Below are 72089 nucleotides of genomic sequence, written 5' to 3'. Positions count from 1 at the left end.
AAGTTTATCATTTTAAATGGCTAATTGATCATTAGAAAATAATTTTGCAATTATGTTAGCACAGCAGAAAACTGTAGTCCTGATTAAAGAAGCAATATAACTGGCCATCTTTAGACTAGTTGAGTATCTGGAGCATCAGCATTTGTGGGTTCGATTACAGGCTCAAAATGGCCAGTAACAAAGTACTTTCTTCTGAAACTCGTAGACTATTCTTGTTCTGAGAAATGAAGGATATTCCATGCGAGAAATTGCCAAGAAACTGAAGATCTCGTACAACGCTGTGTAGTACTCCCTTCACAGAACAGTGTAAACTGTCTCTAACCAGAATATAAAGAGGAGTGGGAGGCCCCGGTGCACAACTGAGCAAGAGGACAAGTACACTAGTTTGAAAAACAGACACCTCACAAGTCCTCAACTGACAGCTTCATTAAAAAGTACCCACAAAACACCAGTCTCAATGTCAACAGTAAAGAGACGACTCTGGGATGCTGGTCTTCTAGGCAGAGTTGCAAAGAAAAAGCCATATCTCAAATATCTCAAATCTCAAATCCGGCCAATAAAATAAAATATTAAGATGGGCAAAAGAACACAGACACTGACCAGAGGAAGATTGGAAAATAGTATTATGGACAGACGAAGTTTGAGGTGTTCGGATCACAAAGAAGAACATTTGTGAGACGCAGAAAAAATGAAAAGATGCTGGAGGAGTGCTTGACGCCATTTGTCAAGCACGGTGGAGGCAATGTGATGGTCTGGGGATGCTTTGATGGTGGTAAAGTGGGAGATTTGTTCAGGGTAAAAGGGATCTTGAAAAAGGAAGGTTATCAGTGGCCAGCACAGTCACTGGATCTCAACCCTATTGAGCTGTTGTGGAGCAGCTTAACGTATGGTACGTAAGAAGTGCCCCTCAAACCAATCCAACTTGTGGGAGGTGCTTCAGGAAGCATGGGGTGAATCTCTTCAGATTACCTCAACAAATTGACAACTAGAATGCCAAAGGTCTGTAAGGATGTAATTGCTGAAAATTGAGGATTCTTTGACGAAAGCAAAGTTTGAAGGACACAATTATTATTTTAATTAAAAATCATTATTTATAACCTTGTCAATATCTTGACTATATTTCCTATTCATTTGCAACTCATTTCATGCATGTTTTAATGGAAAACAAGGACATTTCTAAGTGACCCCAAACTTTTGAATGGTAGTGTACATTTAGGATTTGTGAACAGCCATCCACAACAACCACAATCTGTAAGGTGCAAATAGCTAAATGAGAGAGCAGCAGTGTCATTCATATCAATGCGCTATGTAGATATCAATAATAAGGGATATCCGTATCGCCGTAAACTACACAACTGCTGTCATCCTTACCTCCAAGCGTTTATTCAAATGGGATAATCTTTGGATGCCAACAGCAATCACACCATTGGAAGACATAGCTTGGACTGTAGCCTACAAAAGCCTATTCCTGCTCTTTACAGTATACTACAGTCATGCACGCTAAAACACTACAGTGAATACTATAGTATACTACAGTCATGTCTGCTAAAACAGTAAACAATATATATATATAATACTACATTATTTAGATCATAGTAAACTATAGTATATTTTAATGGGGGTAGTCAATTACTATCTGCTGCTTGTCTTTACACAAAAGTGTCCAAAAGTGGCAGGAATTCTCTCTTTCAATACGTTTTGATGGTGTGTTGCCTTCCATTAGCGTTGTAGCAATGCCAACGCTAACTTGTTATGTTCAATATTGGTGTAAAAAACACAGTAGTCCAATTGATGATTTAACCATTTGAAGTCTAATGTTTCAAAGAAAACCTGCAAGTCCGGTGGTAGTGACCCTAATTTACAGATTACAGAGAGGAATTTTTAACAAAACAGTTGTTAACCCTTGATGAAACATCTTAATCAGACTAACTGGACAATGAGTCTCAGGGAGAGACGAGAGAAACAGAGTAGTTCGTCCCAAATTGCACTCTATTCCCTGGCCCTGGTGAAAAGTAGTACACTATCTAGGGAATAGGATTCTGTTTAGGTCATAGTCAGAAGAAGAAGCGTGCTACATGTGCCGCCTAATCTGGCCCAGACAAAGTAATTTCACTAATTACCAAAAGGGCACTAAGCAAACACAAGGAAATAAGAACGAATTGGCTGTCTCCCGCAGATTACCCCGCGAGGGGTCCTGTCTAATTTGGAGGAGACTAAGGTATTGTCGCTGGCCCGGGCTAACACGTACAGGGCAGAGCGACCCCAATAAACACACACACACGCAACCCTGCCTTCCAACCCACAATCCCCAACCAGCTTGGCGGCAGATGGTGGAGTGTGCGCAGCGTGTAACCCCCCCCCCCTTCTCTTTTGTGCTCCTCACAGTGCTCAGGGGTCCTCCAACAACAGCCAACACCCCCTTCCCTACCCTGCCTCTATCTCTGTAGCCATTGTTGCGTGGGCTACTAAAAAGGGGTGCAGTCAGGTGTCCTAATGCGCCTGTCAAGGGGGGAATCGAGGAAGCCGTTTATGCGTTCCGGGCGGTGGTGTTGTGTTATGTCCACTAGCGGCCCCCTGTTCTGTTCTTCAACCTCTCTGTCCCTGTTTCACTTTAAAGCGATAGTTCACTGAATTTACAAAATGACTTATTTGTTTCCTCTCCCTGAAAGCAGTCTATATACAGACATGGACACAACGCAATCACCTAGAGTTTGTTTACCTAGAGACAGTCACCAACTGCTAACTTTAGCATTTTGTAACCAAAAACGATTGGAAGTCAATGTTCCTGATATTGGCATGTTTTACATTTCATGTCGAGGGTCATCCCAAAATCTCCAAAAGGGATTGTGTAGCTGGCACTTTTCAGTTGCTCTGTGGTGCGACAGAAGTAGTTGTTGGGTTTGGGGCTGGAAAGACCTATTTACCTGATGTGTGTCCCAAAATATTTTGCCAGTTTACCTGAAAATCCCCAACATAGCCAAAGCAATGATATACAGCTTGCTTTCCTAAAAGCTGCAAATCAAATGTTGGTGATTGTCCAAGAAAAACACTAGGCTATACCAACTGAGCACAAAAACACACAAAAATGCCAATCCAAAATATAAGACTACGGTTACCTTTCAAATGATATCGAGAGCAGTGACCATCATCTTATAGGATGTATGAGACGGACAAATGCAGTCATGTACCACCATGTCACATCTACAATATAGACTATGGACCTTTAAAAGGGGAACCATTATCATTGTGCTCTCACACTATTACTTTTCCTTCATCAAAATGGCATTAATGTTTGCAGTAACTCTAAATATTGTTAGTATCATGTCCTGAAATGACAACATTTCATCTGTACATCAGAGGCACTATTTCCAGACTCCTCCATACATCAAAATACAACTCAGAGAAAACATGGTGACCAAAATAAAATGGCGGAATGCAGCATTTGTTTTGCACTGTCACGACTGTTATGTAACAGCCAGGGGACTTGGAGGTCCCTGCGGTGATTTCCATATGACCCAGGGTGGGGTCCCTGGGGATCCCCGGCACACGTGCCCTCTCAGTGGACGACCCTTGGGTCCTGGGGGCAGGGCCAAGAGCGCTGGGGGTCACCGGACAACTGGGACCCTCAGCTGGGGGAGAGGGAGTTAGGATAGGATGAAGGGGTCAGTTCTCAAAGTGGATTACATTTACATCCTATTACCATGCAAGGGGACTGGTTATTTAATGCTATTGCCAGATTCGCCCGACCACACAGTGTTGTGGTCAGTGATGTAGTGGTAAAAACAATTGGTTGTGCAAAATCAAAAAGGTGCATAAACAGAGTTTATATGCGTTTACCCTCCACTACACCACTGATGATGGTGCCAGATTTGACAACACATTTGATAAATCTGCCCACTGGGCACATCAGGTCATTTCAACGTGGATAATTGTGTAATATTTGGTTGAGAAGTTGATCAATGATATTACAACCTATATTCACCCACTCAAAAAGATAATTGCATTTCCAATGTGTTATCATAATGCTTTCAACCATCTAAAAGCATCACCAAATTCCAAAAACTATTTCTGATTTTTGGTTTAGTTGTCACCCAAATGTCCGTCACTGCACTTCCAACCATTTAAAAGCACAGTGAAGTTAAAACGTGAATACAATGTCAGATATTTTAATTATTTATACAACAGATTACTGTGTTATCATTGTGCTTCATCTAATAGTAGAACCAACCCACTGGGCACAGACGTCAGTTCAACGTCTAGCTTTCATTAACATTTGGTTGAGTTTTCAACTAACGTGAATTCAACATGAAATCAACAACAACAACAAAAATCACCCTGTTACTGAATTTAGGTTCAAAGTTGGTTTAAAAAAATACAAAATCCCCTTACGTTGATTCAGCGTCATATCCACATTTGAAGGATATCTTTATTTTGCTTGGATAAGTTCTGTGCCACTGACTCAGTCTGACTTTAATTCCAGTTTGTTTACAAATTTATAATTCACGTTAAAGAAAGTTAAAGAATAGGACTAAATCAAATCAAACTTTAAATGCACTTTAAAAAGGTCCAATGTAGCTGTTTTGATCTCAATACCAAATAATTTCAAGGGTAAAACTTAAGTACCTTACTGTGATTGTTTTCAATTAAAATGGTCGAAAATAAACAAAAATATATTTTTAGCAAAGAGCAATTTCTCAAACAAAAATTTAGTTAGGACAGTCTGGGAGTAGTCTGATTGAGGAGGAGAAATGAAAACTAGCTAATAATGGCAAAGAGGTTTGGAACTTTCTTATTGGTCTATTAACTAATTTAGCACCTGGTGATGTCACCAGGCAGTCCATCCCACCAAAACAGGCTGAGGTTACAGGCAGTCTTTTCAAACAGCTCTTACACGAAAAGGGCGTTATCATAATTTTCACAATTTCACAGTATTATTCCAAACTCATAGTGTGGAAATACACTGCTCAAAAAAATAAAGGGAACACTAAAATAATACATCCTAGATCTGAAAGAATGAAATATTCTTATTAAATCATTTTTTCTTTACATAGTTGAATGTGCTGACAACAAAAATCACACAAAAATTATCAATGGAAATCAAATGTATCAACCCATGGAGGTCTGGATTTGTAGTCACACTCAAAATTTAAGGGGAAAACCACACTACAGGCTGATCCAACTTTGATGTAATGTCCTTAAAACAAGTCAAAATGAGGCTCAGTAGTGTGTGTGGCCTCCACGTGCCTGTATGACATCCCTACAACGCCTGGGCATGCTCCTGATGAGGTGGCGGATGGTCTCCTGAGGGATCTCCTCCCAGACCTGGACTAAAGCATCCGCCAACTCCTGGACAGTCTGTGGTGCAACGTGGCTTTGGTGAATGGAGCGAGACATGATGTCCCAGATGTGCTCAATTGGATTCAGGTCTGGGGAACGGGCGGGCCAGTCCATAGCATCAATGCCTTCCTCTTGCAGGAACTGCTGACACACTCTAGCCACATGAGGTCTAGCATTGTCTTGCAAGAGGAACCCAGGGCCAACCGTACCAGCATATGGTCTCACAAGGGGTCTGAGGATCTCATCTCGGTACCTAATGGCAGGCAGGCTACCTCTGGCGAGCACATGGAGGGCTGTGCGGCCCCCAAAAGAAATGCCACCCGCACACCATGACTGACCCACCGCCAAACCGGTCATGCTGGAGGATGTTGCAGGCAGCAGAACGTTCTCCACGGCGTCTCCAGACTCTGTCACGTCTGTCACATGTGCTCAGTGTGAACCTGCTTTCATCTGTGAAGAGCACAGGGTGAATTGGCGAATTTGCCAATCTTGGTGTTCTCTGGCAAATGCCAAACATCCTGCACGGTGTTGGGCTGTAAGCACAACCCCCACCTGTGGACGTCGGGTCCTCATACCACCCTCATGGAGTCTATTTCTGACTGTTTGAGCAGACACATGCACATTTGTGGCCTGCTAGAGGTCATTTTGCAGGGCTCTGGCAGTGCTCCTCCTTGCACAAAGGCGGAGGTAGCGGTCCTGCTGCTGAGTTGTTGCCCTCCTATGACCTCCCCCACGTCTCCGGATGTACTGGCCTGTCTCCTGGTAGCGCCTCCATGCTCTGGACACTACGCTGATAGACACAGCAAACCTTGCCACAGCTCGCATTGATGTGCCATCCTGGATGAGCTGCACTACCTGAGCCACTTGTGTGGGCTGTAGACTCCGTCTCATGCTACCACTAGAGTGAAAGCACCGGCAGCATTCAAAAGTGACCAAAACATCAGCCAGGAAGCATAGGAACTGAGAAGTGGTCTGTGGTCACCACCTGCAGAACCACTCCTTTATTGGGGGGTGTCTTGCTAATTGCCTATAATTTCCGCCTGTTGTCTATTCAATTTGCACAACAGCATGTGAAATTTATTGTCAATCAGTGTTGCTTCCTAAGTGGACAGTTTTATTTCACAGAAGTGTGATTGACTTGGAGTTACATTGTGTTGTTTAAGTGTTCCCTTTATTTTTTTGAGCAGTGTATATACAAAGCACAGAAAATCACAGTTTTGACTTGCACTGGGCCTTTTAAATAAAGTTTGATGATTGATAAAGTATGGTCAAATGTAATTCGCTCTGTTAATAAACCTACCCTTTGGAATGACTTCAATAGCAACAGTGAATCTATTCCGTGTTTAAGTGGAGCTCTCTCATCGAGCATTCTCACGATAGCACACCGGTAATAGTCAGTAAAAAAAATATCATAGATGAGCAGGGCTTGTTTAAAACCTTGGATGGGAGACCAAAGGGTAGCTGTAGATAGATCACTTCTCAAGTAGGAGCTGTTGCCCAGCCTTTAGTTTTTTTTTCTGCTAGTGTATATACAGATAAAATCTGATGTTTTTAAGGTCCAAATTCTACATAGGTTTGTTAATGTTGACATTTGGTTACCCATGATGATATAATCCTGTGGTTGAAAATTTCACCCTCAAAACAACAGTTTACAATAATTACTTTTTCCCAATCGAATGTATTTTCTACGTAGATTCCAAGTCACAATATTTTGACAAATGACATTGAAACAACGTTGATTCAACCAGTTTGTGCCCTGCAGGTGGGCCCTGTTTGAATACTTTAAAAGGGGGCTGAACTGACCGATTTTGCCTGGGCTTTTCTGCTACTCATTATGAAAAACAAGATATTGCTTCTTGGGGGTGCGGTTTGACGTGGGTGTGTTATGTCAGTTAGGATTTATTTCTGGGGACACGTCTACAACCATTCCTTGAGGAAATCACTGATTTTATACAATAATATTAGTGAAAGATTTTTTAGGGAGACCATGTTTTTTACCTATCGACTCACGTACAGGTCAGTTCTGCAACAACTCCAAATATTGTTTGTCTTCTTTGGTTAAGTTCAATTACAGCATCTCTTTAGGTTAGGACTGTTGTCTACTCTGGTAGCTTTTATAATGATGCCAGTGGAGTTCTTAAGGTGCCCCGTGGTTACAGTACTCATCTTACAGTACTTTGAAGAAAAAGGAATGTTTTCTCTCTTGCGTCCCATCCATTCTGTAATTTTGTAATCATGTATTTTTTTTTTAGTGTCCCTCTCACACTATGGACTCTTCAGAGAGAAGAGGAGAGATGAAAAGAAAGCGGGGGGAAATCAATACCCATCCTGCGGCATGTATCCAATAAAGCAGGAGAAAGATTAATGTAAGGATAGATCAGTTGGGCCTGGGTGCAAGGAGGGAGAGAGAAAGAGAGGGAGTGGAGACCTTGCATGAAGTGACATTTCAAATGATACAAATGATCTCTTCCTCTTTTCTAACTGGCATTCACAGTCACATGCACACATGTGCGTGCACACACACACACACACTGAAATGCCTCCATACATACATAGTACTGTACTGACTAGATACACTATGTTCATTCAGAGGGTGGCCAAGGAACAGATATTAATGAGAGAGCGCCAATAATAGAGAAAGGGATAGGGCTGATATTAGCAGGCTTACTGCCCAGACAGTAGTCACTACCTCCCAGCCCTCCTGCCATTTCACCCTCTCAGGAGTTGGAGGGAGATGAGAGGAGGAGGCTGCTCTCAGTCGCTGCTGCACTATAACACACAGACAGGCAATGGGTTTCAGCCAATGGAGGAGATAGGAGGAGGAGGGGGGAGCTTACGGTACTGCCCACCACTCCCTCTCAGCCAAGCTGCCAGTAGAGAAGAAGCAACAAGGACCGCGGCTGGAAGACTTCTTGTTTTCTCCCTTCTTTTCTCTGTATATCTTGTCCTCTCTCATCCTCCCTTCCTCTCGCTCCCCCCCTCTCTCTATCCCTCCCTCTCTCAATCTCTCTCTCTCTCTTTCTCGTTGTCTGAATCAGTGTTGCCATGGAGTACTGGAGCAATACACCTGTCCGGGCTGTTGCCACACCACTCCACTGCAATGCATGCAAGAGGTACCCCCTTTCTTTCTCTATTTTTTTCCTCCTCCATCTCTCCCTCTTTCCATCTCTATTCTCCCCACTTTCTTTCATCTCCTAAATGTTTGCTAATTTAATGGAAACTTTTCAATTATATACTGTATGAATGGCTGGCATGTGGTATTGCTTACCTCATGCCAAAAGGTTAACTGAAGTAGTTGTGATTCTCTCTTTATTTGATAATCCCCCAACAATATAGTTCATTAGTGTGTCAATCTGATTTGTGTATTTTTTTTTAGGTTTACATGGGTTCTTTTTCAAATCAATATGAACACTTCTAATTGCAGCCAGTTACAATTGTAAAATGACACATATTTGAATCTTCATAGTCTTAGTCATGCCTTGATATTACAATTATTTGACTTGTGAAGATAATTCCAGTTCTCTTTGGTTGTAATATATACTGTAATACTAGGTCAAATGAAAATGTACTGAATCTCGCTGATGTAATACTATACGTAAATCAAAGTAACGAACAACTTACAAAATATTAACCCGTTGATATAACATAAAGTGGTCAGTCGCAAATGTGACACTAAAATGTTTAGGACATTTCTAGGTAGCATTTTATTTGACAGCAGACTTTGACCTACAATACGTTATTTACTGATAAATATGGTATCTACCTCATTCCTGCTAAATTGGCACAACAAGATGTTCAGGCTACCCCCTGATTTCGCTACAGTACCTCATTTCACATAAATCAATGGGTTGGTTTAATATGCTTTGAAATTATTGGATGATTATATGCACAATGCATGAGAGAGGTGTTATGGATGTAGTCCTTCAAAAAGATGGAACAAGTCAATTATTATATTTTCCAACCAGCATAAACATACATTTACCAAATTAGCATGGATGAAAAAAAGTATTAATTGTGTCAGTGGGGTAAACATTTTTTGGCTAAACTAGAGCTATCGCAAAAGCCAGGCGTCACACCCCATTTTTTTAAAGCTATAGTGTTCCTATTTCGGCCATACAGAGTACAAAGGTTCAGATAGAATGGAATACTTGGAAATTATTTTCACCAACCTACCATTCCAGTTTGAACTGAGGTAAGAGAAATGGATGCTGTTCCAGTTGTAGAGTGCTAACGGATGGAAATGCCTATTGTCTGCCATTCATCAAAGTATTATAACATATATGCAGATGCTTTTATCCAAAGCGACTTACAGTAGTGCGTGCATACATTTAAGTATGGGAGGCCTTGGTGGGAATCAAACCAACAGTCCTGTTTTTGAAAGTGCCGTGCTCTACCAACTGAGCCACACAGGACCACATAGTAAATGCAGTATCTTGGGCACAAGAAACCGTTGCCTGCTTGAGCAGAGCAGACAAGTTGACTATTGAGGGGATACAAGCTCATTGAGACTGAAGGGACCAGAGTAAAACTGAAAAATCAAAATGCCAACTGAAAAAAATGTAATTGATAGTTTCAATTGGAAGTGATAGTGAATCTGTTATGGTTAATGCCTGGTGCCTCAAATAGTGATATAGGCAGGCCTCTTTCTAATAACCATGACAGGCACCACAGAAGCCGTGTCGGAGGAAATACAGCAACAGAATGGACCAGCTTTTTAAGATCTGGCCCAGGGTTTGTAGTTCGGCTGTGTTGTTTAAGGGGCCATTTGCTCCACTAGGAGCTATGGCAGTTACAGGCTGATTTACAGTGAGTTACAGTGAGTTTCAGGCTGATTTACTTTGAGTTACAGGAGGATTTACAGTGAGTTACAGGAGGATTTATAGTGAGTTACAGGCTGATTTAAAGTGAGTTACAGTGCAGTGAAGCATGCAGAGGCACAAACAGGACCGGAGGATAGGATTGCAGTCAATCTCTTGGCACACAATGTTTTATTTTAACCTGACGGGAATGTGTTGATCAGTATGGCTTAAGCCTTTGTTTTGTGGGAAGAGACAGTGCCTACAATGACCTAGAGTGGAAAGGAAGAACCCAGGCCCTACTCAGCAGGCTGAAGGTGATGGTCGAATTCAGAGCTTAAAGTGAAATGAAAAAAAGTGCTCGTACTCATTTTAGGTTAATGTTTTAGAGCAATATTCTAAGAGAACTTGACAGTCTCGATCTCACCATAAAAAAAGCAACACGGCACACTTCTTCACCAACCAATTAAAGGGAGAGCAAACAGCTCAAACATCGTGCCCTAACACCTGGGTGTCGTCCGCCTATTTCCAGTTCCTTGTATTGACCAGTTAATAGCTGTGGAGTGTGTGTGTGTGTGTGTTTGGTCAACAGAAGGCCACTGATACCAGGCCTGTGGTCATCTTTCAATTCTACTGCCTTTCAAGCCAAAGGTCACCAGGGGTCACGGAGAGGCAGATGCTAATTAGTTTAACCCCCAAGAGGGCAAGGTCACCCAAAAAAGGATTGGAGCGGGGGTCCCTCAATCAATCATTCTATCCAGCCCTCCATTTCTCCATCAATCCTTATCACACAACCCGCGTGTGCTACTGCCACCGATTCCTAATTGGTGATGCGATTGTGTTTCTGTAGCGTTATGATAACATTTCTTACTCAATGAAATGATATACTTCCATACTGAATGTTCGTGAAAGTGCGATGCGGTTCTTATTGTGGTTTCTGTCATATGACCACTTTTGCCATAGGATGACCTCCTCCTGTATCTTGTATCCTTAAAAGTGAAATCAGCTACATCAATTGTTTTAACTTAAATGAATTATATGTACCCATTGATTCTTGAAGAATATAACATAAATGCCTCATGAGCTAAGTTCAACTGTCGTAACCCATCAGGACCCAAAATATAAGCTTGATTTATTCCAATGTTTGTAAACAAAGTAAATGTAAACAAACACTATATAGCTTCAAAACATGGTTAAAATATAATTTTGATATCATGGATGGTCATCCATAGCTCTGTCTATGAATTTGAGTGGTTATAATTCTCTAGCCTCATCCCTCAGCTTTTTACCGGGGCGGGGAGTCTGCTTTGTTATTGTTTCTACTGCCGATTACCACTTTAATTTAAATGGTCCCGAGACTAAAAATGGAAGCTTTTAATACAAATATTGAACATTAACACAATCATTTACCTCATAACCTCATAGGTTAAAAACGGTTTGTTTCTTTATTCTGAGCACCAATAATAGGCCATAGGGGTGTGGTGTTATTCAACATAATCATAAAAATGGCGGCTTGTCTTCCTTCCTTACTGCAGTTTGCTGTGATGTGGCCTGTTTTTCATACTAGAAAGTAAACACGATCAGCAATATTCGGTGGCCTCGCAGATAATACTAGACACCTACAATAATGCACTCCTGATAGGTAGACTAGGTGGCACATTGGATGATGTTAGTGCTTGCTTGTTCAGCACAGTTCACCAGTACCAATACAGAGTCGTTTTTACTTGTATCTGATACATGGATGTACCGGTTTAGTACATCCCTTCACATTAGTACCAAGCCATTGCATAAAGCAGGAGGGCCATGTGACAGCAATTGTCATTGGGAGATGGATATCTAAAGTTACTCGTTTTCAATGGAAGATTTCTTTTCACGTCATTGATTGACAATATTGCCCCAAAAATTGCCTATGTATCATATTTGCCAATATGCGTATGATAGATGGCGAATAGAAAGGGTAGAAAGGGTTGTAAGTTGTATCTCAGCAGAGTTGTGCTACGTAGGGCCTTGTGAATAATGTCAGGTGTTTGAGGAGGGGACAGAACTTGGGGACAGAACTCAGTATCTGATAGACATGAAACAAACCGTTTGAGTTGAAAAGCCGAGGTGTGGGAAGGTCGCCGGCTGTATGGCCATCGCTGATAAGGGTTTGTACTTAGAAAGCAAGACATTCTGTCACCCTTTGATCAAACCAACGTTAATCAGTGACGAAGGAAATAAATGGTGTTTGACAAAAATCATATCCATGTATGTTTTTCTTTTTTTTCATTATAATAGGTGAGTGCTTACATTTGTCCTATTTCACACATGTACAACTGTGTATTATATGCATGTCAATTAGAAATGTTTTTTTTTTGTTGCATATCCCACTCTCCCCGAGAGTGGTGTCACGGTCAGGGATAAGCCATTATTGACAGCGACCCTGGAGCAATTAGGATTAAGTGCCTTTCTCAAGGACACATCGACAGATTTTTCACCTGGTCGGCGATTCAAACCAGAGACCTTTCGGTTATTGGCCCAAAGCGCCTACCCTCTAGGCTACCTGCCTTACTCAGTTATTTTGCAGGCGTACATCTTATCTGGTATTTTTGGTATTTTATTAGGATCCTCATTAGCTGTTGCAAAAGCAGCAGCTACTCTTCCTGGGGTCCACACAAAACATGAAACACAATACATAATACAGAATGACATAATACAGAACATCATTAGACAAGAACAGCTCAAGGACAGAACTACATACATTAAAATGAGTTTACATGCCTTTATCTGCATAACAATTGAGATCGATAGATTTACATCTATAAATGAGCACTGGTCTACAGGAATGAGGCAAAAAAAAAGTCTAGTTATTTTGATTGACAACATATCCTTACAGTGATAATGTGATAGCAACAGTGATAATGCTGTGTGTGGACCAGCCTTTTGATACTATTTTTGAACGCTACTTTGATTGTTACAATGCAGTGCCGAAGTGCCATTCAGGCAGTTGTATGGGACAAACTATACATTTTATATATACTCTACATGGGCAAAAGTAGATGGACACCCCTTCAAGTTAGTGGAATCGGCTATTTCAGCAACACCCGTTGCTGACAGAGGTATAAAATCGAGCACACAGCCATGCAATCGCCATAGACAAACATTGGCCCGTTCTAAAGAGCTCAGTGACTTTCAATGTGGCATCGTCATAGGATGCCAACAAGTAAGTTCGTCAAATTTCTTCCCTGCTAGAGCTGCCCGGTCAACTGTAAGACCTGTTATTGTGAAGTGGAAACATCTAGGAGCAACATCAGCTCAGCCGCGAAGTGATAAGCCACACAAGCTCACAGAACAGGGCCGCTGAGTGCTGAAGCGCTTAAAAATCTTCTGTCCTCGGTTACAACTCTCTCACTAAGTTCCAAACTGCATCTGGAAGCAACGTCAGCACAAGAACTGTTCTTTAGGAGCTTCATTAAATGTTTTTTTTATGTCCGAGCAGCCGCACGTACACAAGCCTAAGTTCACTATGCGCAATGCCAAGCATTGGCTGGAGTGGTGTAAAGCTCGCCGCCATTAGACTCTGGAGCAGTGGAAATGCGTTCTCTGGAGTGATGAATCACGCTTCACCATCTGGCAGTCTGACGGACTAATCTGGATTTGGCAAATGCCAGGAGAATGCTACCTGCCGAAATGCGTAGTATCAACTGTAAAGTTTGGTGGAGGAGGAATAATGGTTCAGGCTCCTTAGTTCCAAGGAAGGGAAATCTTAATGCTACAGCATACAATGACATTCTAGATGATTCTGTGCTTCCAACTTTGTGGCACCAGTTCCGGGAAGGCCTTTTCCTGTTCCAGCGTGACAATGCCCCTGTGAACAAAGCGAAGTCCATACATAAATGGTTTGTTGAGATCGGTGTGGAAGAACTTGACTGGCCTGCACAGAGCTCTGACCTCAACCCCATCAAACACCTTTGGAACGTCGACTGCAAGCCAGACCTAATCGCCCAACCTCACTAATGCTTATGTGGCTGAATGAAAGCATGTCTCCGCAGCAATGTTCCAACATCTAGTGGAAAGCCTTCCCAGATGAGTGGAGGATGTTATAACAGCAAAGGGGGGAGCAACTCCATATTAATGCCCATGATTTTGGAATGAGATGTTCGACGAGCAGGTGTCCACATACTTTTGGTCATGTAGTGTGTGTGTGTATATACAGTGCCTTGCGAAAGTATTCGGCCCCCTTGAACTTTGCGACCTTTTGCCACATTTCAGGCTTCAAACATAAAGATATAAAACTGTATTTTTTTGTGAAGAATCAACAACAAGTGGGACACAATCATGAAGTGGAACGACATTTATTGGATATTTCAAACTTTTTTAACAAATCAAAAACTGAAAAATTGGGCGTGCAAAATTATTCAGCCCCTTTAAGTTAATACTTTGTAGCGCCACCTTTTGCTGCGATTACAGCTGTAAGTCGCTTGGGGTATGTCTCTATCAGTTTTGCACATCGAGAGACTGAATTTTTTTCCCATTCCTCCTTGCAAAACAGCTCGAGCTCAGTGAGGTTGGATGGAGAGCATTTGTGAACAGCAGTTTTCAGTTCTTTCCACAGATTCTCGATTGGATTCAGGTCTGGACTTTGACTTGGCCATTCTAACACCTGGATATGTTTATTTTTGAACCATTCCATTGTAGATTTTGCTTTATGTTTTGGATCATTGTCTTGTTGGAAGACAAATCTCCGTCCCAGTCTCAGGTCTTTTGCAGACTCCATCAGGTTTTCTTCCAGAATGGTCCTGTATTTGGCTCCATCCATCTTCCCATCAATTTTAACCATCTTCCCTCTCCCTGCTGAAGAAAAGCAGGCCCAAACCATGATGCTGCCACCACCATGTTTGACAGTGGAGATGGTGTGTTCAGGGTGATGAGCTGTGTTGCTTTTACGCCAAACATAACGTCTTGCATTGTTGCCAAAAAGTTAAATTTTGGTTTCATCTGACCAGAGCACCTTCTTCCACATGTTTGGTGTGTCTCCCAGGTGGCTTGTGGCAAACTTTAAACAACACTTTTTATGGATATCTTTAAGAAATGGCTTTCTTCTTGCCACTCTTCCATAAAGGCCAGATTTGTGCAATATACGACTGATTGTTGTCCTATGGACAGAGTCTCCCACCTCAGCTGTAGATCTCTGCAGTTCATCCAGAGTGATCATGGGCCTCTTGGCTGCATCTCTGATCAGTCTTCTCCTTGTATGAGCTGAAAGTTTAGAGGGACGGCCAGGTCTTGGTAGATTTGCAGTGGTCTGATACTCCTTCCATTTCAATATTATCGCTTGCACAGTGCTCCTTGGGATGTTTAAAGCTTGGGAAATCTTTTTGTATCCAAATCCGGCTTTAAACTTCTTCACAACAGTATCTCGGACCTGCCTGGTGTGTTCCTTGTTCTTCATGATGCTCTCTGCGCTTTTAACGGACCTCTGAGACTATCACAGTGCAGGTGCATTTATACGGAGACTTGATTACACACAGGTGGATTGTATTTATCATCATTAGTCATTTAGGTCAACATTGGATCATTCAGAGATCCTCACTGAACTTCTGGAGAGAGTTTGCTGCTCTGAAAGTAAAGGGGCTGAATAATTTTGCACGCCCAATTTTTCAGTTTTTGATTTGTTAAAAAAGTTTGAAATATCCAATAAATGTCGTTCCACTTCATGATTGTGTCCCACTTGTTGTTGATTCTTCACAAAAAAATACAGTTTTATATCTTTATGTTTGAAGCCTGAAATGTGACAAAAGGTCGCAAAGTTCAAGGGGGCCGAATACTTTCGCAAGGCACTGTATATATATATATATATATCTCAGAGGAGGAAGGAGAGGACCATACTGCTCAGTGAATTTCATAATAATAAAAATAGGTGAAACATTTAAAAAGTTGTACTTTTTTTAGATAAAACTATACTAAATATATTTACGTCACAACATAATTGATTGAAACACATTGTTTTGCAATGAAGGTCTACAGTAGCCTCAGCAGCACTCTGTAGGGTAGCACCATGATGTAGCCGGAGGACAGCTAGCTTCCGTCCTTCTCTGGGTACATTAACTTCATGGTTTTCAGCCCGTTCCATAGACTTACAGAATAATTATGACAACTTCCGGAGGACATCCCTCAACCTATCAGAGCTCTTGCAGCATGAACTGACATGTTGTCCACCCAATAATCAAAGGATCAGAGAATGAATCTAGTACTGAAAGCATAAGCTGTAGCTAGCTAGCACTGCAGTGCATCAAATGTGGTCAGTAATTGACTCAAAGAGAGAGAAAGACAATAGATGAACAGTTTTGAACAAATCTATTCCTTAAAAAATAGAGGCGCAAGAGAGCTAATGATATTTGGTCTTTTTAAATTTTTTATTTTACTTTCACTCACTTAGCTGGCAAATGCAGTTAGCTAGTTTAGCCTACTCAAACACCCGGCTAAAACATTGGGAGGCTGGTGTAACTGCTAAACTGCTTACTGACTGTACTGCATGATTGTAGCAGATTTATTAACGTGTTAGTTCTATTAGCTATGTTGACTATGATGTTACTTTAGCTCATATGGTGATAACAATGTAGGCTGTGTGTAGCGGTTATGATATAAAGGTTCGGCTTGGAAAGGTTATTTCACCTGGTCACAGACAGCTGATGTGTTGTGCATTGAATATAAAGCAGAGGGAAAAGGTGAGTGTAAGATGAAGGAATACAACAACTTGTTTGTATGTTGCTGTGAAAGTGAACTGTTTGCATGTGATCAGGGGTGCATTCATTCTGCCTATTCTGTTGAAAAACATTTCTTAAACAGAAGCAAATTGAGCGAAAGGGGGATAAACATACCTGAATTTGTCCAATAGAAGCTCTCGTTTGCAACTGTTGGACTAATGATTACACCCACGATCAGCTAGATTCAGGCAAGAGTGCGCAAGGTGGTATTGAATGAGTCACTGTCTGTCGCCTCAAATCTTTATCTTGACCTGTGTGCACCTACGTTGTAAATTTTCATTCATAGGCTGGGTTGTAGCAACCTCGTGATAGGTATAAAATTCAAGTATCATGTAGTAGCCTAAACCTATCGATGTTACATTTAACTGGGTGAATGGAATATGAATGACAGTCATCCAATATGGTGTAATAGAAATAAGGCCATGCTTATAATTTTTTTTTAAAGAATCGTCCTCCCTCATCTTAAATTGTCACCAACCGCCTTTATAAATTTCAGACCCGTTCACTTCTTCCACATTGTTATGTTACAGACTCATTCTAAAAAGGGATTAAATAAAAATAAATCCTCAGCAATCTACACACAATACCCCATAATGACAAAGCGAAAACAGATTTTTAGAAATTTTTGCAAATGTATTAAGAAATATAAAAACAGAAATACCTTATTTACATAAGTAGTCAAACCCTTTGGTATGAGACTCTAAATTGAGCTCAGGTGCATCCTGTTTCTGTTCATCATCCTTGAGATCATCGTTCTACAGCTTGGAGTCCACCTGTGGTAAATTCAATTGATTGGACATGATTTGGAAAGGCACACCTCTTTATATAAGGTCCCACATTTGACAGTGCATGTCAGAGCAAAAACCAAGCCATGAGGTCGGAAGAATTGTACATAGAGCTCCGAGACAGGATTGTGTCGAGGCACAGATCTGGGGAAGGGTACAAAAAAAATTCTGCAGCATTGAAGGTCCCCAAGAACACAGTGGCCTCCATCAAATGGAAGAAGTTTGGCACCCCCAAGACTCTTCCTCCACCAATCAGGCCTTTATGGCAGAGTGGCCAGATGGAAGCCCCTCCTCAGTAAAAGGCACATGACAGTAGGGCTGGGCGACATGGCCAAAATATCATATCATGGTATTTTTCAAATGTTTGACTTATTTTATGTTTTTGATTAATAAAAGTTCTAAATTTGCTTTATGAGTAGTGCGTGACCCTAGGATGGCAACACATATATTCTAAATTATTTCAATGGGTCTATCTCCATTCGGATTGTTTTATACCAGTGGTCACCAACCAGTCGATGGCGATCCAAAGCATTTCTAGTCGATCGCCAAACATTTCTGTAAAAAACAACGATAAAGCTATTTGTTCCGATTTTTTTTTTATACGTCTCGGGCTGTTGGTGGTAGGTGCAGCCAATTCAGCTGCCCTGCGCCCCGAGTAGGCAAACTGTTGCCATTTCATGTGTCTGAAGGTACAAACTCTGCCTTCCCTGTGGGCCTGGAGAGGAAATCAAAGTGCACTATGCTTTCGCTGGCCAATCAGATTGCTCAGATGACCGAGTTTGCAGTAACGTAGCAGGCATAAAAGAAAGCTACGCAAAATTGATACAGTGAGATTTCAAAACGTTTAAAACCTTGACTTGAGAGAGACTGTCAACGATTACAGCAAAGAGCTGCCGTTTTTATGAGTTTATGTTTTCTTACTCAGCAATGTCAACACGTTGTATTCAATACTTTATAACCCATAAAATGTGCGTTTTTTTTATTTCCACTGAGCGCTACAACAAGCAGTGCAGCAGTAATGAATGAGTAGGAAAGTGTATCTATAGGTTTGCGTTGTTGTTATTATTAGTGGCTTGGGTCTTTTTTAATATCAAGGAATATTTCACTTTCTCTGTTCATAGCAGTAACAGAAATAATGCGGTGCGACTCGAGTTTCGCCATCAGCTGGAAGACGGTGTCCCTTTTTGGTCAGTGTCAGTGGAGGAAAGAGAGAGCGGAGGGATGTTGAGAGACGGACCCTCAGTCTGCTGCTGTCACCCTCCGCTGAGACTGACAATCAGATGAAGGCACCATCAGCCCAGTAAAATAATTTAAATGTATGCTCACTCAGCTGTGCCTCACAAGTAATGCAACAAATGGATCGGTGTGATCATATAGCCTTCCTCAAATTTTGAAATATAATTTTAAAAAATGTTCTGAACAACAATGCATTGGCAGGTAAATTCAAGTAAAGCCCGTATGCGGTGATAATGTATTGATGTATTAATGTATCTTTTAGGTCATGTTAATAAAAAATCAGAGAGGTAGATCTCTGCATGCATTTTGACTCAGAAAGTGATCTTGACTCAGAAAAGGTTGGTGACCACTGTTTTATATTGTTCAATTCAACTTCAACCTAAAATAATTTCCTGCATTTCCATCAATTTCTGCATTTCCTGCACTCATTTGAGATCCTTTCCCCTCTGCCACGATATGGGCAAAAATACTATTCTTTATTTTTAATCAAATGTTGCAATTGCGAATTAGATCAAAACACTTAGGTGAACTTTTGGAATAATGGAAATATCATGTTTATTATAATTCTATAGTTACAATATAAATAATGGTGTGCACTTTGAATACAGTGTTGTTTGACATGACAACAAATGAAAATGCCATGGACGAGATATTGTGACAGGGTAGGAACCAAAGTGATGTTCAGTGTTTCCTAGGGGACCCTATAATCTTTGGCTACATTAAATCTTTATTCATATAGCCAACATATTCATGCTTCGCCTATTCCTCTTTGATTTAGAAGATACTGTGGCACAAACAACATGTATTAGCTAGCTACGTTTGCTCTGACTCAGTACTTTTATTAGCTAACTAGCAATTAGCATTAGTGGCGAACACAATTTAGCTTAACTTGCTAAGAAATTACAAACTTGCTGTTTGCAGATGTAAGAAACACAAACTATATTGCAATTATAGAACACTTGTGGATTTACAGTGAAGCATGATTTATGGTGAAGCATGGTGGTGGCAGCATCATGAAGTGGGGATGTTTTTCAGAGGCAGGGACTGGGAGACTAATCAGGATTGAGGGAAAGATGAACAGAGCAAAGTACAGAGAGATCCTTGATGAAAACCTGCCCCACAGCACTCAGGACCTCAGACTGTGCCGAAGGTTCACCTTCCAATAGGACAACGACCCTAAGCACACAGCCAAGACGATGCAGGAGTGATTTCGGGACAAGTCTCTGAATGTCCTTGAGTGGCCCAGCCAGAGCCCGGCTGTGAACCCGATCGAACATCTCTGGAAAGACCTGAAAATAGCTGTGCAACGCTCCCCACCCATCCTGACAGAGCTTGAGAAGATCTGCAAAGAATAATGGGAGAAACTCCCCAAATACAGGTGTACCAAGCTTGTAGCGTCATGCTCAAGAAGACTCAAGGCTGTAATCACTGCCAAAGGTGCTTCAACAAAGTACTGAGTAAAAGGAACATTTGTTGTTTTTTTGTCATTGTGTCTTTTTTTTTTTAAATCAATTTTAGTATAAGGCTGTAACGTAACGAAATGTGGAAAAAGTCAAGGGGTCTGAATACTTTCCCGAAGGCACTGTATTCAGTGTCTTCTCTAGACACAAACTGCATGTTTTCAGTAGCCAGCATGATCTAAATATCACATTTAGAGTTTTTTTGGGGGGGAAATTTAATATATCGCAGCACTGTGGCATAATAATGGGGGCAATTCTGACTTGTATAGTGTTGAACAGAGATCACAGGTACAGAAGTTGCACTGATCATTCTGATCAAGCACAGATCACACATGGGCCCTATTACATACATGTTTGGTATGAGCTGTGTGCACCTGAACTGGCCATAGGCCTTTAGACTTTTCCCCCCTTAGTACAAAGACACAATATTTCTCCAAACCCACTCAAAAGGCAAAAAAGCAAACAGCTCTTACTATTCATCTTTCTCCTCTGTAGAGCAATGTGCGTATGCATATCAAAGTGTATGTACTACTGTACATCACTTTGGACAAAAGAGTCTGCTTAATGGCATATAAAGACGTATTATTACATTGGTACGAGACAACCAGTAAAGTTCAGTTTTTAAATAAGAGAAAATGGCTCAGATCAGGCACTGAGTGTGTGTGTTGGATCAATACTGCGGGGCCATTGGAAGAGGAGTGCTTGGCTTGACGGGAGGGTTCAGCCTTGGAGTGGATGGAACGGGGAGGGAACTCGTGGGCTCATGGTCTAGTAAGAACAGCGTGGGGTAAAAGCACTCCCAGACTGAGCATAGTAGGTGTGAGGGAAACAGCAAGCCCGCTCCTGTGAAGATATCGCAGACCTGTGTTTCGTAGCAAGGGTTAAGGTAAGAAAATAGTTTTTTTCCCCAGCAAAGATTTTGTTGAATTCTAATTTGAGGGCTATTCTGTATATTTGGTATGAATGAAGACTTGGTTGGATTTCATGATCATAGAGATTACACTAAAATTGTAATGGGAGCAATGTTAAATTGGGTGCATATCCGCAGTGTACTCGATCTACAGTATTAAGCATTATTCATTTATAACTATTTGATACTTATACATACGTCTCTGTCTTGCTCAATATGGCATTTGTGGTTGTTCTTGCGATCCAGTATTGAAAGAAATAATGAATTGGGACCTCAAGCTGATTTATCCTTTACCCTACTCTTTTTACTATAGTCTTTCTAGTTTGTGTGTATAGTTGAAAAGGCTGAAAGAAATGACATATTTCTGTTGACATTCCATTTGGACAAGAGCCAATGAACTCCCTGTAAAGGGCTTCACTTGAATTGATGACTTCCATTCGAATATTGGGAATAAACGTTTAAAACAATTGTGCAATAAGTATTTGAATGTATTTGCCACGTATGTATTTGACCCACGTCCGATGTTAACAGAAATCCCATCAAATATTAGGGTCTGTGCGGACACAAAATGATCATGAATGCAAACTGAAGACACATTTTGTCTTGCATAGTAGCCTATTTGTAGCCTTAATAGTAGCCTGCTTTGTTTTGAAAGTCAATTGCAGTTTTTACGTGTAAGTACGCAAACTCACTGGGAAGACCATGTGTTCCTAAGAAATATGACTGGTCTTCAACAGTATGTGTTCCAAATGCTCCATGAGAAGTAATACAACGACAGAACAGTGCATACTGTTGAACACAATGGCTCTCAAAAGATTAGAGCACCGCCTTACTCTTGGGAGACCTCATTGTCACGTCTCAGGCCCTTTCGAGTGCACGGTACCAGAATCAAATCATATTGTCTTTATTTTCAGTTCTTGTGACAAGACAATGCAGAACCATAGGGGGGCCAAGTTCGGTATCCATTGCTAATCCAGCCGCTCCAATTTAGCTTTGTCTTCCCACCGTTTTCCCTTGTTAACGGCAAGAAAGGACTCAGAACCTCAGGCCTGGAACAAATCACGAATGTCATCTCTGCTCATGCAGATTGCAATTGTTTGTGGGCAACCCGCAGCCCCGAGGTCTTGGGACCTGAAGAGCGTAAGGAGGGCAAGGGGTGTGCTCCAGGGGTGTGTATTCGACCCCTTCCAACACCTCTCCGGTCCAGTTCAGTATCTTACCCCACCGACGGCCCCAAACGAACGATACAATAGCCTCTCCAGGAGGCAAGTCCATCGCCGAATCTCCTCATAATTCACATGGAAGGGTCAATTGTACAGTAGCCCTTTGAGAATGACCACCAACCGACACAACTTATTCTTAGGGGGGAAAAAGTGGGGGTGACTGAAAACATTTATGGAAAAATACAGAGGCACAAAACAGTGCATGGGTAGACAATCGCACTACCCCATTCAGTTATGGAAAGTGCCAGTAAGGTTGGCCTTCAAAGTCTTCATAATCCACTGAATGCAAATGTAATGGATTATTTGAGGTGTTTATTAATGATGACGATACGTTGTATAAGGGTTTCTTGCTGCTGCATTATGCATTATGCAGATGTTTGTTTAAAGATACACTATGAAAGTCGATCTATTATGGAAGTTTAGTTAATTACGACAAGTTTTGGTTTGAATGTGGCTGTATTGGTTCATACACATAAAATATTTCTGACTGTCCATTTGGTGGACCCCTTTTGTTTGAAGAGAACGCGTTGGTCTCTTTTTTCGGCTGCCGTTAAGGCGGCACTAGTCTTAAACGCACGTTAGTTTGCAATTTCGTCATGTAAAAACTGTCGCACTGGCATTTTCTAGCCCTAAAACAAAATGTTTTACCTGTCTTATATCAGTTCCTTGCACTCAGATAGGCTGGGTGGAAGTATTTGAGGTGTGTCCTTAAAAAACGTGATCCAAAGTGCTAATTTTAGGCAGGAATATTTCAGATCAACCAAAATCTGGTTTGAGCGTTAGGCTACGTGTCCATCCCCATCATGAAATGAGAGATGAGAACATCGGTAAGAGTGAACCTTGTATTTAAATGTTATTTTCCTGTCACAATGGCTTGTTTTCCGTTTCATATGTTTAAAGCCCAAGCCCTCCCTTACCCTAGGCCTACTGTAGCGAAAGGCTGGTTCAACAGCAATGTATGTCTTTTTTAATCCCGCCGATTCTATGATATCATTACATTTTACATTTATTTATTGTTGTTTATTGTTTCATTTCATTACAACCAAACTTATCAGAATGATTCAACCTCCTGGTTTTATGGTGACGCATTCAATGCAACTCCTGGAGATGTGTGAATATGATCTGATCTGTAAGATGGTTCTGAATGTTCATAAAACATATTTGGCAGCAGTATAATGGGTGAGTGGACATTCTCCCTTTCTCTTTATATTGGATCCGGCTACTGTGAAAAGTTTGGTTGTGAGTAAAACCCTCCGTACTCTCCGTTGTTTTAATAGTAGGCCCACGGGGAGAAATGATGGCCCCTGTAAGTGTGACATGGCCTATTTTAAAACAAGTTGTTGTTTTCGTTTTGTTCTGAATTTGATGAGAATTATTTGTTACGGTCACGGATTCCCCCCAGTACTGCTGCTCATTCAATGCACCAGTTCCGGAGGTCTACGTTACCAGCCTCTAGGCATCACTGAACTGTCTCATTACGCACACCTGATTCCAGTTCCCCTGATTAGTAATTGTATACAGTTGAAGTCTGAAGTTTCATACACTTAGGTTGGAGTCATTAAAACTCGCTTTTCAACCACTCCACAAATTTCTTGTTAACAAACTATAGTTTTGGCAAGTCGGTTAGGACATTTTTCCAACAATTGTTTACAGACAGATTATTTCACTTATAATTCACTGTATCACAATTCCAGTGGGTCAGAAGTTTACATACACTAGGTTGACTGTGCCTTTAAACAGCTTGGAAAATTCCAGAAAATTATGTCATGGCTTTAGAAGCTTCTGATAGGCTAATTGACATCATTTGAGTGAATTGGAGGTGTACCTGTGGATGTATTTCAAGGCATACCTTCAAACTCAGTGCCTCTTTGCTTGACATCATGGGAAAATAAAAGAAATCAGCCAAGAGCTCAGAAAAAAAATTGTAGACCTTCACAAGTCTGATTCATCCTTGGGAGAAATTTCCAAACGGCTGAAGGTACCACGCTCATCTGTACAAACAATAGTACGCAAGTATAAACACCATGGGACCACGCAGCTGTAATACCGCTCAGGAAGTAGACGCGTTCTGTCTCCTAGAGATGAACGCACTTTGGTGCGAAAAGAGCAAATCAATCCCAGAACAACCGCAAAGGACCTTGTGAAGATGCTGGAGGAAACAGGTACAAAAGTATCTATATCCACAGTAAAACGAGTCCTATATTGACATAACCTGAAAGGCCGCTCAGTAAGGAAGAAGCCACTACTCCAAAACCGGCATAAAAAAGGAAGACTACGGTTTGCAACTGCACATGAGGACAAAGATCGTAATTTTTGGAGAATTGTCCTCTGGTCTGATGAAACAAAAATATAACTGTTTGGCCATAATGACCATCGTTATGTTTGGAGGAAAAAGGGGGAGGCCTTGCAAGCCAAAGAACACCATCCCAACCATGAAGCACGGGGGTGGCAGCATCATGTTTTGGGGGTGCTTTGCTGCAGGAGGGACTGGTGCACTTCACAAAATAGATGGCATCATGAGGTAGGAAAATTATGTGGGTATATTGAAGCAACATCTCAAGACATCAGTCAGGAAGTTAAAGCTTGTTCGCAAATATGTCCTCCAAATGGACAATGACCCCAAGCATACTTCCAGTTGTGGCAAAATGGCTTAAGGACAACAAAGTCAAGTTATTGGAGTGGCCTTCACTAAGCCCTGACCTCAATCCCATAGAAAGAGTGTGGGCAGAACTGAAAAAGTGTGTACGAGCAAGGAGGACTACAAACCTGACTCAGTTACACCAGCTCTGTCAGGAGGAATGGGCCAAAATTCAACCTACTTATTGTGGGAAGCTTGTGGAAGGCTACCCGAAACATTTGACACAAGTTAACCAATTTAACGGCAATGCTACCAAATACTAATTGGGTGTATGTAAACTTCTGACCCACTGGGAATGTGATGAAATAAATAAAAGCTGAAATAAATCACTCTCTGATATTATTCTGACATTTCACATTCTTAAAATGAAGTGGTGATCCTAACTGACCTAAGACAGGGAATTTTTACTAGGATTAAATGTCAGGAATTGTGAAACTGAGTTTAAATGTATTTGGCTAAGGTGTATGTAAACTTCCGACTTCAACTGTATATGTGCCCTCTTTTCACCATTGTCTTGTTGGTTATTGTTCCCCTATCCGTTGGTCTTGTGAGTACCCGTGCTTTGTTTCGGCTTTTGTGCTGCGTGTATTGAGTCCTCGTTGTTACGGGTCTCGTCCTATATATTGTGCTGCACTTGTTATTACAGGTCTCGTCCCGTCCCGTGTATGTTATAGCGGGTCTCGTCCCGTGTATTGTTATTATGGGTCTCATCCCGTGTATCGTTATTACGGGTCCTGGGTCTTGCTATTACAGGTCTCGTCCCGTGTATTGTTATAGCGGGTCTCGTCCCGTGTATTGTTATTACGGGTCTCGTCCCGTGTATCGTTATTACGGGTCCTGGGTCTTGTTATTACAGGTCTCGTCCCGTGTATTGTTATTGCGGGTCTCGTCCCGTGTATTGTTATTACGGGTCTCGTCCCGTGTATCGTTATTACGGGTCCTGGGTCTTGTTATTACGGGTCCTTGGTCTTGTTATTACGGGTCTCCTCCTGTGTATTGTTATTACGGGTCCTGGGTCTTGTTATTACGGGTCTCCTCCTGTGTATTTATTAGAGGTTTAACCTCGCTCTTTTGTTTGGGTTACATCCCTGTATTTTTGTATATGTCTTTGTTTTAGGCTTCGTCCCCGTGCCTTTCATGGCATGTTGTGTCTTTGGGTGGAGTATTAAAACCCCCTATTATGTATCGCTGCGCCTGTCTCCAGTCAGTTATACAACGTGACAAATGGTAACATTACCCACTACTGTATACTGTGATAACTACCACATCGGAAACTTCCCTTTGATAAACAAAATGTTCCTCAAACAGTAGCTCAACGTTTGCATGTACATCGGCCTCATACCCTGCACAAACCGAAATACGTGCCCTTCTAGTAAGGCATCTATCTCGCTTGAAAGCTTATTTTCCTCCTTTTTTTGCAAAATGTAATATGTATGCATACCCATTCAATACATTTACATCTTGTCTCCAATGACCAAAAAACATAGGGACGAAAACATTTGCCATCGATTTTGAAGCCTGTCATAGTCAATGTTTTGAAAAGTCAAACCTGCTCAAGCGAGGCCATTAAACAATGCATATGCTTTTTGTTGTAATGTTTACTGTTTGAACTAAAGCGTGTGCGGTGGGGTGGGGTGGGGGGTGGGGGGGTGGGGGGGGTACTGTTATGGCAAACTCTACTGTTCTGACAGATGGTGGCGAGCGTGTGAGTCCTACTGTGCTCTGCGGGGCTTGAAGCTTACGAGGGTAGGACTGTCAAAAAGACTCAGCCGATTGAGCGAATAACAATGCTTTTATTACTTGAGAAGACCCAATTCTCAGTCATCACTCCCAAAATGAATAGCCTTGTATTGTGTGTAAGTTATATTTTAAAGAATAGATCATGTTTGATTACACTTTATACAGTATGCAGATAGCATGTTGTGAATAGACAGTAATTATTCGATAAACTTTGTAGACAATTTGGCCTGATTCTATTGATATTGTACTCATTAAAGTATGTGTGCCTATAGAAAGTACAAGTATCCCTTCCCCTTAACTTCCTGGAATTATGTACTTATACTGTATCTTTTTAGTTGTATCTGACATCCACAAACTTAGTGGACAAAGTGTTGAATTAACAATGAACCAGAAAGGAGACAAGTTTATTACTATTGAATTGACGTTAAACTGGAATCATTTTAGTTAATTTCAGTAGAGGGACATTTTAGGTGTTGGAAATCAATAAATTCAACAGTTAAAACCAAACTGAAATATCTTTCAGTATCTCCAAACAAATGTACTGCTCTAGGTTGACATTTTGTTCTAAATCACCAAACATCTGATCCAGGACAAATAGTCTGATCTGGTTTAGGAACACTGCCATGTGCTACTGTTGAATGTATTCTCTGAAAGTGTGTCTCTCTCTCTTCCCAACTCCTCTATTCCCCCTCTTTCCTTTGCCCTCTCAATTTGTTGCAGTGGTCCGGAGGTGTCAAAAGGCCAGGGACCGTGACTTTTAAGGTGACCCGGAGCTCTCTGACAATGAGGGACCTCCATTTGCTATGGTAACGAGTGGTGGTGGATGAACCTTCTGGATGGATTGAGGTGAGGGCTGTTTTTTTGGGGGGAGGGGGGTTAGTGGTCTCCTGGAGGGGTCTTTTCTAAGTACAGGGGGCACGCGCCAGCTGGCACCGGTGGGGAGACGCCTTTTTGCACACCAGCTGGAAGCAGGATTTAACGCTCCCCCCCCCCCCCCCCCCCCCCCCAATCCGACCCCTCCTTCATGGTTTGAGGGGTGTGCGGATTAGGTTCACTGCTGTTTGTTTACGGCACACTTCTATTGTTATGGCCGTTTACATATGTATATGTTTGGGGCCCGCCCAAGGGACAGACCTGCCCATAGTAGTCCTCCTCCAACTCAGCTGCCAGCCCGTCATTGGCTTTTAAGTCCTGCTTGGCTTCAAAAGAGAGAGTATCACCGCTGCCAATAGAATCTCCATGCTCGGTGTTACTGTGTATTGTGGTTTGGGCAACCCTTTAATAAGATTCTGGGTTGTGTTCATTGGGGCACACTGCTTTAAAACGTTTCACAACAGTAAATTAAAATGAGTGTTTTTATTGGACATGTTCAGATAATACCTTCACGTTTCACTACGTTTTGGAGTGTGTTCCTACTGAACACGACCCAGGTATTTTTAAATGCGTCATGTGATCCGATCAGTGGCCACATCTGGTGAGATGAGGTCACAATGGCCAGGTTCGTGTTCATTAGGCACCAAGCGGAAATAACTAAAACAGGGAGGGACTAACTGGACTAAATACATTTTGTTTCAAAATGTTTAAAATGTTTTCTATTGTGTGTTCTAATGAACATGACCCATGTGTGGGCACTTTTGGGACAGATTGGGATTCATTGGATCGAAGGGAGCGATCTCCTGAGAAAGACAAGGGCATTGTAGCTGAGTGTGTGGATAACATGGGGCTCCATGGATAGACTGGGTAATCTCTGCAGGCAACTGTGATGTCTTATGGTTTCTCACATTGACCTGGAGAGGTTCTGCAGTTCGTCTGCTCATACATCCTCTCGTTCGGAGTAAAAAACACAAAATAATGTTGATCATTCTATAACATGGATCCCAATGCATCCATCTATCTGTCTTATCATAACTAAGAGTTATGTACACTATACCTCTGCAATAGTTTTTTTTGTGAAAAATAGACATGTCAATCATTGGGTGGATGAAGACCACTTACACATCATGTGTGCCTCACGCAAATTTCTTTGTGACTCGAGCCGGGGCAGAAATGGCGGATAAGTGCAACTGCTGTTTCTGTCTCAGGAGCCCCTTTTGGAGACTATGGAAGATTCTCTATTGGTTTGCTCAACTCCTCCATCGTCTCCTCGCCTCCTTTTAAAAAAAGTAAAAGGTAACCGAGGAGAGGAGGGGAGGAGAGGAAATGTGGAAACAAATGCACTTGTATGAAATGAGACCATCCTTCTTCATTCACACATCATCATGCAAATTATGTTTACAGGGGTGGAATCCCAAATGAAATGTGTAAAGTAGTAAAAAATACATGTAGCTAGTTGTCCTAGACATTTTATAGATAAAGGGATAAGTTGCATATCGTTTTTAAATATGTGCCTCCTTTTCTCCACCCAAGTAAACAGGGCAGATCTCTTTCGCGAAGGACTCCGGTAGGATACTCTTGTGCTTATTCGGCAGGAGGAGGCTATTGAGGAGGTGAGGACACTCTGTTTGTCTACTAACTAACTGATACTCTCCTCAACCACTTATCGGTTTCCGGGTCAGAGGAGAGAGGACGGAGGAGTCCAGGAGAGGACGGTCTTTTGCCCCAAATGAGAATCTCCCTTTGAGTATAAACAGTCAACTGCCTCTTACACCTCCACGTAATGGATCAAATTCCAACTTGATTAGACGTCCGATGAGTTGCTGTGATTTGGCCTAATCTCAGCTGGCAACTGTGAGCAGTTCAGTGTTTCCTCTCACAGTGGCTACTGGGGTTCTGCTAAACGCAGATGTTTGCCTCTCCTGCACCACAATACAGTCCAGTACAGTAGGTCCCTGGCTGGAACAAGCTTTTGGAGAGGCGCCCAGTCTCCAAGGCGTCAATAGAAATGACCTGCCGCCGCAGTGTCCTTCCTTCAAAATCGTCACTGGTGTTAGCACTTAACATGGGATAGTCCCCTACTGATGGTTTACGGATGTTGAAAAAACTATCAACAAATGGTTTAACTATCCAGTAACCATATCTATAAGTCAAATGTTTTGTTTATTTTTTATTGCAGAGTTCAAATTTGCAATTGCAGCATTGACACATTTTTTTTTTAAACAAAGAACAGCTCAATCCCTCAACCTCCACCTACCCCAGTCACAACCTCCCTTTCCATCCCAGATTAATATATATATATATGGCCTCATAATTCCAATTATATACCTAACCATAACACAAAATCTAACCCTAACACTGGCAGGTCATGGCATATCAACAAAGCTGCAGCTAGTTAGTTTGAGCCTCTATAGAGCTACTGTGGGGGCTATCCAATAAAGTGGGGGTGTCTCTTTTAACTCGTCCATTTCCTCTCCTAATCTTGTTTTAACCATTTACTAACTCCCTCATTTGCCCACTTGCAGTTGGTTCTTTTTGAGCCAGAATGGATCCCCGGTTTCCATGACTGAATGCAGAGCTTTCTGATGTTGATGATACTGCATCAGGAACTGATTGGATGATGTCGATGGGCCATCAGTTCTTGATGCATTGCCTTCAGCATTGAAAGAAACACCACACAGTGTGTTGCTTTTTAAAAATATGATTTTCTAGTTTTTTCCATGTATGTTGTCCTGTAATTCATGTAAAAAATAACAATAATTCAAAATACTGTAATTGAGCATCATGAGTTTTATGTTTCGTAAGCTTTAATGAATAAGCCTTTTTAAATGTTTAGTCACGTTTATAAATGTTTACAAATAAATGTGGAATTGTTTATGAGTAGTTTAATGCTTATTCATGATAATTATTATAAAGTGTTACCAATGTTTTGTTAAGGCAAAGATTAGGACACCAGGTACTTTGAGATAATTAAGGAATAGAAGCTGTCATTGTACCTTTTGGTTAGAATTTGTGTTAAAGAGAATGCTTGTTATGAATGGTTTGACATATACAAAAAAAATGCAATCACATATGTCCCATCATTGATTTGGGGTAAATGTGTGGTGTGCAATGCAGAATGATGACGCTATTAAAGGATGTTGTATAAGTTTAGTATGCTGTAGTGTACCTCAAGTAAATTTTCTCATGGCTATTCAGACCACAGGAGGCTGCCGAGGGGAGGACAGCTCATAATAATGGCCGGAACAGAGCAAATAGAATGGCATTAAACACATGGAAATCATGTGTTTAATGTATTTGATACCATTCCACTAATTCTTCTCCAGCCATTACCACAAGCCCGTCCTCCCCAATTAAGGTGCCACCAACCTCCTGTGATTCAAATGCTTTAGTTCAGATGAAAATTGCTGCAAACATGACAATCGACTTCAAGACAGAATTAAGAACTGTAATACCATAACCAATGACAAGGGCGCCACCTGCCAGTCACAATATGAAAGTATCTATATTTTCATATTGTGCATTTTTTTTAAGCAAAGATAGGAAGGGAAAGGGGGATACCTAGTCAGTTGTCCAACTGAAATGTGTCTTCTGCATTTAACCCAACCCTTCTGAATCAGGACACACTCAATCAATACCATCTATGGAGTAAGTGCATTACATTTTCACATGCAAATACTGTCTGATTTCTGTATATCAAACATTCCAGAAGAGCAACTACTTTTTAAAACATGATGTGAAGCTATCCATAAATTCTTTACAATAATATGTCCTTCATTTTGGAATATGGAGTGTGTGGGTGGCATGTGCACACATGTAGCCTAACTAAGGTAAAACAGTTGATCTCCTATTATCACAAGGCCTCTAAGTAAAGCTCACAATGAATTGATACCAGATACTAGCTTTATCACTGAATAGGTGTTACTATCCTCACAAACGATGCTGAATCAAAGCATAACCCAGGATATAGGGGCTGAGTGAATGTGGTCTGGAATTTGTGGAGGTCATTGTGTCAGAGATGTTGTAGGACAGAGTTCTGGCACTGTGGTTCAGGTACACTCCTACTCTAGAGGAGCAAGGAACATTGATATGAGTCCATCCTCTCAGTAGACGCAGGCTCCAGACAGACTCTCTCTACACAACACCTGAGGGTAGTTGATAAATCTGACTCGATGGTACGAATAGGAAAATTCGTGGTCACTTTTCTATACCCCGCAGACACAAATGAATTTACTGTATTGGGATCCAATGTCAGCTGGCAAGAGTCTAGACTTCAGACTTCAGTCACTATGGAGACAGACCGACTCAACTTACATGGTTGAAGAATTGACTCATATTAAATCAAGCGGCCAGAATATGATTGTGTGGATGGTCATTTTTTTGGCACTTTGCACAATTATTTTGTCCTATGAAAATTTTGCCCTAAGTATCCTAAGGTGAAAGCCTGTAAGAAGTTCTGTGAGAGGGTTTTGTACATGCAGGAACATTCATATACGCTTTTAACATAATACTGCAGGAAGGATAAACCGATATACCTTGCTAATCGGTTTCATATACAGTGCATTCTGAAAGTATTCATTCCCCTTCACTTTTTCCACATTTTGTTACGCTACAGCCTTATTGTAAAATGTATTAAATAAAAATAAATCCTCATCAATCTACACACAAAACCCCATAAATGACAAAACAAAAACAGTGTTTTTAGAAAAGTTTGCAAATGTATAATTAAATGTCAAACAGAAATACCTAATTTACATAAGTATTCAGACCCTTTACTATGAGACTCGAAATTAAGCTCAAGTGCATCCTGTTTCCAGTGATCATCCTTGAGATGTTTCTACAACTTGGAGACCCCCTGTCATAAATTCAATTGATTGGACATGATTTGGAAAGGCACACCTGTTTATATAAGGTCCCACAGTTGATAGTGCATGAGGTCGAAGGAATCGTCCGTAGAGCTCCGAGACAGGATTGTGTAGAGGATTGTGTCAAGGCACAGATCTGGGGAAGGGTATCAAAAATTGTCCCCAAGAACACAGTGGCCTCCACTGTGGGTAGTGCGTACAGCCCAGTACATCACCAGGGCCAAGCTTCCTGCCATCCAGGACCTCTATACCAGGTCGTGTCAGAGGAAGGCCCTAAAAATCGTCAAAGACTCCAGCCACCCTAGTCACAGACTGTTCTCTCTGCTTCCGCACGGCAAGCAGTACTGAAGCACCAAGTCTAGGTCCAAGAGGCGTCCCCCCCGCTGCTACTACTACTACTCTCTGTTATTATACCCTACCTGCATGGACATAATTATCTCAATCACCTCAGCACCAGTGCCCCCGCACATTGACAAGTTACTCTGTACCGGTACCCCCTGTATATAGCCCTGCTATTGTTATTCACTGCTGCTCTTTAATTATTTGTTTTTCTTATCTTACTTTTTTCATTCATTTTTATTGATTGGTATTTTATTAAAACTGCATCGTTGGTTAAGGGCTTGTAAGTAAGCATTTCACTGTAAGGTGTTGTATTTGGCGAATGTGACAAATAAAATTTGATTTGATTTGATTCTTAAATGGAAGAGGTTTGGAACCACCAAGACTCTTCCTAGAGCTGGCTGCCCGGCCAAACTGAGCAATCGGGGGAGAAGGGCCTTGGTCAGGGAGGTGACCAAGAACCTGATGGTCACTCTGACAGAGTTCCAAAGTTCCTCTGTGGAGATGGGAGAACCTTCCAAAAGCACAACCATGTCTGCAGCACTCCAACAATCAGGCCTTCATGATAGAGTGGTCAGATGGAAGCCGCTCCTCGGTAAAAGGCACATGACAGCCCACTTGGAGTTTGCGAAAAGGCACCTAAAGACTCTCAGACCATGAGAAACAAGATTCTCTGGTCTGATGAAACCAAGATTGAACTATTTGGCCTGAATGCCAAGCGTCAAGTCTGGAGGAAATCTGGCACCATCCCTGTGGTGAAGCATGGTGGTGGCAGCATCATGCTGTGGGGATGTTTTTCAGCTGCTGGGACTGGGAGACTAGTCAGGATCGAGGGAAAGATGAACGGAGCAAAGTACAGAGAGATCCTTGACGAAAAGCTGCCCCAGAGCGCTCAAGACCTCAAACTGGGGCAAAAAGTTCACCTTCCAGCAGGACAACAACCCTAAGCACACAGCCAGGACAGCACAGGAGTGGCTTCAGACAAGTCTCTGAATGTCCTTGAGTGGCCCAGCAAGAGCCCGGACTTGAACCAGATCGAACATCTTTGGAGAGACCTGAAAATTACTGTGCAACGACGCTCCCCATTCAACCTGACAGAGCTTAAGAGGATCTGCAGAGAGGAATGGGAGAAATTAGCCAAAAACAGGTGTGCCAAGCTTGTAGTGTCATTGTCATGTAGAGTAGGCCAGAAGGCTATACTGGAAAACCTAACCTCTATCAAAATAAAAAGATGGCGGAGCCGCAAATGTTCTTCTATGCAAGGGTGTTTATTTACAAAGTGATTCCAGAACAAAAACAACAGTACTGCCATCAAACATATACCTTATGGAACAGCTTTATAAAAAATTTAAAAATTTATTTTTAAAAAAAATAAAAAATAAAAATAATAATAATAATAATAAATAAAAAAAATGCTGCCCCAGTCACAGCTCAATCCAAAATTGCCTCTCCGTGAACTGAAAGAAAGGCTCCTTTTGTAGGGCTAGCCCCTCCCCTCAGAACAATTAACCCTAATTAATTAAGCAATTACCTGTCAGACCTACATTTTCCATTAACTAAACATACTAAAGTATATACATTGCAACATGTTTATGAAACAATATCACAACATAACAGTTACAAAATTACATCACTACTGACAGTGTCTTTCAATATGCACATTTACATTAATGAGCCATTTGGGACAGGCACTACAAAGTCAGCCCAATTCCCTTTACTCTTATCCAGCATACCCGGAAGCTACAGAGATAGAGAGAGGAAGAGAACAAACAAACAACGCGGTCATCCATAACATCGATAAGTAAAATACATATTGCCTATATTAAATATGAACATTGACAAGTGTGAAATGTATGTACTAAGACAGAAAAGTTAACTTGTGTGTCGACCCACATTGTTACCTGATAATGGAGCAGGGAGGAGTGATGAATGTGTGTGTGCGTTAAAGAACCAAATGCTGCCCGCGGCCAGTGACGGACTTCTACGCCACAGTCATAACCAAGAAGACTCGAGGCTGTAGTTGCCAAAGATTCTTTAACAAAGTATTGAGTAAATGGTCTGAATAGTTATGTGAATGTAATATCTCTTCTTTTTTTTTGTATACATTTACAATATTTCTAAAAACCTGTTTTTGCTTTGCCATTATGGGGTGTTGTGTTTAGATTGATGAGGGACAAAACAATGAATAGATTTTAGAATAAGGAAAAAGTCAAGGGGTCTGAGTACTTTCCGAATGCACTGTAGATATACCTTGATGATCATATAATTTTGAAGAATTATCAATAGCGGTGCCCACCACAAGAAATGTCCAAATACTCAATTTTGTACAGATAAAATTAACGATATCTATACTTTCTTATACCATTGAATTGTTGAATACTTGCTTCTGATTGGCTTGAAGGGCATTCTAGAGTGTGCATTATCTAAGCAATAAGGCACGAAGGAGTGTGGTGTAATGGCCAATATGCCGCGGCTAAGTGCTGTTCTTTTGCACAACGCAATGCGGAGTGCCTGTATACAACCCTTAGCTGTGATATATTGGACATATACCACAGACCTGCCAAGGTGCTATATTGCTATTATAAACTGGTTACCAACGTAATTAGAGCAGTAACAAGAAATGTTTTGTCATACCCGTGGTATACAGTCTGATATACCACTGTATATCAGCATTCAGTGCTTGAACCATCCAGTTTATACTGGGTGGCTCAAGCCCTGAATGCTGACTGGCTGAAAGCCGTGGTATATTAGACCGTGGTTTGAGCCCTGTATTCTGATTGTCTGAAAGTCATGGTGTATTAGACATTATAAACTGGGTACCACGGGAATACCACAGGTATGACAAAACATTTATTTTTAAGCGCTTTGCGTCGTGCCTAAGAACAGCCCTTAGTTGTGTTATATTGGCCATATACCACACCCCCTTGTGCATTATTGCTTATGTAACAGTACAGACTTTACGCCAGACCCCTTGCCCCGACCTGGGCGTGAACCAGGGACGCTCTGCACACATCAACAGTCACCCTCGAAGCATCATTACCCATCGCTCCACTAAAGCCGAGGCCCTTGCAGAGCAAGGGGAACCACTACTTCAAGGTCTCAGAGCAAGTGACGGCACCGATTGAAATGCCACTAGCGCGCACCACCGCTAACTAGCTAGCCATTTCCCATCGGCTACACTTAGGTATACCACGAGTATGACAAAATGTTTAGTTTTACTGCTCTAATTACGTTGGCAACCAGTTTATAATACCAATAAGGCTCCTCTGGGGTTTGTGATAAATGGCCAATATACTATACTACGGCTAAGGGCTGTATCCAGGCACTCTGCGTTGCGTCATGCATAAGAACAGCCTTTGGTGGGGCTGCAGGTAGCCCCACCAGCGTTGGGCTAGTAACCGAAAGGTTGCCAGATCGAATCCCTGAGCTGACAAGGTAAAAAATCTGTAGTTCTGCCCCTGAACAAGGCAGGTAACCCACTTGTTCTTAACTGACTTGCCTAGTTAAATAAAAAATAAATTTAAAAAAGTGGTGGTATATTGGCTATATACCACACCCTCTTGGGCCTTATTGCTTAAATATCACACTGTATATTTGCACAGTAGAAATCAATGGCTATAGTTCTTACATATTCTATGTTTGTGCTGCTTTTGAAAGCAAAAGTCTAATTTAAAACATTATTTTCATTGTTGAATTCGATTTTCATAATAGCAAGCCAGGACTGATGGTTTGGTTAGCTAAACTAGCAAGTCTCTTTGTTTGGTTACCAAGGAAACTACTGTAGCGACCTAGTAAACTTGCTAGCTACTTCAGTGAATTGAACACATTTCTACCGGCAAATGAACACATTTCTAGCGGTAAATGTTTTAAATTATAGCCTGGTATAAAACGGATAATCAACTCGGGGCTCTATGCGTTCTCTGGAAAATAATTCTGCTCCGTAGAAGGTTAGTTCCACTCCACTAACAGCAGCGTGTCATGGAACACACTTTCCACGGCGTTCATTATTTTCCAGAGAACGCATTGCCCCTCGTTGATCACGCCTTACATATTGTCCTTGCACTAGTCTCTCTATTTAACATGAGTAGCTGGCTGCTGGCCAGCAAGCATATGAGGTTTGATTATAGGTGTTGAGATTACCATAGTGTAACAGTATAACTTTAGACCGTCCCCTCGCCCATACCCGGGCGCGAACCAGGGACCCTCTGCACACATCAACAACAGTCACCCTCGAAGCATCGTTACCCATCGCTCCACAAAAAATGTTGAATGTTGAATTATGCAGCAGAACGTGACAATAGCGGTAATTAATGGGGCAGTCTAGACAGCACAGGTGAGTACAGGTAGGCCTGGACAGAGCAAGTTTTTGTTGGTTGCAGCCAAGTTCAACCCCTTTATGCTAATGTATTAATACATGCAAATACTCCCAGTGTATTTATGCAAAGCGGCACATATACTTGCTTTTATTTTAACACAAAATATAAAAAAAGGTACCTGATACCATTAGAAAATGTATATATGATTGCATTCTCAGAAAACAGTACAATTTTACAATAAATTACCTGAATTCTCACCAACATCCCTGACATTTGTTCGTGCAAGAAAACATTGTCTTTATCTGATGGATTTTAAAAATGCTAAAAGTTTTGATTATTTTCATCCATTGTGCAACTGTTGCATTTATTAGAATTATTTTGAAAACCATTTAACAATTTTGATGACCGTTGCTACTGGGATAGATATTAGTTTTTTCATTGGGACAATTACACACATTTCTTATGCAAAATACACACCAGAAGGGCTTTCTGAGTGGTCCAGTATCAGTCCTGACTTAAATTTGGGTTTGAATATTGCTGCTCTGGCAGCTCAGGACAGACGGGCGACTCTGGCAGCTCAGGACAGACGGGCGACTCTGGCAGCTCAGGACAGACGGGCGACTCTGGCAGCTCAGGACAGACGGGCGACTCTGACAGCGCTGAGCAGGCGGGAGCACCTGTAGGAAGGAGACAGAGAGACAGCCTGGTGCGGGGGGCTGCCATCGGAAGGCTGGTGCGTGGAGGTGGCACCGGATAGACCGGACAGTGAAGGTGCACTGGAGCTCTCGAGCACCGAGCCTGCCCAACCTAGTCCCTCTCTCTCCACTGGTAAGCACGGGAGTTGGCGCAGGTCTCCTACCTGCCTTCGCCACATTCCCCGTGTGGTCCCCCCCAATACATTTTTGGGGCTGCCTCTCAGGCTTCCAGCCACGCTGCCTCCTCATACCGCTGCCTCTCAGCTTTCGCTGCCTCCAGCTCTGCCTTGGGGCGGTGATATTCCCCAGCCTGTGCCCAGGGTCCTTTGCCATCCAGGATCTCCTCCCATGACCAGGAGTCCTGAGATCGCTGCTGCTGCTGCTGCTGCTGTCCGTTACCACGCTGCTTGGTCCTTTGGTGGTGGGTGATTCTGTAATGTTCATCGTCTTCCTCTGATGAGGAGTAAGAGAGATCGGACCAATTTGCAGCGTGGTAAGTGTCCATTTTAATAAGACAAACTGAACACTACAAAAATACAAAATAACAAAGTGAAACAAACGAAACGGTCCCATGTGGTAACAAACACTAACACGGAAAATAATCACCCACAACTCAAAAGTGAAACCAGGCTACCTAAATATGGTTCTCAATCAGGGACAACGATAAACAGCTGCCTCTGATTGAGAACCATACCAGGCCAAACACAGAAATCCCAAAACATAGAAAAAGGAACATAGACAACCCACCCAACTCACGCCCTGACCATACTAAAACAAAGACATAATAAAATAACTAAGGTCAGAACGTGACAGTCACCCAGTAAAATACTACTTGAGTAAAAGTCTAAAAGTATTTGGTTTTAAATATACTTAAGTGTCAAAAGTAAATATAATTGATAAAATATAATTAAATATCAGAAGTAAAAGTATACATTTTAAAAGTCAGGGAAAATGTATGGAGTATAAAGTACATCATTTTCTTTAGGAATGTAGTGAAGTAAAAGTAAAAGATCTCTAAAATATAAATGGTAAAGTAAAGTGCAGATACCCCAAAAAATGACTTAAGTAGTACTTTCAAGTATTTTTACTTATGTACTTTACACCACATATGATTCCCAACCAAATTTATTGTGTACGCGCTTGTGCGTCTGCGTGCGCCATCGTGCACATGTTGATTTTGTCCCCTCACACCAGGTTGAAATATCAAAATAAACTATGAAACAATTATATTAATTTGGGGACAGGTCAAAAAGCATTAGACATTTCTGGCAATTTAGCTAGCTAGCTTTCTGTTGCTAGCTAATTTGTCCTGGGATATAAACATTGTGTGGTTATTTTATCTGAAATGCACAAGGTCCTCTACTCCGACAATTAATCCACAGCTAAAACAGTCAACCGAGTTTGTTTCTTGTAATCTCTCCTCCTTCAGGCTTCTTCTTCTTTGGACTTCATATGGCGGTTGGCAATCAACTTTAAGGTGCATTATCACAACTGACTGGACTGGAGTGTAAACCTCAGTTCATCTTTCAATCATCCACGTGGGTGGGTATACGCTCCTAAAAACCAATGTGGAGATGGCACGTGTGTATATGCTCCTAAAACTCAATGAGATGGGAGAGGCAGGACTTGCAGCGCATCGAGCGTCACAAATAGAACCAAGTTATATTTTAGTGGTGCTTCTGCCAAGTACGAACTCTGGGGTGTGAAGGCATACACAATTTATTTATCTATTTATTTTATTGCTTTTTTAAAAATGTGACATTTTCTTTCACTTTGAAAATGTGGAGTAGGTTTTTTAGATCTGTGTGGGGAAACCCAGTTGAATCCCTTTTAAATTAAATGTTAAGGCAGCAAAATGAGAAGACTGCAAGGTATGTAGTTTTTCACTGGGTGTGTAGACTTTCACTCAACACTGTAGGGTGGCAGATGGCCTAGTTGTTAAGAGACTTGTGCCAGTAACTGGTTCGAATCCCCAAGCCAACTAGGTGAAAAATCAGTTGATATGCTTCGTTTTGGATAAGAATGTCTGCTAAATGTAAAAATGTTTGTCCTGTAGCTGATCTTTCAGTTTCTTAAAGATGTGATGAAATGTATGGATAGACAGGCCTCAGATCGAGTAGAGACACAGACTGGAAACTCTACGGAGAGGCAAATGGGTAGAATATATTATGAAAGACAAACTTTACTTTAGATCAAGCTCATTTCAAAGAAAAATAAGTATCGTCAAAGATAGCCATTACAGGGTATTTTGGGGGACACCTAATTTACAGATGACACCTGGAGGAAATGGATTTGATCTTCTGAGTTTGAGAGCTGCTCCAGGTCAGCATTTTAACTCAACTCACTTCACATATCAGCTCCTTCACATCAGAGAGCCTTCTCTCAATGGAGTGCATGGGCTCAATAAACATCCTCTGACTGTCTTCCACTGCTGCCAGTGCAGAGTGTTGTACGGAATCATAAACACAGAGGTGGGGGGTGGGGTGGGGGGGGGGGGGGGGGGTCCATTTCAACCAACCCATTCACTCAGCTCTTACCTGGATCCCAGACAGAATGTAAATGTAAACATGTAAATAATTTATATAGATGACCCTAACACTTATCTTCAGAGAGGCCACAGCCTGTCTCACGTCTTGCATCTCCTTCTGTCTCTCCTGGATTGTCTGCGGGATTTCGGATGTTTCTCCCCCAACTGTTTGCCTATAAATAAATCCTATGAATGTGAATTGCCTTTAGCCATTTATATTTGGAAACTATTCATATTCTGGTGTTTGTCATGTTTGAAATATGTTATGCCCTATATGAACTCAATGTGAGGATTGGCAACAACAACTCTTCCACGCTAACTCTTAACTCAGCCCCAGGGGTATGTCCTCAGTCCACTGCTGTACTTTCTGTTCACCCACGACTGTGTGGTGGTGTCATGACAACAACCTCTCCCTCAGCGTCAGCAAAACAAAGGAGTTGATTGTTGACTTCAGGAAAAAGAGGAGGGAACATGGCTCGGCCCACATCAATGGAACTGCAGTAGAAAGAGTCACAAGTTCCTTGACGTCCACATCACCAAGGACTTGTCATGGACCAACAACACCACTCTTGTCAAGAGAGCGCAACAGTGTCTCTACCTTCTTAGGCTACTGAAGAAATTTGGCGTGCCGCCCCAGGTCCTCTCCAAATACTACAGCTGCACTATTGAGAGCGTCCTGACAGGTTGTATCACGGCCTGGTACGGGAATTGATCCTTCCACGACTGCAATGCCCACCAGCCACGAGGTGTTCTCTCCTTTACTGTTGGGCAGACGGTATCAGAGCATGAGGTCTGATACCAACAGGCTCAGAGACCGTTTCTATCTACAAGCCAGTTTCTCACTACAAGATGCTGAACACTTGAACTGGACTGACTACCTGCTTTTGATTCTCCGCACCTTAGCACACATGCACTCACTCATACACACACATACATTCATGATACACACACATCACAACTGCTGCTACCAGGCTCTTATTATATACTGCCCCCACCCCCCCTTCCCCAATACACATGTAAATATTGGACTATAAATTGTGTCTTCCTGTATGATACTTATAAGTTATAAAGGTTCATTGTATTCTACTGAGCCATTTACTTTATGTTTGTATTCTTATATTTTATTATATATTGTTGTGGTATTGTCGAGAAGGAACCTGCAAGTAAGCACTTCATTGGACGATGTATACCATATGTATCCCGTACATACGACTAATAATACAACTTGAAACAATGAGATTAAATGTATTCCTAAAAGACAACTGAACTTTATCCTGACAACAGTTAATGATTGATATTTTATATATTGTACCTTGATATTTTCTGGTCGTTGGCTGTTGTTTTTTGCTCGTCCAGTTACAGTATATCACCTCAGCAAAAACACTTCCATTTAATTATGAATATACTGCATGCTTGCAAAAGTATTCATCCCCCTTGGTGTTTTTCTGATTTTGCCATAGAATGGTATTCTTTCACTGTAATAGCTACTGTAAATGGAACAGTGCAGTTAGATGAACAAGAATTTAAGCTTTCTGCCAATATCAGATATGTCTATGTCCTGGGAAATGTTTGTGTCACTTACAACCTCATGCTAATCGCATTAGCCTATGTTAGCTCAACCATCCCATGGGAGGAACACCGATCCCAAAGAAGTATTTTTACTTAAGTACTTTACACCACTCGTTTTTGAGACAGGGTGTCACCCAAAGCTGTAATCATTAGGTATTTTGTAGCAAAAATATTTATGAAAATACACAAGGACCAGAGGACTCAGCTGCTTTCACTGTAGATTGCTGTAATTCATATCACATATCATATGTAGTTTTTATACATTATAATCAATTTGCATGAAAATTAATTGTTATGAAAAATTCCATAATTTTTACATCCTGTTACAGAATATCTAACCCTGGGGTTATGTTAAGCCCCCCAACGTTCTGTATTGTTCAGTTGAAGTTATAATTAAAAGAGTACACTTAGCTATGACACCTGTGGTCATGTCAATCATTCAAACCTAACACCTATAAATCAAGGGGTAGTTCATTAATTTAAATCAATGTAAATCTTACAGAGGCTGTCAGAGGAAGTGTGATATTGGGAGAATCTCAATTGTCCCCTCTAACCTTCTTCTCTGGGTTTTGAGAAGGAAGTGAGAAGAGCGGACATGAGGAGTATGCAATTGGGATTTTCCTTATTTTGTCAATGTACGGATGACAATTGGATGTTCATCATTGACAATTGTGTAAATCACTTAAGTAAAAATACTTTGAAGTACTACTTAAGTCATTTTGGGGGTTTCTGTACTTTACTATTTATATTTTTGACAACTTTTACTTCACTACATTCCTTAAAGAAACAAATGTACTTTTTACTCCTTACATTTTCCATGACACCCAAAAGTACTCGTTACATTTTGAATGCTTAGCAGGACAGAAAATGTTCCAATTCACACACTTATCAACAGAACCTCCCTGGTCATTCCTACTGCCTCTGATCTGGCAGACTCACTAAACACAAATGCATCGTTTGGAACATACGTCTGTCTGACTGTTGGAGTGTGCCCCTGGCTATCTGTAAATAAAAAATGTAATTGTGCCATCTGGTTTGCTTAAAAGGAATTTGAAATTATTCTTACTTTTACTCTTGATACTTAAGTATATTTAAAACCAAATAATGTTGTACTTTTACTAGTAGTAGTAATTTACTAGGTGACTCACTTTTACTTGTGTCATTTTCTATTATTTTACTCAAGTATGACAATTGGGTACTTTTCCCACCACTGATCATTGACCTGTGTCTATAAAATCCTGTCACCTGAACTAATTGAGATGGTGGTTGCATGTCAAGAATAAAGTTACGATTTATAGAGCTCCTGTATGCTGCCTCTGGTCTTAGACTTCATATAGTTGACGCTACATTCTCTGAACCCTCCAAACTGCGCTTACATTAACAATGACATTGTAACAAAAACATTCTGACACTCACTTATTTTCACATCTCCGGTAGAGGGGGCGCAATGCTTTTTATTAGATACAGTAGAAATTACATGCAATGTTAAAGAGACAAACATTTGACGTGGATGTAGAGAGTGTGTAACCTGTAAAGATAGCACCACCTCCCGATCATTTTGTTAGGCTGTGATACCCTGGTAATTTGTACATACATTTACCGATTTCGGGGAGAAGTTACTTCTTCAGATTCACCATCACTTCTGACGGGACCCTCCGGAGGATAATAATCAATTGAGTATTGATACACACCCAACTAAAAAGTAATTTTACAGGTAAATTGCAACCCTATCGAATGCAAATGAAACCGTACCTTGCATAGCCTAACATTACATTTTGCACAACTCCAAAATAGGTTGCATGCTTTTAGAATACTAACATACACTTGATCTGTTGACTTGAAAGCGCATTGTTCAAGAGACGTTAAATAGTTTATTATAAATCCAACAGATTATTATTATTATTATTTATTTTGCATCATAGTCATAATCGGACATTGGTTTGGTTTATAATCGCTGCATCAGACATTCGCACAATGTCGGTATTGACAGGTTTCTATTCAAGGCCAATTTATTTATTTATTTGACAGGGACAATGTACATTAATTAACAGTTCCCTAAATGTGCCAGATTTAGCCAGTTTGGTAGTTTTCATCTGTAGTCCCTAGGCTAGATACTAGATAGCAACTGTGGTTTATCTTGTAACTCAAACTTTACTACGTGGGGCGATTAGTATTAAAATATGTTATGTTGATAACGCTAAATATGACACCAATAAGATATAATGATTTATAAGACTTTAAAGTAATTACATTATGAACAAGAGCTAAACGCGGAATGGGGATGCACTTTCAGAGAAAACACATGAAACTGATAGGGTGATTCAGAAGATAGCTGGAGGGGGATTTGAACCTTCGCCAATAAATAAGTGAATGCTGCAACCTGGTCTCAGAGCATTTCGCATCAATCTGTACGTACATTTGAAATACTCTTACATTTGGTATGGTATGTATTAATTTGTGGATGTCCAGGGTTAGGGGAAGGATTAGCTAACATGCTAAGTAGTTGCCAGTTAGTTTAAAAAGTAGTAAGTAATTAACAAAAATGCAAAAGTTGTCTATGATGAGATTCAAATATACAACCTTTTGATTTGCTAGATGTTCGCATTGTTATACACCCAACCAATCCCTCTTTCCGATTTTCCCTTAAATCAAATCAAATCAAATTTTATTTGTCACATACACATGGTTAGCAGATGTTAATGCGAGTGTAGCGAAATGCTTGTGCTTCTAGTTCCGACAATGCAGTAATAACCAACAAGTAATCTAACTAACAGTTCCAAAACTACTGTCTTGTACACAGTGTGAGGGGATAAAGAATATGTACATAAGGATATATGAATGAGTGATGGTACAGAGCAGCATAGGCAGATACAGTAGATTGTATCGAGTACAGTATATACATATGAGATGAGTATGTAAACAAAGTGGCATAGTTAAAGTGGCTAGTGATACATGTATTACATAAGGATACAGTCGATGATATAGAGTACAGTATATACGTATGCCTATGAGATGAATAATGTAGGGTAAGTAACATTATATAAGGTAGCATTGTTTAAAGTGGCTAGTGATATATTTACATCATTTCCCATCAATTCCCATTATTAAAGTGGCTGGAGTTGAGTCAGTGTCAGTGTGTTGGCAGCAGCCACTCAATGTTAGTGGTGGCTGTTTAACAGTCTGATAGCCTTGAGATAGAAGCTGTTTTTCAGTCTCTCGGTCCCAGCTTTGATGCACCTGTACTGACCTCGCCTTCTGGATGATAGCGGGGTGAACAGGCAGTGGCTCGGGTGGTTGATGTCCTTGATGATCTTTATGGCCTTCCTGTGACATCGGGTGGTGTAGGTGTCCTGGAGGGCAGGTAGTTTGCCCCCGGTGATGCGTTGTGCAGACCTCACTACCCTCTGGAGAGCCTTACGGTTGAGGGCGGAGCAGTTGCCGTACCAGGCGGTGATACAGCCCGCCAGGATGCTCTCGATTGTGCATCTGTAGAAGTTTGTGAGTGCTTTTGGTGACAAGCCGAATTTCTTCAGCCTCCTGAGGTTGAAGAGGCGCTGCTGCGCCTTCTTCACAATGCTGTCTGTGTGAGTGGACCAATTCAGTTTGTCTGTGTATGCCGAGGAACTTAAAACTTGCTACCCTCTCCACTACTGTTCCATCGATGTGGATAGGGGGGTGTTCCCTCTGCTGTTTCCTGAAGTCCACAATCATCTCCTTAGTTTTGTTGACGTTGAGTGTGACGTTATTTTCCTGACACCACACTCCGAGGGCCCTCACCTCCTCCCTGTAGGCCGTCTCGTCGTTGTTGGTAATCAAGCCTACCACTGTTGTGTCGTCCGCAAACTTGATGATTGAGTTGGAGGCGTGCGTGGCCACGCAGTCGTGGGTGAACAGGGAGTACAGGACAGGGCTCAGAACGCACCCTTGTGGGGCCCCAGTGTTGAGGATCAGCGGGGAGGAGATGTTGTTGCCTACCCTCACCACCTGGGGGCGGCCCGTCAGGAAGTCCAGTACCCAGTTGCACAGGGCGGGGTCGAGACCCAGGGTCTCGAGCTTGATGACGAGCTTGGAGGGTACTATGGTGTTGAATGCCGAGCTGTAGTCAATGAACAGCATTCTCACATAGGTATTCCTCTTGTCCAGATGGGTTAGGGCAGTGTGCAGTGTGGTTGAGATTGCATCGTCTGTGGACCTATTTGGGCGGTAAGCAAATTGGAGTGGGTCTAGGGTGTCAGGTAGGGTGGAGGTGATATGGTCCTTGACTAGTCTCTCAAAGCACTTCATGATGACGGAAGTGAGTGCTACGGGGCGGTAGTCGTTTAGCTCAGTTACCTTAGCTTAACCTTCTGTCTTATGTAACCATACCAAACAGAACATAGTAGGTAGCCTAGTGGTTAGAGCGTTAGGCCAGTAACCGAAACGTTGCTGGATTGAATCACGAGCTGACAAGGTAAAAGTATATAGTTCTACCCCTGAGCAAGGCAGTTAACCCACTGATGCCAAAGACGTGGATGTTGATTTTGGCAGCCCCCTGCACCGCTCTGATTCAGAGGGGTTGGATTAAATGCAGAAGGCCTTCATTCAGTTGTACAACTGACTAGGTATCCCCCTTTCCCATATCACACCAAATTGAGTGTCCCGGATTTACTTTTACTATGTTACGTCTAGTCTCTGAGACAAGGCTCTGCACCCAAAGGAGATGTTTGTACTTGCCTAACAATTCCTCTCCTGATGGAATTATTTTTCTTAACGACATACACCAACTGATGGTGCAATAAAGACGCTTTACAATTGGTTTTCACTCTACACGCATGCACACACACACACACACACACACACACACACACACACACACTGGTAGGCAATTATTCTGTAGTCAAGTTCACTGTTGTAATTATGGAGGAGAATGGCAGAGTCGTAGTTGTATGATTTACTAGTGTCTGCATCCCAGCTGACCCACTATTTGGGACAACCTTAATAGATATCTACTTTTTCAGACACTGGATACACAATATCCATATGCCAGCATCAGCTCCTTGAGCATTAGGTATTGTGGTATTACTGTAAGTTTGCCCCAGGTCATGCCCAGGAATTTGAACATGATTTTCCAAGCACTTCCTGTTTGCAATGAAGGAACATTGTGCAGAGGGGATGTTGCTCTAACCAGCTTAGGAAAAGAGTTGAGAGGAAAGATAATAAAGGAAATAATAGAATGTGCTGAATTCTTCATTAAGTACGTGTTTTGCTATACAGGTCATAATGCCAATTTTCAAATAGTAATGCATATTCTAATGTATGCAGCATATAATGTTATAATGAGCATATAGTCAGTCATATTTTATATAATTTCATGATAATGTATAAAATGGACAGAGCTATAAATTTGGTTTGTGAGAATGATGTCCATGTTGACACAGATCTCAACTTAGTGCCTTCCTCAGCATGTGTTAGAAAACTGGAGTGAGTACTGGCCATGGGAATCTCACAGGAAGGTTGTGGACTACCATTTGGGAAACATAAAGATAACTGAACCAAATTAGATGTATTCTGCAACCATTTTGCCAATGTATGCAAACATTTTTGGAACATTTTGAGACTCAACGTGTTCACAAGGACACTTACTCAAAAAACACATTTTCTCACTCAATCTTTTTCTCAATGTCGCAGGGACGTCAACATGCTACGGATTTACTTGTGCTTGAGTGTTGTTGTCAACGTGGCCGTCTCGCAGGAAGTTGAGGAACCCATCTCATACACGGCAAGTACCCCTCTCACAACCTCCACATGCAAACACTGCAGTGAGTGGGTTTCCCGGAGCCTAGTTCCAGTGCCAGACTAAAATGCACATTCAATGGCGATTCTCCATTGGAGACTATAGGCTTAATCTGGGAAACTGGCACTAAAAGACGCAGCCCCTTACCAGAAAAAAATGGCTTCTGTCAAACGGTTGTGGCAACTCTTTGGTAAATTTTCCACAAATTTGAGCTAAGCTCATATTTTCACATTCAAATGACTTTTGTGGCAAACTGTGGCGTCAAATTTGCGGTGACTTGTGAACTTCTGTCAAACCATCCTGGAAAGCTTGTAGCAAACATTACTGTTTCCTGCAAAATTAGAAAATACTAATTAGTTCAGATTTTTGGTTAGTTTGTGTATTAACAACATTTAATGCAGCGTTGGGGAGTAGTGAACTACATGTACACTGACGAAAAATATTAACGCAACGCAACAATTTTACCGAGTTACATTTTAAAGAAATTAATTAGGCCCTAAACTATGGATTTCACATGACTGGGACTACAGATATGATTATGTTGGGTCACAGACACCTTACAAAAAAAGGTAGGGGCGTGGATCAGAAAATCAGTCAGTATTTGGTATGACCACCATTTGCCTCAGGCAGCGCGACACATCTCCTTCGCATAGAGTTGATCAGGTTGATTGTGGCCTGTAGAATGTTGTCCCACTCCTCTTCAATGGCTGTGCGAAGTTGATGGATATTGGCAGGAACTGGAACATACTGTCATAAACATCAATCCAGAGCCACTCCGACATTGATCGTCCTAATATTTACATATTTCTTAATTCCATTCTTTTACTTTTAGATCTGTGTATTTGTTGTGAATTATTAGATACTACTGCACTGTTGGAGCTAGGAACACAAGCATTTCACTACACCCACAATAACATCTGCTAAATATGTGTATGTGACCAATACATTTGATTTGATTTGAGAGTGAGTGTGGTGAGTGTGCAGGCCATGGAAGAACTGGGACATTTTCAACTTCCAAGAATTGTGTACAGATCCTTGCGACATGGAGCCATGCAATATCATGCTGAAAAATGAGGTGATGGCAGCGGATAAATGGCACGACAATGGGCCTCAGGATCTCGTCACAGTATCTCTGTGCATTCAAATTACCATCAATAAAATGCAACTGTGTTTGTTGTCCGTAGCTTATTCCTGTCCATACGATAACCCCAATGCCACCTTGGGGCATTCTGTTCAGCAAACCGCTCACCCTTATGACGCCATGTACGCTGTCTGCCTTCTGCCTGGTACAGTTGAAACCGGGATTCTTCTTTGAAGAGCACACTTCTCCAGCATACCAGTGTCCATCGAGGGGTGAGCATTTGCCCACTGAAGTTGGTTACAATGCCGAACTGCAGTCAGGTCCAGACCCTGCAGAAATTATTTGGTTGTGCAAACCGACACTTTCATCAGCTGTCTGGGTAGCTGGTCTTAGACGATCCCGCAGGTGAAGAAGCCAGATGTGGAAGTCCTGGGCTAGCGTGGTCACACGTGGTCTGCGATTGTGAGGCCGATTGGATGTACTGACAAATTCTATAAAACAGCTTATGGTAGAGAAATTAACGTAACGTTTTTTTGGCAACAGCTCTGGTGGACATTCCTGCAGTCAGCATGCCAATTGCACACTCCATCAAAACTTGAGACATCTGTGGCATTGTGCTGTATGGCAAAACTGCACATTTTAGTGGCCTTTTTTTTGTCCCCAGCACAAGGTGCACCTGTGTAATGATCATGCTTAATCAGCTTCTTGATATGCCACACCTGTCAGGTGGATGAATTATCTTGCAAAGGAGAAATGCTCACAATTTGAGAGAAATACGTTTTTCTGTGCATGGAACATTTCTGGGATCTTTTATTTCAGCTCATGAAACATGGGACCAACACTTTACATGTTGTGTTTATATTATTGTTCAGTATAGTTCAACTAGTAATTTAACTACATTTCCAGTAGCTTGGTGGTAGTTGAGCTAAATTCAAATCTAGGTAGTGCTCTAAGTAGGTTAAGCATGTTTTGTAATATTTCTAAACATTTATTTGAAAATCCAAAGTTCATCATCAATATAAATGACAACACTAACCGGTGTGAATTTAGAAAACATGAACACTAAATGGGAACAAAGTTTGCGTGTGTGTGATGCTTACTTATGCTGTCTTACAAACAACAAGCCTGTGACTCTGCTCTTTGCAGACGGGTGTGTTGCACTGAGAACAACAGCAGCTGACTTTTCTATCCTTTGCGCTTGGGCAGAGCTGGCACCTCTTCCTCTTCTGGCCCTGGCTGCTCTGAGTGGTGGTGGCATGGCTCTCTTTCACCCACAGCTTTCTATTGCCTCAGTTCTTCTGTGGAGATGGGAGAACCTTCCAGAAGGACAAGCATCTCTGCAGCACACCAACAATCAAGCCTTTATGGTAGAGTGGCCAGACGGAAGCCACTCCTCAGTAAAAGGCACATGGCAGCCACCTAAAGGACTCTCAGACCATGAGAAACAAGAGTCTCTGGTCTGATGAAACCAAGATTGAACTCTTTAGATAGAAGGCCAAGCGTCACGTCTGGAGGAAAGCTGCTCATCCACTGTGACGCAGTGTTCACTCCAGTAAGACCCCTTTTTACTCAGTCTATTTGACTGGTTTTCACTCTCCTCAGAGGGGGAGTACTCACCATCTATAGAATCATCTAGGACAGCTGGACTACCAGGTGCATTCACAACTCCAACTTTAGCCACAGGCACATAGTCTGTGCCATCAGAATTGGATACCTCAGATTCTGAGTCAGAGGCAGCAATGGCTTCCTCATCCAGCATGTGTATAACCATTTTGGTAGTATATCTGGCAGCATTCTTATGAGCCTCCTTATGATACTCCTTTTACTCAACGAGTTAAAAAGGATAAATGAAAACGGTGATTAATGAACATTATAAACAAGATATATGATAAATATTTGATTAACTACTTTGATTTTATTGTTGTAGCAAAAAGAATGTGCAATGCAGTGGATTCCATAAGAAATACATACGGGTCATATTTGATCCACATTTGAAAACTTGGGGTAAGGAATTCCTGGAATATTAGATAATAAAAAAATAAAAAAAAATTTTTTTTGGGGGGGGGGGGGGTCAATACAGCAACAACAAAAAACATTAGGCCGGGTCATTTTGATCCGGCATATGCATCCTAGGGTTAATAGTCTAAATTAAAATTTCTGTTAAGATATGACCCCCAACGTGATCTGTTCTTGAAATTTGTAGTCTATGACATTTCAGATTTACAAACAGGTAGTTTGAATGTAGTGAACTACTTTTTCAAAGTAACTTAAGGTAGCCTTTTACACTCGCACCTGTACACGGGTTGAAATTGGCATATTTGGACACTGATAAGAGTGTACATTTCAACACAGTGGCTGTACAGGAACATGCTATACCTGACGTCAGATCTCAAGGGTCTCCGCTTCACAGATCTGTATAGGTTTTGACTGACAGCCGTTCTGAAATTGAAAGCCACGCGCTACTGATGCTTGGGCTGACTCATAACCTGCAGACCCCACAGTTAAATTGCGGGGCAGGCAGGTTTAGGATCATGAAATATTGTGTGGATGAAGGGGGTGGGTGGCGGTTTGAATAAAGAGAAAACAATAGCCTACTGTAGCCTACTGTTCAGATGGATTAAATGGAAACTGAAATCTGACTGTAGGTCTATAACCTTAATATGAATTCCTGCAGAATTAAGCATTTCTTCCATTAAAATTATACACCAAATGTAGGCAAAATTAAGACTCAGGAACAAGAGTGGAGAAATATGATTTCTTTCTTTCAGCATCTTGAGAGAATGTGAATGCGCAGTTAGATACCTTCTGTAGAGGTGCTATCTTAATCAGCATCATAAAAGCTGATTGTATTTCAACCACATAAAATATACATCCAAGCCGAACTGAAATCTTATCAGAAACAAGTTGGGTCGTTTTCACAGCTTTCTGTTTCCTTTCCTTACATTTTAGTATTTTTTTTATAGCATTTTCTCACCGGTCCCTTAATGTCTTTGCTCCATGAAAGAAGCGGAGATGACAGAAAACTTTACCAATGTCAACTAGATTGAAGCATTCATTCTATCGGTTTATGACATTCTTCTGGTGAGCAAGGGTTTATTTAGTCACATATAATGACAGAAGAGAAGCTGCATGTATCTATAGCCAAATAGCCTACGAAAATGTCAGAAATTATAAGTAGAAACATATCTAAATCAGGAAAAAAAGCATGGACCCCTGTCAAAAATCTTTCTGCTGTCTGACTGTAGCCTACAGCAAATGTGTTTCTATATTATGGGTTTAGGGTCGGTTGTGGGCCTCCAGATTTTCACTTTATCGCTTATAGTCAGGCGGGTGAGGATGGGTTATTAGCAATTGCGAGCGTGTGCACCCCCACCATGCGCGACAAGAAGTTGCCCCCATCCCTCCGCTTATTGGGCAGTTTTAGCTACATTTTGGTTGTCTAAGTGAGGGAAATGCTGTAAATTAAGAGGACTATGTATTTTGAAAGTTGAGACATTGAGATTATAATACATCAACCGGGTAACCCGTGATACAAGTATTCAAAGTCCTTCACATGGATGGCTGACTCAGTTGACCAGGTGACCTGGTTGAGGATGTTGGGATATGACATGGAAACCAGCCACTAGGGGCAACAGTGAGCACTGTTACCTTCAAGAAGGTTTCGGTTTTGCTAGAGCGGGGTTTCCCAAACTTGGTCCTCGGGACTCCAAGGGATGCATGTTTATGGTTTTTGTCCTATCATTACACAAATAATGAACTAATGATCAAGCTTTGATCATTTTAATCAGCTATGTAGTGTTAGGGCAAAAAACTAAACGTGCACCCTTTGGGTTCCCGGGGACCGAGTTTGGTCGTGCCAGGGTGTTGTGGACAGGGATGGCAAATGGGCGTACGCATCTGCCTCTTATTCCAAAGGTTGCAAGTTCAAATCCAACGATAGAAAGTTTTTAATTTATTTTTGTTTTAAGCCTATCACAAAACTTAACACTTTCCTTGGGGTGGCAGGTAGCCTAGTGGTTAGAGCGTTGGACTAGTAACTGAAAGGTTTCAAAATCTAATCCCTGAGCTGACAAGTTACAAATCTGTCGTTCTGCCCCTGAACAAGGTAGTTAACCCACTGTTCCTAGGCTGTCATTGAAAAAAAGAATTTGTTCTAAACTGACTTGCCTAGTTAAATAATGGTAAAATAAATTTAAAAAAACATTCAGAGTTAATGCCTATCCTTAAGATTTCAGAGTTAATGCCTAAACTTAACCCTAACTTTAAAAATTCAGAGTTAATGCCTAAACTTAACCTTAAACAATTTGATGTTTGCAACAACTTTGAAATTTGACATTTGAGAAACATGGATGAACGTCTAATTCTGAGATATAGTTAAGTAAACAATATTTTTCTTAAGGGTAGTTTAACTTATTCCAGTGTGAAGTAATTGGTAGCTTGGTAAACTATATTTTCAGAGTAGCTTCCTCAACACGAATTAAATGTCTTATCTGCATAAACCAAATCACATATAACTTTAAATGAACTTGCTTCTCACAGAGAAGCTAAACTAAACAGACTTAATGTACTAAATATACTAAACTACATGTATTAAATGTCTTAATAACAGATAAAAAATAAATCCTGAAAAATCCTTATCTTCAAATGATTATCAGCATGCTAATGAAAAAGAGCAATAACTGAATATTCCCCAAATAAATAGTTTATTTAATATTTTTATGTAGCTACAATATTTACATGAGAGAAATGTGAACACTATGGGTTATGGGGATTTTAACCTTAGGATGTTCAACTTCCAAATGTTCATGAACTAAGTGATTACTGATGAGAAATTAGCTTTCAACCAATGGAAGTGAAAAAATAATAATATACACACAAAAACAAATATTGCCTTTTTGAGTGAACTTTGGAGATGGCGGCCTTGTGGAAGTCCTTCGTCCAAAGCTTAATGACTGCATGCACTGAAACAATCAGAAAACACAAAACCAAAACAACATTAAGATACTGAAAACAATTACTGAAAACTTGTTCTATTTTGGCATCTTAGATTCAGTGGCTAATGGGAGGGTTTGGCTTTGAAATCTAAAACTTTGTAACAGCTGGAGTCAGCTTTGCTTCTTTCTGAAACTTCCATTCTATATTTTCAACAATAAATCAATTATTCTGCCTTGTGTAAATGCTATACTAATAAAGAAAAATGGAGCTAGCATAACCTGGGACTCAGGCCTATTAAATCTACATTTAAATATGTGGCCAACTGTTCCTAGAGAGCCACCGTATATGAGATATTTCTCCAGCAAAGCGGCAACACATTTGATTCAAACTAATCAATCTGTGTTTTTGCTTGGTAACTGTTTGCTTCTAGACAGAAAGAGAGAAGGAACAACACACGATCTAGAAGAGCTAGACGTTTAAAGAGCAATGAAATATCTATTTTTTGCAAAGAATAAATGTATAGCAAGCTACATTTATGAGAATAATACATGTATGCATTTGCTTACCTTATCAAGCTTGAAGAAGATTACATTACACTCATTTATCGCAAAAAAAAATGAATGCACCACAAACATCTTTCCAGGGTGTTGATGCATCCTCTTCCCAAAGCAGCCTCTTTCAACACGACGGGTAGGGGAAGGGTATCCATCTGCAAAAGTGAAGTTTTGCTCTGATGTCAAGTCAGCTCATATTTCTTGTTGCTACTTTAACTTAGCTGTTATGCTAGCTAACATGGTACTGAACAGTGACGCTAGCATATTGACATTTGTTATTACAAGACAGCAAGTCTTTACCTAAAAATATAACGTTAAGTGTTTAGGTAAATCATTAGTTAGCTAGCTAGCTATCACATTAATTGTGCAAAAATATGATAGCACTGAGCCAACCAGTGGCGCTGACAGGTTGCAACAAAATGTGTTTCACTCTATCCCATAAAACATGACACTGCTAAACAGGCATCAATTACATAACACGATTTTTAAGTTTATTAGAATGTTTAATAAGTTAGACACTCACTGTACAACTTGGAAGGTAGATCACTTCAATGGATTTTTCTTCTCCCACTAACTGGTCATCAATGCTTACTGGTCTTGGAACTACTTCTGGCAAGCTGTTTGCCACTAGTGGCATTACATACTATTGTTGCCTAAGGTTTGCTGCAGATTCACCACTGGTGGCAAACATTTGCAAACTTCTGGCGACATTTATTTGCAGCAAATTTGCCACAAACTTATTTTTGTAAAGGGCAGCACAAATAAAAGTCAATATTGAAGGACAATATAAGCTTTTTAAAGTGGGATTTAATTCAAGTCAAGGATGGGGTCAATTAAATGTTTTAATTCAGGAAGTGAATTGAAATTGAATTCAAAAATGGAAAAATCGTCATTGTAAAACATTTGGACAATTTGTATTTCATGAAGTAAAATGTTCATTTTGAGTTGACCCCAACCCTGATTCATGTACCAAGTGTACCAAGTGAACGTTCATGAAAATGAACAGAGGGTTTGGAATAGACATTGATGGGATGGGATAGCATTGGCATGTCTCCAGTGGAGGATGTCTCCTTCTCGACAAATGACTGTAGTCGAAGTTGTTGTTGTTGGAGCTGTTGAATTATGGAGGTAATAACATGAGTCTGGACTCATGGAGACTGGAGACAACACGTGCCTGTGCACACACAGTGGCAAGTCCCATGACTCAGACGAGAGCGAGCGAGGCGAGCAGACATTCCTCCCTGGATGTAAACAGACTAAGCACATTGTTTTGGGTGAATTAAGGTGTTCTCCAGGCTGACTCCTTAATTGCTGTCTGTCTGATTTCCTAATATACAGGCTCAAAGTGGCATAACAAAGGAGGGTAAGACTACATCTTTAATGAGATGTAGACTGTAAAAGCTTCAGAGATATGTGATATATATTTTGTAGATCAATTAATCAATCAATCAACAAACCAATCAATTGAGTACCAGATACTTATCCTCTCTTATTTATGTTCACAGTGTACAGATGGCTATACATTTGACATGGAACGACAAGAATGCAAAGGTAAGAGGTGCTTATCCACACTTTGTCAAATGTCCTTGTACGTTTCTGACTTAATGAATAGATTGATTAGTAGAGGAATTGAATAGCACTGTGGAAAAGATACGATCAGTTCTAGCAGACACTGATACAGTATGTGTATACCAAGAATACCCGGCAGTCTCTATGGGGGTGCCACAGGGTTCAATTCTTGGACCGACACTCTTCTATATATACATCAATGATGTCAATTCTAGCTGCTGGTGAGTCTCTGATCCACCTCTACGCAGATGACACCATTCTGTATTATTCTGGCCCTTCTTTGGACACTTTGCTAACAACCCTCCAGACGAGCTTCAATGCCATACAACTCTCCTTCCGTGGCCTCCAATTGCTCTTAAATACAAGTAAAACTAAATGCATGCTCTTCAACCGATCGCTGCCTGCACCTGCCCGCCCGTCCAACATCACTACTCTGGACGGTTCTGACGAAGAATATGTGGACAACTACAAATACCTAGGTGTCTGGTTAGACTGTAAACTCTCCTTCCAGACTCACATCAAACATCTCCAATCCAAAGTTAAATCTAGAATTGGCTTCCTATTTCGCAACAAAGCATCCTTCACTCATGCTGCCAAACATACCCTTGTAAAACTGACCATCCTACCGATCCTCGACTTTGGCGATGTCATTTACAAAATTGCCTCCAATACCCTACTCAATAAATAGGATGCAGTCTATCACAGTACCATCCGTTTTGTCACCAAAGCCCCATATACTACTCACCACTGCGACCTGTACGCTCTCGTTGGCTGGCCCTCGCTTCATACTCGTCGCCAAACCCACTGGCTCCAGGTCATCTACAAGACCCTGCTAGGTAAAGTCCCCCCTTATCTCAGCTCGCTGGTCACCATAGCAGCACCCACCCGTAGCACACGCTCCAGCAGGTATTTCTCTCTGGTCACCCACAAAACCAATTCTTCCTTTGTCCGCCTCTCCTTCCAGTTCTCTGCTGCCAATGACTGGAAAGAACTACAAAAATCTCTGAAACTGGAAACGATTATCTCCCTCACTAGCTTTAAGCACCAGCTGTCAGAGCAGCTCACAGGTTACTGCACCTGTACATAGCCCATCTATAATTTAGCCCAAAGAACTACCTCTCCCCCTACTGTATTTATTTATTTTGCTCCTTTGCACCCCATTATTTCTATCTCTACTTTGCACATTCTTCCACTGCAAATCTACCATTCCAGTTTTTTACTTGATATATTATATTTACTTCGCCACCATGGCCTTTTTTTGCCTTTACCTCCCTTATCTCACCTCATTTGCTCACATTGTATATAGACTTATCTTTCTACTGTATTAGTGACTGTATGTTTGTTTTACTCCATGTGTAACTCTGTGTTGTTGTATGTGTCGAACTGCTTTGCTTTATCTTGGCCAGGTCGCAATTGTAAATGAGTACTTGTTCTCAACTTGCCTACCTGGTTAAATGAAGGTGAAATAAATACAAATATTGATGGTGGAGGTGGTGGTTTTCCTGGTATACCCATGCTGACTTGGTGGTGTTACACTGACCAGACCTGTGTTGAAATACAAAAAAAAAAATCAACTTGGAGTGACATGTGGATGGTATTTGCACTTTTGGGGCTATTCCACTGGCAAACTCAATCAAGCACAGCTTAAGTAGTTGAAAGAAAACATACCGTGGCTTACTATATGAACCCAGGTCTGTCTCTGACGGCGGTCCTCCCTTTTTCAGACATCAACGAGTGTACCACGGTCACCGACGCCTGCAAGGGCGGCATGAGGTGCATCAATCATTTCGGAGGCTACTTCTGCCTGCCCCAGAATGCCCAGATCATCGTTAGTAATGGTGACGACGAGCCCACCGTGGCCCCTCTGGTGGAGGAACAGCCTCCTCTGGCACCCGCCCCTGCTTTGCCTGTCCAACGGGTCATCCAGAGCTCTTTCCAAAGCCAGGGCACCATGCAGTGTGCTGCAGGGTTCGTGGTGGACGACCTCAACTACTGCCGTGGTAAGAGTAAGCCCATGCAACTTAACTGGGGTGTGTTTATTAGGACTAGGGCACACTACAGTAAAAATGTTGAAAATGAGTGTTTCTATTTGGACAAGTACCCTGATTCATTATGGTGAAAGTGTCCAGCATCATTTTAATCCTACATACAAATATCCCATCAGTCCCTGACTGATGTAATTTGAAGTATCTAGGAATGGATCTGCCAAACAGTTATAAGCGGACTGTAGTACATTGCAGTTATACAAACTCAGTAGTAAGGCTACAGTACAAACTCAGCATTGCAGGGGCCCTAGTTTAAATTAGCAATACCAGCAGGCAGATTTCCTTCTGGAATACTACCGATGCTAGTTTATGAACAGATATTGAGGCAAAAGATAGTCATCTCAGATTGTCATTCAGTCACTTTCAGAATTCATTCCAATTGGAATTCATTCAAAATGATTGCAGTCCCTTTTCAAGTTTAGAGCACTTTGTATGAAAACAGTTCTAGTGAAAATGCAATTGATTGAACCGTTTGAACAGTTTCTGCGCTATCTGCAGGTTATGAAGATGCATTGTGTTTGATCTGTAAAGTGGGGAACCACTTAACTTCCATTTACCCCTTTGCTCTTTTTCTTTGGATGATGGATTTGCAGCCGTCATTAAAGAATGTCATAATTTGTGTGTGTGTGTGTGTGTGCGTGCGTGTGCGTGTGTGCGTGTGTGTGTCCTCCAATCTCCTGTTGGCAAACTGCGCAAGATTTTAGTCAAGTTGCAACATGCCAAATCCTGGCGGTAGAGGGAAACAATTGCTGTTACATAAACCATTCAATCAGCATGGGGCTACAGCCAAGCTGAGCTCAGGGAAGGAAGGAGATGATCGCCAACAACACATTCCTGAAACATATTTTTTTCTCATTTAATCATAATGTTTCTTTCATCAGAGGGACTGTCTTTAAGTTGGAGTGATTCACAAACTAAAGGCAGACAGATTAGTGGTATTATGATATGTACTGTACAGTATTATACAGTGTCAGATACAAGATAAAAATGATGCTACATCTCCTAAAAGAATGGCATTAGTAATTTGCATTGATACTTTTCCAATTTGTCATCACAATCAAAACGTACACTGTAACTGAGGAAGATTATTGCAGTGTCTTGTTCTTACAACTGGTAAACATTTGCCACATGCTACATGCGATTCTGGTAACTAATGCTAATAAGACCGTGGCACTTGACCATGAAAACAAGTTCACAGGGCTGGATTCAACTCCAGCCTTAATTCTTCAATGTTTACAGATCTGGAAAGGCTTAAGCAGTGTAGTGGTATAGCTTCATCAAATTGCTTGCACCTTCCAGATCAGCGAACATTGAAGGGCTAGGGCCAAGAGGAAGGGATAGGGAGGGAATTGGATTAGTGATTTGTCATTTCTCCCCGAGGAAGGAAGGACATATTTCTAAAGTGTTGGAACAGAGCCTGATTATTCTATTGTTCAATACATTGACTGTAAGGTTCAATAGCAACTGGTTATTGAAGCACTACAAAGAGGAGACAACCAGCAGACACTGACTACAGCCAGAGAGGACTTTGGTGGTGGTGCATCCTTTCATCGCACATCTCATCCACCTCAGACATGGACAGATAGATGGGTCTACCAAAAAGTCACGACATCACTGCATGTGCGTACTTATGGGCTTTAGTCTTTAGCATTTGATTTGGTCTGCGGCATATTCTTTCAGAAGCTTAGTTCCCTTGTTTACTCTCTTTCATAATTTCATCCCTCTTTTATCCCTATCAGAGGCCATTGAACACAAAGGAAGAGCTGGTGCCCTTCTCAAAACAGTAGTTTCTCATCCTGGATGTTGACATATTTGAAGGGGGGGGGGGGGGGGGGCGTTGAAACATTTTGAACCTGACACCTTGACGGAAACCGAATATATATGGGTGCCTGGCACAGCATTCTTGCAAAGACACAGGGACCTTTGTAAACCAAGCTTTTTGTTTGAAAAGTGCTCGTTTTGGAGGCTGGGGGTGGGTGGGGGAATATATGTGCATAGACTGTAGTGCGGTAGTATTTCAACATTGTAGTTTTGGCAAATTCTGGCAAGAAGTACTGTATTTGAAGGTGTCATGTTCTTTGCACTGTTATTTCTGGCACAGTGTGTTAATTATGCTATTATGCTACATAAAACTCAAGTTTGATTTTAGGACTGGTTCACCTCTGTCAGCATGTCAACTTTTCACTGGTCTTAATTCATTTCTGTGAAACAAAGGTTGTAGGGCGACAGTATTGTCACTTCTTCACCCCATACTGTACATGCTGAGTGGAGGCCAGCTTTGATCATTAGGGCTATTCACCTCCCAATCTGGGCCAAAAGCAGGGTCAGCCGGGCTTCGTTAAGTGTGTGTGTGTGTGTGTGTGTGTGTGTGTGTGTGTGTGTGTGTAGTTGAAAGGGGAACTTGTTTACACAGACTTCCAGCCTCCAGGATGACAATTCTCACATTGTGTCCATCACTGTCGTCAACAAATTAGTTACATCAGCAGGGTAAGAGTAGCCTGGTCTCAGATCTGTTTGTGCTGTCAATGACCTTAGGATTTGGCAATAAATACAGCACAAACATATCTGGGAGCAGGCTAGGGTATGAGGGGATCGGTGCGTTTAGCCTTTGAGCTTTCTGTACAGACTTGGTGTTCTCTCCCACACATCTAACACCTCCAACTCCCTGTATATGAATTCCCTATTTTTAGTTATTTGTATATAGAGTCCACCCCGGAGTGGGATTGGAAGGGAACACTGTCTGTGTTGCATTCAGAAAAATGCTTTTGTTGAGCCAGGAAACGGAATATCAGGGGTCCGGACTGCAGAGTGTGTTTTGGAGCAATTTGTCCCATGTTATTTTTTTAGATAACAAAAATAAATGGTAAAACATGTAGGGGGGGTGATTGGGAAATAATTTTGACATGCAACCAATGTGCATTTTACATTGAATTGAAGGAGTGAAATAATGTTGTACAAATCCCAGAGATACTCCCCACCCTTTCCACCCCTGGGTGTGCCCCCTGAATCATAATGAATAATAGTAAAGCAAACAGAAAGCAAACAGAAGATGTAATCAAATCAGGTGAATTCAGCTGAAGTCTGTTTTTGTTACATGAAGGTTCCTGGTGGAGAGCCAGACACGATTACCAGGATGGAATACGGGAGCCTCACTGTGGTGGCAGTCCGCCTGGATCCTTCTGACGGTCTACGGCATGCTGGAGTCTCAACCACTTGTCCACCGCAGGTGCTTCGGTCTGGCTCGGTTCCACTACGGCTCTCCAGGGCTGGCTGATATCCCAGGACACACTGGAAGGGGGTCAGCCCGGTGGAGGAGTGACGCAGTGAATTCTGGGCGTACTCCGCCCAGGGAAGGAACCGGCCCGTGAATTGGGGACCACGGTCGGAGACGATGTCCTCTGGAAGGCCATACTGCCGGAAGACCTGCTGGAACAGTGCCTCAGCGACCTGGAGAGCCATGGGGAGACCAGAGAGAGGGATAAAACGGCAGGATTTAGAGAATCTGTCCACAACAACCGTAATAGTAGTGAAACCATCAGAAGAGGGGAGATCAGTGATGAAATCTGCAGGACTCCACACCAACTTACGGGGGTCACCCTTGAGGGGAGAGAAGAGGCGATGGTGCTGATGTTCTTAATGAATCGACTGTAGAAGTTGGGAAACCCTAAAAACCATTGTAGTCCCTTTATGGTGGTTGGGACTGGCCATGACTTGACTGCCTCAACCTCCATTTCATCCATAACTACTCCATGTGGGCTGATCGGGTATCTGAAGAAGGAGACAGCGGCTTGATGGAACTGGTACTTCTCCGTTTTGACGTACAGGTGGTTCTCCAGGAGGCGTTCAAGGACTACCCGGACTTGGGCGATGTGATCCTCCAAGGTGGCTGAGTAGATCAGGATGTTGTCGATATACACGACCACCTGACGCCCAAACATGTCCTGGAACACCTCGTTCACAAATGCCTGGAACACCAACTGAGCGTTTATTAATCCAGTACTCATAGTGCCCAGAAATCATGCTGAAGGTCCAGTTTAGTATAAAACCGGGCCTCACAGAGCTGTTCGATGGCAGCCAGCACCAACAGGAGAGAGTAGCGGTACTTGGTGGTGATTGAATTGAGACCTCTGTAGTCGATGCACGGACATAGACCTCCCTCCTTCTTGGCCACGAAGAAGAAGCCTGCCACGCAGGGGAAGTGGATGGGCGGATGAAAGTCTGTTGGAGAGCCTCCTGGATGTACTCCTCCATAGCCTTGGTTTCAGCCACCGACATGGGGTAGACGAGGCTGCGTCGAGGCGCAGAGTCTGCCAGCAGGTCGGTGGTACAGTCCCAGGGGCGATGAGCAGGAAGACAGGTGGCACAGGTCTTGGAGCAAACCTCCCGGAGATTCTGGTAAACCTCTGGGATGTTGGCATGGAGGGCAACCACAGGACTATCGACTGACATGGAACCACAGAGTAAGGGAAAGCAGGTATTTCGATATCTTTGTGCCCAGGCAGTGATCTCCATCCTCGACCAGGAGATGGTGGAGACGTGACTTTGGAGCCACGGGAGGACGAGGATGACTTTGTGTAGGGGTGCCTCGATGATGAGGAAGGGAAGGCTTTCTTGGTGCAGGGGTCCTACGGTGATAGTGAGTGTTGCTGTGATGTGTCAGATTGTGCCAGATCCCAGGGGTTGACTATCCAGTGCTTGAACCGGAAAAGGAGAGGAGTTCAAGTAACAGACGCATCTCAACATCAACTGTTCAGAGGAGACTGTGTGAATCAGGCCTTCATGGTCGAATTGCTGCAAAGAAACCACTACTAAAGGACACTAATAAGAAGAAGAGACTTGCTTGGGCCAAGAAACACGAGTAATGGACATTAGACCGGTGGTAGGTGAGACGCTGAGTAGGTGAACGGTTGATCTCCTCATGTGTGGTTCCCACTGTGAAGCATGAAGGAGGGGGTGTGATGGTGTGGGGGTGCTTTGCTGGTGACCCTGTCTGGGATTTAGTTCAAATTCAAGGCACACTTAACCAACATAGCTACCACAGCATTCTGCAGGGATACGCCATCCCATCTGGTTTGCGCTTAGTGGGACTATAATTTGTTTTTCAAGAGGACAATGACCCAGCACACCTCCAGGCTGTGTAAGGGCTATTTGACCAAGAAGGAGAGTGATGGAGTGCTGCATCAGATGGCCTGGCCTCCACAATCACCCGACCTCAACCCAATTGAGATGGTTTGGGATTGGACTGCAGAGTGAAGGAAAAGCAGCCAAGAAGTGCTCAGCATATGTGGGAACTCCTTCAAGAATGTTGGAAAAGCATTCCAGGTGAAGCTGTTTGAGAGAATGCCAAGAGTGTGCAAAGTTGTCATCAAGGCAAAGAGTGGCTACTTTGAAGAATCTCAAATCTAAAATATATTTTGATTTGTTTAACACTTTTTTGGTTACTACATGATTCCATATGTGTTATTTCATAGTTTTGATGTCTCCACTATTATTCTACAATGTAGAAAATTGTAAGAATAAAGAAAAACCCTTGAATGAGTAGGTGTGTCGAAACTTTTGACTGGTACTGTAAATGCCAAGTTGTTCTCACAGAATATCATAATGGATGACTTTCTGCAATTTCTCTTTAATTTATTAGTCCCTCCTTGTCTTGCAGATGTGAACGAGTGTGAGGGGAGCAATCCCTGTCAACACCAGTGCTACAACATCATGGGCTCCTACATCTGCCAGTGTGAGCAGGGTTATGAGCTAGCCTCCAACCAAGCCTCCTGCCAAGGTACTGCAACTCAATATTAGGAAAGTGTTCCTAATGTTTGGTATACTCAATGTATAACTATCAGTATCTTCATTTATCAGTACCTTATTGATAATGTATACTGATACAATTTTACAATCCCCCCCGCTCACACCTAATATTTTCTTTCCTGAGAAGTTTCTGTCAGACTCCCTTTAAGGGTTGACTACGTAATATTTATCTATTCGTAGATATTGATGAATGCGCCTTCTCGAGTTACATGTGCCAGTGGCAGTGTGTGAATCAGCCCGGAGGGTATGTCTGTACCTGTCCCGAGGGATACCAGCTCCAAGGCAACCGAATGTGCCAAGGTAATGTGCCTGTTTCAACTAGTAAAATATCTAGCCCTCTCTTACAACAGCAGGAAGTCGTACATCATAATAATGAATCTTAATACCTTTAACCTGAATCCCCAATGATAATTCATTGGCTTTAGGCCTAGATTTTTACTTGTATCTTGGTATAAAGTCAGTATTGACACTTGATTGATTAACTAACAGTCCATGAGATAGACATGATAGTTTGAAAGGTAGTTTTAAGCTACGCATTGCTTGTTTACAAAGACTACAAGACCGTTGTACTAATCTCATAAGCTATTTTAAGTTATTTTCTTATTGAAATGACCATTGACTACATTTTCTCTCAGTAACGACATTTTCTTTCCATCAACAGACATAGATGAGTGTGAAACAGGAAACAACTGCCGCGAGGACGAGATGTGTTGGAACTACTTTGGCGGTTTCCGCTGCTACCCCAGGAACCCTTGCCACGAGCCCTATGTGAAGACAGGAGAGGGGTGAGTAATGGTCCGGTGAAATGCATGATGATGATCACATGATGAGTGAACTTGACTGGGACCTGAAGTCTTAGTGGGGTGCAGGAGACCCAGGTTCAAATCAATGTCAGCAAGACAAAAGAGCTGATCGTGGACTACGGGAAACAGAGTCTGGAACCAACAGGACCCTGAACAGCTTCTACCCCAAGCCATACGACTGCTAAGTAGTTAGTTAAATAGTTAACCAAGTAGCTACCCGGACTATCTGCATTGACCCTTTTTTTGACCCATCACATACAGCACCTTCAGAAAGTATTCACACCCCTTGACTTTTCCCACATTTTGTTAGGTTAGAACCTGAATTTAAAATTGATTAAATTGAGATGTTTGGGTCAATGGCTTACACACAATACCCCATAATGTCAAAGTGGAATTATGTTTTTCTACATTTCTGCAAATGAAAGTCAATAAGTATTCAATGCCTTTGTTATGGCAAGCCTAAATACTACATGTTCAGTAGTAAAAATGTTCAAGTCATATAATACATTGCATGGACTCATTCTGTATGCAATAATAGTGTTTAACATGATTTTTGAATGACTACCTCATCTCTGTATTCCACACATACAATTATCTGTAATGTCCCTCAATCGAGCAGTGCATTTCAAACACAGATTCAACCACAAAGACCAGGGAGGTTTTCCTATTGGTAGATGGGTAATAAAGAAAAAATGAGACATTGAATATCCCTATGAGCATGGTGAAGTTATTAATTACACTTTGGATGGTGTATCAATACACCCAGTCACTACAAAGATACAGGAGTCCTTCCTAACTCAGTTGCCGTAGAGGAAGGAAACCGCTCAGGGATTTTATGGTGACTTTAAAACAGCTGCAGAGTTTAATTGCTGTGATGGGAGAAAACTGAGGATGGATCAACAACAGTGTAGTTACTCCATAATAATAACCTAGTTCACAGAGTGAAAAGAAGGAAACCTGTACAGAATAAAAAATATGACAAAACATGCATACAAAGTGTTATTTGGGGCAAATCCAATACACAATACAACACGTTACTGAGTACCGCTCTCCATATTTTCAAGCATAGTGGTGTCTGCATCATGTTATGGGTATGTTTGTAATCGTTAAGGACTGGGGAGTTTCAGGATTTTAAAAAATGGATTGGCACTAAGCACAGACAAAATCTTAGAGGAAAACCTTGTTCAGTCTGCTTTCCACCAGACACTGGGAGATTCCAGCAAAACAATAACCGAAACACATGGCCAAATCTATACTAAAGTTGCTTACCAAAAAGACAGTGAATGTTCCTGAGTGGCCGACTTACAGTTTTGACTTAAAAAGTTTCTACTTTAAAATTTATGGCAAGACCTGAAAATGCTTGTCTAGGAAACGATCAACAACCAATTTGACAGAGCTTCAAATATATTTTTGAAAAGAATAATGGGCAAATGGTGCAGAATCCAAGTGTGGAAAGCTCTTGGAGACTTACCCAGCAAGACTCACAGCTGTAATTGATGCCAAAGGGGCTTTTTACAAAGGATTGACTCAGGGGTGTAAATACTTGTGTAAATGAGATATTTCTATGTTTCATTTTCAATAAATTTGCAAACATTTCTAAAAACATGTTTTCACTTTTTCATTATGGGGTATTGGGTGTAGATGGGTGAGAGGAAAAAAATCAATTGAATCCATTTTGAATTCAGGCTGTAAAACAACACATTTTTAATAAGTAAATGGCACTGTACTCTGCTGCTAATGTTTACTATTTATCCTGTTGCCTTGTCACATTATTCCTAGTTATATGTACATGTCCACCTCAGTTACCTCGTACCCCTGCACATCCACTCACATCCACTCGGCCCCGTGTATATAGCCAAGATATCCTTAGTCATTGTGTGTTTATTATTACTTTTATTACATGTTATTACTTTTCTATTATTTCTATATTTTCCTTCTCTCTGCATTGTTGGGGATGAATTATTTCACTGTTAGTCTACGAAGCATGTTTTATTTTTTATTTTACCTTTATTTAACTAGGCAAGTCAGTTAAGAACAAATTCTTATTTTCAATGACGGCCTAGGAACAGTGGGTTGACTGCCTGTTCAGGGGCAGAACGACAGATTCTGACCTTGTCAGCTCGGGGGTTTGAACTTGAAACCTTCCGGTTGCTAGTCCAACGCTCTAACCACTAGGCTACCCTGCCGCCCCATGTGACAAATAACATTTGATTTGATTTTGAGGATACCTTTGCCCGTGTTACTTTACGCAACAACAAAAAAATGTACACAGCTGCTGCTCCCCCGCTGTTCCCTCACTCAATCTTCCCGACATGATCGGCATGATGTATAAACTCATTTGTCTGTTGTAACTGTAAGGTTAATATTACATCATCTGAAATATAAGCAGGAGGCAGCCGGGCAATGTAAGTAGTGTTATTTTTCCCGCTTTTCAGTCAGTATGTAGGCTCCAACATAAGTTACACACATTGGTGGGGAGTTACAGACAGCATGGACCACATGGGGAAAAGTGTCAGCTAAAATGACCTCATAGCTAAAACCACATGTATTAAAGTGCTTAAAAAAAAGACAATTTACACAAAACCACATGGACCACATCAATAAAAGTGCTAGCTAAAAAAAAACACATACTGAAGTCAAAACCACAAGGACCAGATTGATAAAGTGTCTGCGAAAATGACCACATAGCTTAAAACCACATATATGCCACATGTATAAAAGTATCTGCTAACGTGACCATACCCAATGGTTCTCTCTGTCTCTGCATGTCTGTAGGCGTTGCAGCTGCCAGTCGCTCACAATTTGCCGAGGCCTGCCGCCGTCCATCGTCTACAAGTACATGAGCATCTCGTCGGAGCGCTCCGTCCCAGCCGACATCTTCCAGATCCAGGCCACGAGCGTCTACCCTAACATGCACAATACATTCAGGGTCAAGTCTGGCAACGAGGGAGGAGAGTTCATCCTCAGGGTGAGCCCAGAGATGTTTCAGTCACTCAACAGGCATTAGCGTTACCATCATGTCAGATGGTGTCAGCATTTGTCACTTGCTTTTCTACCTAAGTGGTAGCGTAATTGGATGATCTCTCGTCTACTGTGTCATTGAAACACTTATTTAAGGTAGGTGTTGGTTTCAGATGTTTTGGCTGCCCTTTGCTATTTAGGGAATATCTTGTGAGATTGCATTTTGAGTGGACAGTCCCTTTAATTAAATCATCTTTTGACTTCCCCTGATTGCTATCCCTTACCCTTAAATGGATAGCTCACACACATTTCCCACTTACATCATTATTATTGGATACCTAAAAAGTAGTTTGTAGGTAGGTTTGAAGTTAATATTCTAATATTCGCACCCAAAATGATGCAAATTTTACTGGCAGTGGTGTGTTTCCATCAAACTGACTTCTTGCAACTTAAAAGCTGTGCATAATGACGTAGTGCACATAAAAAGGTACTTTGTCGTGTACCTTTTAATTTACAGAATAAAAAAACTGTTCTATGTGTTTCCATCCCACTTTGAACTTGGTCGATAGAGTTGGCACAAAAAGTCTGCGATTAACAGCCAGCTCGTAGACACTGCACATAGTGCAAAGGATACATGATGAGATTATGGATAAGCGCGAGATCATTTTTATTTGTCAATTGGCAGCCATGCACCGATCATCATGTCACCAGCATACAAATGAAGACCCTCAATATTTATTGGAAAGGAGCATCAAGGAAAACAGAAAGGAAAACGCTGCACACTGCTGCTCATGCTCCTGGGTGATATTTATTTACAACAACGTTTCCACCCTTAGTTCTTCATCAGGCATGCATATCCCAAGTGGGGGTGGAAGGTCCTATATATATATATAGGGGCAGTACTCAGTGACATCACTTCCTGAAACAGGAGGTAAAAAAAAATGTAGTTTCACAATATTAACATTCAATGTATCAAAATATATGATCATGCACAGGGAATGTGATCAATATTTACAGTAATATGCTTATACATAAAAGATTAAATTAGGATAAAAAAAAAAACACCATTTAGACATATTGAAACTATAAAAGTCAAATTCCTCTCAATGTCCCCTCCCCTGTGTGACATATTGACCATTTCTATTCCAATGTATCTCAGAGAACTAAATAGGATGTCCAGCTTGTTCAAAATGAGCAGCAACCAGATTTTTTTGTCTCACCTGTCCGTATATTTCTGTGGTGCTCACTGTCTCGAGGCTTCTAAAAGTTTTCCCTATATAAAACAGACCACAAGGGGACATTTCAACATGTAAATAACATTGATGCGGCTTTACGTACAAATGCAACTCATTTACCCACCTCCGCAGGACAAAGATTTAAGATCAAGGGCCTGATTACCTGCATGTCCACCAATGCTATTTACATGTTGAAATGTCCTTGTGGTCTGTCTTACATGGGGGAAACCCTGTAGCCTAATAAACTGTGGTGTTTTCCTTCCTCTTTTCCTTGAGTTGGCCTACAACTCCATCACCTGCGGAAAGTACATGGGTGTGCGTATGCTCTTCAGCTTTCGCAAAGGAGCATCAAGCTCATCACTCTGAACTTTCACCAGTCTGTAAAATGTATCAATGCTTATTTCATCTGTAGCCTAATAAACTGTGCATTGTTTTTCCAAGTTGTAGTAGAAGGACATTACAACATAGCGTCTTGTGACGGCAAATTTACTGCGACAAATGCGCCAAAAAAAAGGGGGTTTTCACTGCCATTTGTTGCATTATCTATTTCACCGATTCGCCCCGGTCTAGCGTATTTTGTTCTATCAACATTTTAAGAATGTTTATCGACAATTGCTGTTCCCATCAGACGTGTTGTACATTGTTTTATCCAACAGGTACTTTACTCGCATTAAAATGGTTGGATGGAAACATGGTTTGTGGACCTGGAGGGTCAGCGACCCCAGATTTGTACATTAGCATTAACATCAATGAGTGTAAAATAATGGTAGTGGTAGGACCCTTGTTAGCATCCTCAGAACATGCTAACTAAATAATCCCTTTAACCTACCAGCGCTCCAGTAACGTCAGCGCCATGCTGGTGATGACCAAGCCGCTGACCGGACCGCGGGAGCATGTGGTTGACCTGGAGATGGTCACCCACAACAATGTCCTCAACTACCGCTCCAGCTCTCTGCTCCGGCTCACCATCATCGTGGGACCCTATGCCTTCTAAGTTCCAGTTACAAATTGCTCTTAGGCACAGATCTTAAATCAGTTTACCCGTCCCCATATCTCATATTATCCATTAGAGGATAAAAGGCAAAACTGGCCTTAGATCAGTGCCTAGGGGCACTTTCATCCTACTCAGCCCTCTTACTCTCTCCTAGACCCTCACAAGGCCTACCACTCTCTGTACTGCTTGGATCTAATAGAGATATCCACATACTCCCTGCAAGGGTTTCCCATTCATGGTCCTTGTCCTGTGTTGGCTAGTTTTCATTCAAATGGATGGCTGTATAAATTGGGATTGAATGTATATTGTCTGATCTGCTGGTTGAGCACTGGACTGGGTGAAATTGTTTTGTTTTAGCTCAAAGCGTGTAGTCCTTTCTTGGAGATGGAACCATTGGATAATTGCAGTGAAAACCAACACCCACACAGAGCACATACTGGAGGAGCAGGAGGGTGAAATAGCCAGGCCACGATATAGTCACTTTATGCATCACTGGCCAATGATTACATTGTAAGAGCAAAACGTGACTTAAACTGAACACAACTCTTTCTTACTCATCCTTTGCTAAACGTACGTATTGCACTGTAGTAGGAGAATGAGTTCTCGTCACATTTGAAATCGTTGTGAAATCTCTCATTAGTCTAGTCAAGATGTGTTTTCCTGCAGAGAAATTACCCGTGTTTGAAATCACACTTGCCCTTTTTATCTTTTACCATAGTTGCCAAGTGAGGTTCACAATCACATCATATCCCCTTTAAGATCACTGATTTTGTTTGTTTGGATAGCTTTTCATTGATGTAGTTGAAAAGAAACGTACAGTAATGCAATGTGATGTCAACATAAATACCAATTGTCGTTGAAAAGAGACATATCTGTTTCAGTTATCTTGAAGAGAGATAATCTCTACTGGACGGACTATGAGCTTCTGACCAAACTACGTGAGATTTTAGTTCTGGGTTAACCGAGATTAGAAGAGAGACAAAGGCACCTAAAACAGTCAAGTTTATTGTTGAAGTGTGATTTAATGGGTTACAAGTATAGTGATTTGGTGAGGACTGTGATGGAACCGTTTGCAGTGTGTAGTAATCCAATGGCATCCTTAACGAATGGAAATGTATGATCACGTCAACCCTCATCGGAGAGTTGCTCGGCAACCTCTGTCCAATGGGAATAAAGCAATAATGCTTTTGGACGCAAAAGTGATATTTTCAGGAAATCATTGGCAGTGTTGTTTGGTCATATAGGCAGGGGAATTGTTGCTTAACATGTCTGTATGTGTGCCAGAGTGCCTCTTGATCCTGCACAGAACTTCCAGTCAGCGATCTGCCACAAACAGTTAGTCAGGTCATTTCGACACAGAGTTCCTTTCATAAGGAGTCATTGAATCACAATTTGAGATTAACTCTGTTTTTTTTAGTAGAGGATTTGACTCCATGAGACTTTTTGAAATAAATATCATGTTTGACAATCAACAAGGAAGCTCAATTGAATCAAAAGGTTCCCACTCCGAATGACATGCAATTTCAACTGTGTATGTACTATATATAGGTGGGTACAGTGTAAGTACAGTATTCCATATCTCTGTGGTTTTAACAGTCAATTTGAGCAAATGTCTGTTTATAAAAACTGTTAAAAAGGTAACAGTTGAAGACCTACCATAAATAACAATGTGTACCTACACTGTGGTTGCAATGTCTATATAATATACCTATATAATTACCATGTAGATACATAGTTCTGGCAACAATATTATGTGTAAACAAATGTGGTTACATTCCAATATGAAAATGATTTATTGGGGTGATAATAAAATGTAATTGAAGACTGAAAATTGCCAGTATAAATGTATGTCTTATTTTATACGAAGGAAGTCCACGTGTAGCTCTAATATATAAAACAGTCATGCGACTTAACATTGTTATATATATTTACACCAAAACAAGTTTTTCACAGCTTTTGAGAATATTCACTTCTTTTTTTTCTTTTTTAAAATAAAAGATACATTTGACTTTGTCTTAGTCATGTACTGTTATTTATTCAAAATAAAGATCTAGTAAGCATACTTGAAGGAATAGATAGTAATAATAATAATAGATAGATAGTTTTACTATTGTCATATTACAAATGGACAACAACTATAGTCCATATCTGTGCATCATACAAAATGCCTTCATTTTCCAGGACGTTTCTATCTGCACTGTCCACAGTTTGTCCACTGAACTGCTCTCCTGCTTTCTCTTGGACTAGAGTATAGTTAACACATAATTTCATTATTTTAG

At 41.4% G+C, this 72089-nt stretch overlaps 1 protein-coding gene across 2 annotated transcripts; it reads left to right on the top strand.

Moving 5' to 3' along the window:
* Nucleotides 1-43536: 43536 nt before the first annotated feature.
* On the top strand, nucleotides 43537-71823 carry LOC139370585 (EGF-containing fibulin-like extracellular matrix protein 1). Of its 2 annotated transcripts, XR_011627149.1 has the most exons (10): nucleotides 43570-43769; nucleotides 47723-47813; nucleotides 55904-55949; nucleotides 57692-57967; nucleotides 63669-63788; nucleotides 63998-64117; nucleotides 64479-64602; nucleotides 67396-67588; nucleotides 69649-70623; nucleotides 70677-71823. XR_011627149.1 is itself a non-coding variant. In XM_071110170.1 (9 exons), exons 2-9 carry the CDS (start codon nucleotides 47733-47735, stop codon nucleotides 69808-69810), a joined length of 1122 nt encoding a protein of 373 aa, XP_070966271.1. In that variant the 5' UTR covers nucleotides 43537-43769; nucleotides 47723-47732; the 3' UTR covers nucleotides 69811-71823. The 2 variants fall into 2 exon arrangements, 1 of the variants encoding a protein (XP_070966271.1); XM_071110170.1 differs by having other exon boundaries at nucleotides 43537-43769; nucleotides 69649-71823.
* Nucleotides 71824-72089: the final 266 nt, after the last annotated feature.

Source organism: Oncorhynchus clarkii, chromosome 17 (assembly GCF_045791955.1).
Source record: "Oncorhynchus clarkii lewisi isolate Uvic-CL-2024 chromosome 17, UVic_Ocla_1.0, whole genome shotgun sequence".
Taxonomy (NCBI): Eukaryota; Metazoa; Chordata; class Actinopteri; order Salmoniformes; family Salmonidae; genus Oncorhynchus; species Oncorhynchus clarkii.
Note: the sequence above shows the minus strand (reverse complement) of the source record. Positions and strands in the feature narration are given on the sequence as shown.

Coding starts and splice junctions, on each gene's coding strand:
- LOC139370585 (XM_071110170.1), top strand. CDS start 47,733: ATGCTACGGATTTACTTGTGCTTGAGTGTTGTTGTCAACGTGGCCGTC. Junction 64,118..64,478: donor AGGCAACCGAATGTGCCAAG/GTAATGTGCCTG, acceptor TTCCATCAACAG/ACATAGATGAGTGTGAAACA. Junction 64,603..67,395: donor TATGTGAAGACAGGAGAGGG/GTGAGTAATGGT, acceptor GCATGTCTGTAG/GCGTTGCAGCTGCCAGTCGC.